The 72,089-nt window shown below is 42.8% G+C and overlaps 1 protein-coding gene and 1 pseudogene across 8 annotated transcripts; both read left to right on the top strand.

The window, feature by feature from the left end:
- The first annotated feature begins 2,929 nt into the window (after positions 1–2,929).
- LOC121477612 lies at positions 2,930–20,917 on the top strand (annotated as a pseudogene).
- Positions 20,918–22,723: 1,806 nt separating this feature from the next.
- Positions 22,724–71,400, top strand: GPR160 (G protein-coupled receptor 160). Of its 8 annotated transcripts, XM_041731948.1 has the most exons (6): positions 23,396–27,433; positions 28,384–28,446; positions 28,573–29,057; positions 29,198–29,252; positions 65,494–65,597; positions 69,935–71,400. In XM_041731948.1, exon 6 carries the CDS (start codon positions 70,007–70,009, stop codon positions 71,021–71,023), a length of 1,017 nt encoding a protein of 338 aa, XP_041587882.1. In that variant the 5' UTR covers positions 23,396–27,433; positions 28,384–28,446; positions 28,573–29,057; positions 29,198–29,252; positions 65,494–65,597; positions 69,935–70,006; the 3' UTR covers positions 71,024–71,400. The 8 variants fall into 8 exon arrangements, with proteins under 8 accessions (XP_041587884.1, XP_041587883.1, XP_041587887.1 ...); XM_041731949.1 differs by adding an exon at positions 22,794–22,846 and having other exon boundaries at positions 27,260–29,057; XM_041731947.1 differs by having other exon boundaries at positions 23,396–26,838; positions 27,260–29,057.
- The last annotated feature ends 689 nt before the right edge of the window (positions 71,401–72,089 follow it).

Below are 72,089 nucleotides of genomic sequence, written 5' to 3'. Positions count from 1 at the left end.
GGAGCCTGCTTCTCCCTGGGCCTATGTCTCTGCCTCTCTCTCTGTGTCTCTCATGAATAAATAAATAAAATCTTAAAAAAAAAAAGAAAAAAAGGAACAAAAGGATAAATCTTTGGGCCTCTGTGACAGAGGCTTCCAGCACTGAGCCATAACATCTGGGACAATATCAAATAAACATTCCATTTCTCAAGTATCTTGCACTTATCAGAGCTAAAGTTAAACCTGCCTAAAATAAAATCCACCAGGATGCTCATTTTGTTTACCCTGCCCCCACCCACCACATTACAAAGAGGAAGCAACCCAAGACATTGTTCTAGGCTGCTGAGAACAATTCCATTTCCTTCCTGTGAGATGCTTTTTTTTTTCTTAATAAGACATGCAATTATGAGATTTTTTTTCTAAAACTTAATCCCTCTTACAGCAACTTAAGATCCCCTGCAGATGAAGGCAGCCAAGAACTGTACATTTAGAGAAGGTGGTTTGCTTTAATGTTGTATGTGACCAACTTCCTGTTGCCTTTTAATGTCCTGCTAGAGCAGTTCAAATGGAAAATTAATCCAGAAATGTATACACACATTTTAAAATAAAATTTTAGAATACAGAATAATACACCCAGAGAAAAATGTTCAACTCATAAATGCATGGCTCAGTCAGTTATCACAAAGGGAACGTGCCCACGTGACATGAGTCAGACCAAGAAGTAGAACACCAGCACCTAGAAGCCCCCTGTGCGCATCCCAAGCACCTGCCTCTCCCCACTGTGCTCCCTTTTGATGCCATGAATTAGTTTTGCCTCTTTTTAACTTCATGTAAATGGCTTCGTCATACGTAGACTTCTGCGTTGGACCTTTCAGCGGAGTACTTAAGAGTAGAGATCTATATTGTGTGTAGGGGCAATACCTTCATTTTGTCCACACCCATAAAAAACCACATCCTGGATGGGAGAGAGAATGACACGGATGGTGTGAGGTTTTCCTCAGACTGGGACTCCAAGTGCAACTTCATTTCCTCATCGCCCAGCCTAACTTTGGAAAAGCGTAGCAGCCATTATCCACTGAGGGTGGATTCCTGGCTAGAATAATAATTTCCTGAGAACTTGCTAACTGTTGTAGCTCAATCCCTATTAAGAAGTTTTCTGGAAGCGCCTGGGTGGCTCAGTTGGTTAAGCGGCCTACTCTTGGTTTCGGCTCAGGTCGGGATCGCAGGGTGGTGGGATGGAGCCTGTCAGGCTCCACGCTCAGCAAGGAGTCTGCTTGAGGATTCTCTCCCTCTCCCTCTGCCCTTCCCCTCGCTCGTGCTCTTTCTCTCTCTCAAATAAATATTTAAAAAAACAAAAAACCTTTCTGTTCCTGTCACTGTGAATTCAACTAGTATTTGCTGAGCGCCTCCTACGGACAAATCCTTGTGCTGTGTGAGTGGTGCAGGGAAAACAGTCCCGGCCATGAAGCTCACACTTTTAAAAAGAAGGAGCAGTAAGACCAGGATGCAATGACTGTCATTCAGGGGCATAATCAGATTAGAAATGATAAGACACATACAAGATGCTTTGAGAATTTTAATATTAGAGGAAATTGCACTTATTCAAGGGATCGGAAAAAGGTTTGGGGAAGGCGTCTGAGCCTTGGAGGATTAGTGGGATCAGTAGGATGATCTGTGAAGTATTCCAGGCCCAGGCTATATCCTGAGTAAAAACAAACAAACCAAGTAAGTAAGTATAAAATGAGAACAGACAATGGGGCACTTTATGGAAAATATTAAGTGTCCTGATTGTCTCAATCATAGGGAATATTGGGGATTAAGTCCAGAAAACCAAGTGGGAATCATATTGTAGGAAACTTGTTTTTAAGACTTTATTTTTTTAAATTAATTAATTAATTAAAAAATAATAATAAAAGACTTTATTTTTAAGTAAACTATTTAAAAGCAAAAAAACTCTTTAAGATTTTATTTTTAAGCAAACAAGACTTTATTTTTAAGCCGACTCTATACCCAACATGGCAATTGAACTTTCAACCCTGAGATCAAGAGTCACATGCTCTATCAACTGACACAGCCAGGAAACCTTAAATGTCAAGGTAGAGGAAGCATTTATTCCAGTGGCTTCTCCCACCGGTTTCTGCCCTTTAGCCTCCAAATGTGCTCAGACCCTCCCTTTCCAACAACTAACTTCTGTACAATTTACTTTCCTCTCGAGTATCTCTATCCCTCCTTTCACTCCTTGTCCTTTTTAACAGTTCTTATTCTTCACTCCAGTTTAACCCACTGCAAAGCTGGTTTCTATACCCAACATTCTTATGAAATTACTGCTGCTGAGATCTCTGTATCTCTCAGAGTTCCTGGTGGCAAAGAATTAAAGCCAACTTTGGCTAGAAGACACAGAAATAGGATTTATGGGGGAGGATGCAAATGGCTCCCAAGATTGAAGGGAAGACTGGAAAAATATGCTCCGAAAAGAAGAAGGAACCAAGAAATATCTGGCAGCCTAGAACCCAGCCACCTGAACGGGCTGCTCAGGTCTTCAGTGCCATGGACTCCTCCCACCACACCTCCGCTTGAGTGATCTGACTGCCCTGTTTGCATCATTCTTTCAAGAGTCAAGGTCCTGGGTGGGGGCATCTTTCTAGTTGAGCTTGGGTCATGGGTAGCTCAGTTGGTCAAGCATCCCGCTCTTGATCTCGGTTCAGATCTTCATCTCAGGATCATGAGTTCAAGCCCGACTTTTAGCTCCATGCTGGGTGTGGAGCCAATAAATAAATAAAATAAATAAGCAAACCAGCCAAAAGAAAATAAAGGTAATAGATAGATATAGATAAAACATACCAGAATAATTTGGGGTGTATAGCCAAAGCAGTGCTTATAAAGAAATTTATAGCACTAAATGTTTACATTAGAAAAAGAAAAAGGTTTCACTCTTTTCCCATTTTGCAAGATGGCAGGTGAAAAAGCTGAGAAGCCAGACACCAGGGAGAAGAAATCTGAAGCCAAGACTGCTGCTGCTGCTGGCAAGGTCAAGAAGTGTAACCTCAAGCCTAAAATGCCAAGGAAGGGGCAGCCCCACTGCAGCCGACCCCTGTCCTAGTGGGAGGAATTGGCAGCTATCCCCAGTTGGCTGCGCATTCCAGAAAGGCCATTGACAAGAGGAAGTATTCAGCAGCTAAATCCAGGGTTGAAAAGAAAAAGAAGGAGAAGGCTCTTGCTACTGGTACAATAGCACTTGGCAGTGATGAGAATGGTGGTACCCAAGTGGTTAAACTTCACAAAATGCCTAGGGCATCATCCTAGTGAAGATGTGCCTCAAAAGCTGTCGAGAAATGGCAAAACAACAACAAAAACCCCTTTCAGTCAGTCAGTACGTGAGAAAACTACGAGGTAGCCTCACCCCTGGGACCATTTTGATCATCTTCACTGGGGACCACAGAGGCAAGAGGGTGGTTTTCCTGAAGTAAGGGAGCAATGGCTTGTTACCCGTGACCAGAGCTCTGACCCTCAGTCAAGTTCCTCTGCATAGAACACACCAGAAATTTGTCATTGCCACTTCCACCAAAATTGATGTCAGCAGTGTGAAAATCCCAAAACATCTCACTGATGCTTACTCCCAGAGGGAGAAGCCGCATAAACCCAGACACCAGGAAGGGGGGATCTTCCACGCGGAGGAAGAGAAATATGAAATTACAGAGCTTTCAAGAGCCAAAACAACATTCTCCTTCAAACACACAGAAGCTGAAAGAATTCCTTACAGACCCACATTGCACGAAAAGCCAAAGGAAGTCATTCACGTTGGAGGGAAATGGTGCCAGATGGAAAAATGGATCCAGGCAAAGAATGAAGAACACCAAAAATGGCAGCAGTCCTCAACCCTCAGTCTGGGGACCGATGGCTGTCCCCTTCCAGGGGGTCTGCAGGTTCTAATTATTTTCTTTTTTTTTTTTCTAATTATTTTCATCCTAATGCTAATATGTTCCTGCCTCTCTTGCCCACCTTCTCAAAGTGCACAGTGGGCTTTTCCAGTGTGACACGGCGGAGAATAAATGCACAGGTGGATAGGAGAGTCCACCTTTCTTCTCTTAAGCCAGACATTCAAGAGATCTGTTTAAAATAGTACCAATATTTTTTTAGAATTTATGTGATTTAAATTAACCTGTAATCTCTTTCATGGCTGTTTTAAAATTAATGAATAAATACTTTTTAAATTTCCACTTTTAAAATTTTCCCTGCGGTGAATGATCCACAGAAACAGAAGCTTTTTTAGCAACTTCAATCAGTTTTAAGGTTATTTAAGGAATCCTGAGACCAAAAAAAAAAAAAAAAAAAAAAAAAAAACGTGAGAGCTGCTGTTCCAGAGCAGTTTAGCATTTAAAGGCCCTTGACAAAGATGATGAAATGAGGGTTTGGTGACACATAGAAGCCGTGTGGTGAGAAAAGGGATGAAGGAAAGGCTTTAGAAACAAGGCAGATGGAATAAGACCCAGAAAACCCAAGCTGGAGGTTTGCACAAAACCAAGGAAAGGTGAAAGCTTTGAGGAGATTGTCCCTGGAGGGTAAATCATTTATCCACTCACCGTGGGCAATTTGCATCTGGCAAATATAATTGCCTGGCAACTTCAGCAATTAGTTGTTTGAGACACAGATATGATTGCAGATTGTGGCAGCATTTACTAATACTATGATTTAAATTGCATCCAGGGGGGCACCCGGTGGCTCAGTGGTTGAGCGTCTGCCTTTGGCACAGGTCGTGATCCCCGGGATCCCAGGATCGAGTTCTGCATCGGGCTCCCTGCAGGGAGCCTGCCTCTCCCTCTGCCTATCTCTGCCTCTCTCAAATAACTAACTAACTAACTAACTAACTAACTAACTAAACTAACTAACTAACTAAATAAATAAATAAATAATTGTATCCAAGGGCGCCAGGCCTGGCTCAGTCAGTAGAGCATGTGACTCTCAAGCTCAGGGTTCTGAGTTCAAGCCCCAGGTTGGGCACGGAGCCTACTTAGAAAATAATAATAATAGTAACTGAAAAAAAAACAAGTTAATAAATAAATTGCACCTGGCACGTAGGGACGCTGTCCACGTCCCTGGTGGCATTGGCATTCACAGTTACCTTTCCACCATCCTGTGCCCATTATACTTTCAGGAAATTGCACACTTGCAGAGGGGAGGGTGCGAGACTTTGGATTCAGGTATCCCCGGGCTCAAGGGTCCCCCTAATCCGGCCTTCCTTCGCCTAGAAATCACTGTGTGAGACCTCCCCCACTTCAAGCTTGCACTGCCGAAGGTGCTTGCCTGGGAACCAGCCAGCTGTTTGAGCTCCAGCTTTTCCAGTGAGTCGTAGGGCCACACAGATTTTGCCTCCAAGTTCCTTTTCTTCGCTTGGCAGGAAGTGAGGCCTGGGCTTTGCCACATCTGCCCTCACATGTGCCACTGTCCATCTTTCTCATGACAGCCAGCCTAGCCAGGTTCATTTCCGTTGTCTGCAGCTAAAAGGACTGTGGATGGTCCCCAAACAAAGCAAGTCATAAGCACTTCATGGAAAACTTCATCTTGCAAGTTGAGGGAGTCCTCTGACTCGTAGGAGCCCAGAGCAGTAAGAAGTCGATACTGTATAACCCTGGAAGGCAAGCAGCCTTTGCCCATGGGGCCATGCTGAATTTTTCACACTTTGGAAATGGAGGGTTCCTGAAAATATCTATCCCTAACTTCCAAGTCCCAGCATTTGCAAAGGCTCTCTCTGAGTCCTGGACTCCACGTATTAAGCTGGTCACAAGTTCTAGAGAATTCCTACAACTCAGGAGCAGCTTTCAACCAATGACTGTTGGGGGCTGGTGAATAACTATTCCAGTTCCCTCATCCTTCAGGCAGGATAGTTTTGTTAAAGATTCTCTCTCTCTCTCTTTTTAAAGATTGTATTTATTTACTCATGACAGACACACAGAGAGAGGCAGAGACATAGGCAGAAGGAGAAGCAGGCTCCATGCAGGAAGCCCGATTCGGGACTCGATACCAGGACCCTGGGATCATGACCTGAGCTCAAGGCAGACGCCCAACTACTGAGCCACCCAGACGCCCCCCACACTCTCTTTTTAATCAAGAAAAAATTCATATGCCATAAAACTCACACTTTCAAGTGTGCAGCTTAGTGGTTTCTATATGTTCACGCAGCTGTGCAACCATCGCTACCATCTAATTCCAGAACACTCTCATCCCACTAAAAAGAAACCCTACCTTCTACCTATTAGAAGCCACTCTGCATCCACCCTCCCTCCAGCCCCTCACAGTCACTAATCCACTTTTTCTTTCTACGGATTTGTCTTTCTAGGAATTTCAAATAAATGGAATCATACAATATGGGGCCTTCCGCAGCTGTCTCCTTTCACCTAACATGTGTTCAAGATCCACTCGTGTTGTAGCATGTATCAGTACTTCATTCTTTTTTTATTGCTGAATAATTTTCCATTTTGTGGTTAGATCACATTTTGTCTCTGCGTTCATCAACTGATGGGTATTTGCATTGTTTCTGTTTCATTTTGCTGCTATGAGCATCCATGTACAAGTTTTTGCACGGATATATAGATATATTCAGTTCTCTTGAGTATATACCTTGGAGTGGAATTGCTGGGTTATATGATAACTCTATGTTTAGTGATTTTTTTAAATTGGAAAACTGTGTTCCAAAATGGCTGCACCACAATCTCACCAGCAATGATTGAGGGTTCCTACTTCTCTACATCCTCATTAACCTCTGTGATTGTCCATCTTTTTTATTACTAGCCACTATTCTCTGACTATTCATGATGTTGCTATAGACTGAATGTTTGTGTTCCCCAAAATTCAGATGTCAAAGCCCTAATATGATGGTATTTGGAGGTAGGGATGTTGCGAGGTAATTAGCTCATGGGGGTGGAGCTTCATGATGGGATTAGTGTCCTCCTTAGAAGAGGAAGAGAGCCAGCCCTGTCTCTCTCCTCTGTATGAGGATATAATGAGAAGACAGGCATCTGAAGCCAGGAAGGGGGCCTTCTGCAAGAACCTGACCATGCCAGCATCCTGATGTTGGACTTCCAACCTCTAGACTGAGAAAAATAAATGTTTGTTGCTTCAGCCCCCCAGTCTATGGTATGCTGTTGTGGCAGCTCAAACAAACAAAGATGGATGCTAAACATCTTTTCTTGTACTTCTTGGCCATTTACATATATGCTTTGGAAAATTTCTATCCTTGCCCATTTTTAAATTGAGTTGCCTTTTCATTGTTGAGTCTGGCAGGACAGTTTTGGGGCGCACATTCCACATTGTCTGCAGAGTTGTCTATTTGAGATTAAGACCCATTAGGGCATGTTGGTAACTTGCTTGATAGCATATCCTTTACCAGTACCTTCTGTTCCATATTAGTTTGCTGGGACTGTCAGAACAAAGTCGCATAGACCCGAGGGTCGTCAACAACAGAACTTTATTGTCTCACAGCTCCAGAGGCTAAAAGTCCAGGTCAAGATGTGGGCCATCTTGATTTCATCGAAACAGAGAGAAAAAAAAAAATCTATTCCATTCCTGTAAGCTGCCTTCTGGTGATTTGTTTGCAATCTTTGACATTCCTTGGCTTACAGAAGCATCCCTCTGATCTCCGCCTTCATGTTCATGTGGGTTTCTACCACCGCGTGTGTTTGTGTTCAAATTTCCCGTTTTAACAAAAACATCAATCATGTCAGATTAGGGGCCATCCTACTTCAGATGACCCCATCCTAGCTTAATGTTACATAATCTTATGTGTAATATCCTGTTCCTAAATAATGTCACATTTTGAGGTACTGGGAGTTAGAAATTCAGTTCAATCCATAACACCTCCTTTCCTACTCCTTCCCACCTGTACTTTCCTACTCCCCAGCTGATGTTTGCTATCACTGCCCAATAAACTACATGCACTCAAATCCTAGTCTCAGAGCCTGCTTCCAGGAGGGCCAGTCAAGACAAACAATCAGTCCCTTGCTAGGTTTAAAATGCAAAAACATCGGGCAGCCCAGGTGGCTCAGTGGTTTAGCCCTGCCTTAGGCTCAGGGCGTGGTCCTGGAGACTTGGGATCAAGTCCCACATTGGGCTCCCTGCATGGAGCCTGCTTCTCCCTCTGCCTGGGTCTCTGCCTCTCTCTCTTTCTCTCTGTCTGTCTTTCATGAATAAATAAAAATCTTTAAAAATAAATAAATAAATAAATAAATAAATAAATAAATAAATAATAAATAAGTAAAATAAAATGCAAACATCACTCCCAGGTTCTATGTTCACCCTCTTCCAACCAGCTCAAAACTTCCAGTGACATTCATCCTTTCTGAAAGAACCAAGGCTTTGGCCTGGAAACCAATGATCTCATTGGCTACTTTTCTTTCTTTCTTTCTTTCTTTCTTTCTTTCTTTCTTTCTTTCTTTCTTTCTTTCTTTCTTTCTTTCTTTTTTTGTATTTTTTTTTATTGGAGTTCGATTTGCCAATGTATAGCATAACACCCAGTGCTCATCCCGTCAAGTGCCCCCCTCAGTGACCATCACCCAGTCACCCCCACCCCCCGCCCACCTCCCCTTCCACTACCCCTTGTTTGTTTCCTAAAGTTAGGAGTCTCTCGTGTTCTGTCACCCTCACTGTTATTTCCACTCATTTTCTCTCCTTTCCCCTATGATCCTTTTCACTATTTTTTATATTCCCCATATGAGTGAAACCATATGATGATTGTCCATCTCCAATTGACTTACTTTACTCAGCATCATACCTTCCAGTTCCATCCACGTTGAAGCAAATGGTGGGTATTTGTCGTTTCTGATGGCTGAGGAATATTCCACTGTATACATAGACCACAGCTTCTTTATCCACCATCTTTCGATGGACACTGAGGCTCCTTCCAGTCGGGCTACTGTGGACATTGCTGCTAGAAACATTGGGGGGCAGGTGTCCTGGCGTTTCACTGCATCTGTATCTTTGGGGTAAATCCCCAGCAGTGCAATTGCTGGGTCGTAGGGCAGGTCTATTTTTAACTCTTTGAGGAACCTCCACACAGTTTTCCAGAGTGGCTGCACCAGTTCACATTCCCACCAACAGTGCAGGAGGGTTCCCCTTTCTCCACATCCTCTCCAGCATCTGTGGTTTCCTGTCTTGCCAATTTTCCCCATTCTCACTGGTGTGTGGTGGGATCTCATTGTGGTTTTGATTTTTATTTCCCTGATGGCCAGTGATGTGGAGCATTTTCTCATGTGCTTGTTGGCCATGTCTATGTCTTCTTTGGTGACATTTCTGTTCATGTCTTTGCCCATTTCAGGATTGGATTGTTTGTTTCTTTGCTGTTGAGTTTAATAAGTTCTTTATAGATCTTGGATACCTTTATCTGATAGGTCATTTGCCAATATTTTCCCCCATTCTGTAGGTTGTCTCCTAGTTTTGTTGACTGTTTCTTTTGCTGTGCAGAAGCTTTTTATCTTGATAAAGTCTTTTCTTAAGAACTTAATATAACTTGGTAACTCTTGGGGTGGGAACCTATGTCAATCAAGCTTTTGTGGTTTATTTGGTGACATTTTCAACTTATAAAAAGAATTCAAATGAAGTAGGTAGATTAGAAGGAAAGATTTTTGCCAAAACCATGAAGATTGAGTAAAGAGCTGTCTAAAACTTTAGATAAAAGACTGGGCATGCCACTGCTCACTTCTCTCAGTGACCACCACACATGCTCCTGAGAAACTGGAATTTTAGCTTTCCCCAAACACACCAAGCTCTCATATATCTTTCTGCCTTTGCCTAGGCTATTTTCTCCATCCCACCAACAATTCACAAGTTCTGACACTAAATTCCAACTCAAATGTCACTCCTTATTTTAAGTCATCCCCAAGTCAGTCTAATCAGAGTGAATTCCAGGACCTGTGTGGCAGCTATCAGTCCAGATAGGCTGATGGCCTGGAACTCCTGGCATCTGTCTTGCCACCATATGGAGCCTGAGAATGAAGCCAACACAGAGAAGAGCAGACAAGGGAAATGGAGCGAAGCCAAGAACCAGGACATCATTGAATTCCTGGATCAAACGATGCCAAACCCTGCCAATCTCTTGACATTTCCATGTCATGTGCCAAAGTATTTCACCTTCTTGCTTAACTCAATTTGAGTTGGTTATTGCCTTTTAAAAATGAATCAGAGATTCAAGACTGAATCATCCATGAGATACAACTTCCAAGACATGGGCAGGATGGCTGCGGAGACCTGCAGCCCTGGACTTCACCATAGCGGCGGTGCTAGAATGACACAGCACCTAACTCCTAGTCGAGTCTCTTCTGGGAGAACATTTTGTTAATCAAGTCACATAATCTGGAAGTTCCTTTTATGTTACAACCTCAAAAACAATATTCCCTAACGTTTTGAACAAAGAATTGAGGAAATCTTAATATTTTCACTGTATCTTGCACTTAGTAGATATCCAAGTAACATATCTAGTTACGATTTCTCCGTTCCTTAGAATCTAGATTTTAGAACTAGAGAAATTCAAAGGTACAGAGTCTGTTCCTCTCACTTTACAGATGAGGGGACATCTGCACAAGCAGGTTAAATGGCTTTACAAAGGTCCTGCTGCTAGCCCATGGGAGGTGAGGGGGAGCCAGAGGGAAGGAACCCAGGTATCCCAACTCCTATGCCAATACTTTTGCATTAAACGTCTACCCAAAGCATCTAACACAGTCCTGAGCACAGAGCAAGCGCCCGATTCACAAAGAAATGATTGAAGATGCCCAGGGCGTGCTGCCCAACTCAGGTGGAGGCCTGAGAGCATTACTCTGAGACCTTCTCCAGAAGGACAGGATCCACACTCCAATCGCCTCCTAGCTGCAGGATTCCTGACGTAGTTGGCCTGCGTTTGCCCCTTTAGTGCTGCTGTTTGGAGAGCAGCTCAGATCGAAAGGAAAGTGGTTTCTTGCAAGTCAGAGAGGATTCCTTGGGGGGGGGGGGGGGCTGCTGCCAGCAAATGCAAACATCCCAGAGGGCTGGGATTGCAATTGTGCTGCCTCAAGCCACACTGTTTATTTTCCACTTTGCAGAGCCCGGGGATTGAAAGAGCCGGGTCTCTTGCTCTGAAATAGTAACTCTCCCATCTTTTAGGAGGAAAAACACAGAATAATCACCTTCTAGAATCTGGGTGGAAAACAAGGTGGCTTATGACATGCCCCATGTTGAAGAATTTGGTGTTTTGAAGTCACCTTCTCCCCCATGTGATGGGAGAGCACAGACAGGCCTCTGATTTAGAAAACAACAACTAGCATTCAAAACTACACCAACCACCTCAGTAGCCAAAAGCTCAGAGCCACACAGACTTCTGACATGACAATTTAGCCCCACTACAAAACGTTTCATGCTTGGCTTTTGAAGCCCCCTCACCCTCTTCCTCAGTCTAGGACTAGAATCCTAACAATGGTGCCAATAGGGACGAACAAAGCAATCTGCTGCAGCCCAGTCACCAAAATTACCTGGAGCCCAACTCCTGAGTCCCTCCTTCTTGTTTAAGGAGTCCCCAGGTAGCTCATAGATGCTCCCCAGTGGTCACAATGTGACCCTAGGTGCTCTGTACCCCCCTCCCGATGCTCAGGGGCCACCCATGCTCTATATCCATCCCTTCTTACTATGCTGCCAAAACCATTCTGCCATAGTGGCTGCCCCGTCATCACCCCCCTGATGTCCTGTTGTCTCATCCTAGCCACCCTTCTGCGGGGCTCCAGCAGGCCCAGCCCTGCCCTTGGAGCTTTCCACTCTCTGGTTCTGTCAACTGTCACCAACAGACTCTGTTTCATGAGGTTTTTCCCTCTCTTTACAGAAATGTGAGGCCAGGCACCTGGTTGGTTGGACTGGAAGGGAGAGGTGAACACACTGCCAGGGCCAGCTTTCCAGACGCATGCGAGCTATTGGCAAATGTCCCACCAACCAGTCTCAGGAAATGCTTGACAAAATATTCAGCCCCCAAAGAGCCCTTATCTCTTTAGAAATACATACTTATGGATATTTACGGATGAAATGATACAAAGTCTGGGATTTGCTTCTGAACAAAACGTGGGTGGAAGTGGGTGGGTAGAGATGAAACAAGCCTGAGCTAAGAATTGCTGAAGTTGGGTGGTGGGAACATGGGGGTTCGTTACACCATCCTATTTTTTACATGTTTAAAATGGTCCAAAATTAAAAAAAAAAAAAAAGTTAAAGGGAAAAAAGCCCTCACATTTCATTTTTATGTCACTGAAAGGAATTTAACATTTGGGTATATTTTACTCTCTAAATAATTGTCTAGATTTCAAATATAAATAAATGCAAGCATACAAATATTTGACAAAATAGTCATTTTCTATAATCACTGGGGTTACAGCAGAGAAGAGAAAGTGCTGTATATCTTGACTGATGCTCATCTTGGAACAATAATGGTTCTGTCCTCCAGAGAAGAAACACATAAAACTCTAGAACATTATTCCAATAATTTGATTCAAAGAGCTAAAGATATCATTTGGGAAAAGACAGTTTAACTCGATTAAGGGATAAATGTGGCTCTTCATGATGGAAGTGAGGAACTGGCTTGACCTGTCTCAGAATTTTCATACATTAATTTCCAGACAGCAGATTAGCATTAGAATCCCTTTGGATCATAAAACTGTGGTATTTAGTCTTAGTACAGATATGAGAAATGTATAGAATCTTCTGACACCTTCACCTGCCTTTCGGCACTCCCGTGAGGCAGTAGTAAGTAGTGAAAAGACCACAGATTTTGGAGCCAAAAGAGCTGACTTGACTTCCATTTCAGCACCAGCTGTGTGACTTTGAACAAGTTACGTAACCTCTCTGAACCCCAATTTCCTCATCGATCAAATGGGCCTAGTAATATCTACTTTACAGGGAAGCTGTGAGAATTATGGGTAAATGTTCTATCACAGACAGTCAGTTAATGGTACCTCACTGCAGTTATAACTGCATCTTTCTCTTTAGCCAGCTCCGTATCTCCCAAAATAGTTGCCCAGCACTTGATAAGAATGCAACAAATGTTTGCTGAATTACAATAAACCTGGACGTGGTAGCTAGAACTACTGGGAGGAAGTAGTAAGACTCTGCCAGAGTCGCCCCTTTGCAGGTCACTCATCCTCAAGAGAGCTTCTCCACCTGCCAGTTCAAGCCAGACAACGAGGACTCACTGGTGATGTCTCCCTCTTCCTCTTCCTCACATCTAATAACCCCCAAATTCTATCTGTTCAAGTTCTCAATTACCCCTAGAATAAAGATTCCACTTCCTTCAACTCCTACCACTATCACCTCAGTTATCTACCTTCTTCACCTGGTCTATAGCAAAGTCAGTTCTCCTCATGTCTGTTCTTACTCCTCTACAATCCTTTCTGTTCGTTGTAGCTGGAGGGATTTTTTTTTCTCTTTTTAATCATGGAAAAATTCAAATATTCCCCAAAACAAAGAGTATCACGGACCTGGCATGCAGCTTTAACAATGACCAATGAATGGCCAATTTTGTTTCACGTACACACCACCCACTGGTGTGTTCAATGCTCTCCACCCCCCACTTATTTAAAGCAAATCCAGACATCATAGCTTTTTGGAGGGATATTTTCAGGCATTCAGAATAAAATTCCAGTTCCTTCATGATCTGATGATCCCTGTTGACTTCTCCAACTATTCGCCCTTCCCAGACCCAGCCAAACCAGCCCTCTCTCCGTTCCTCCAACATTTTCTCTTGTCTCCTCGTGATCCAGAGGCCTTGGGGTTGAGCTAGGTCCAAGAACCCAGAAAATCTGTCCTTTCCCTTCTCTTGCCCTGGTGGCATAGCTTCAGCTGTTGCTGCTTCTGCCCTCACCCTGCACATCACTCTCAGAGGCCCCAATGCTGGGGCTCGGTGCCCCATGTCTGTGCTATCACTACCCTGTGCTGCTTTCTCCTCCAATTGTACATACAGAATTTTGTAAGCAGTCATGCAAAGTTGTCTCTCTTCTTAGAAGTCAACTCCGTGGGCCTAACAACTGTGTCTGTCCTATTCCCCAATGAGGGACCCAGCGTGCAATTCAATAACTTCATTATAAGGGGCACTTAAGCATTCGTTGAATGAGGTGCCCGAGAAGGGTAAACACAAAAGCCAATGCATTTCATGTTATAAATTGCTTAGAGACCAAGGTCCTAAACCTTGAATAACCACAAGAACAATGCTTAGGCCTTTAATATCCAGTGTGTATGTGTGTTATATGTTACATCCAATATGACTTTTAAAAAAGATTATGAGCTGTGTTATGCTAAACACTAAGGATTCAAAGATAAATGATACACGGATCCTGCCCTCAAGGAGTGAATCTAGTAGAAAAGACAGTCATTTAACTATTTGAAAATTGGTAATTTCTCATGTTTTATGTATATGAGTCAGCACATTTAATTAGCTAGAGCATCTGTAAAAAGTGTCAAACAACCAAGAATAAACATAAATTGTTATACAAATAATAGCTGACATTTACTGGGTCCTTCGTTTGGTCCAGGTATGGCAAAAAGCGTATTTCACACATGATGTCATTTAATCCTTATAACACCCTTTGAGATATTCTTTAATCTCATTTTGCCTTTTTTTTTTTTTTTTTAACTAAAGAGACATTAAAAGCTGAGATAACTTTAAGTCTCCCAGGATTTGAAACCGGGGCGTCCAACTGACCCTGACACTCTTTGCTGGGGCTGACAAGTAATCTTGGAGTACTGCTACAAGAAAAAAATAAAATAAAGGACACTTTCATCAGTGCTTGCTACTTGGTGTCCCGGTTTCTGAGCTATGTGTATACACTTTCATAGGAAAACAGCAGCTGTTGAAAAACCTGTTACTGATAAGATAGGGTTTCTGTGGGCCCAACGCTCTAATCACTGAATGTGGACTTTGAACCAAATCTTTCTTTAAAGAAATATAAATTAGAAATTATCAAATTGTAAAGAAACTGCCTGCTGTGAACTTAGCCTGTCTCCTCAGCCAAATTGAAAGCTCTGCTTGTTTCCTTCATTGTGCAGTGGATCTTGTCTGCTTAGTTCCTACAGATGGGTTCTGATCAAAAGGAAATTTATTATGTTTTAAAAGGGAGAAATTGTTGGGCTAAATTACATGTGTGCGCTCTGAACCATGAAAAATGGTTTTATATTAATTATGAATATTTGGGAATCTGTTTTCAATTTTTTTATTAAGGAAAAATCTCCATCATATACAAAAGTAGTCCAAATAGTATAATAAACCCCCTTGTGCCCATCACCCTACTTCAACAATGATCATCAACTCACAGCCAATCTGTTTCATTTATATTGCCATCGACTTCTACCTCTCTTGTTTTGTCTTGCGGCAAACACGTTTGGGAGTATTTTGAGTGCTCTATTCTATTGGTAAAATGTAGAATGTTTGGAAGCAATAACGTATATAAACATGACTTTGTCAGCAAGATGCTTGGGGAAACAGGAACAAGAAAGAGGAATAAGTTGTGTGGTTTTGAGCACAGGAAAGACGGGAGGACTGGCATGGATGGTTGGGGGCATTTGCACAAGCAGACAATAATGCTCCATGTGGGCAAAGTTTTGATTGTGGACAAGGGAATTTGGTGGGTCTGTCAAGGGTCTTGAACATATAACCTCTGCCTCTGGTTCTTCCCCTCCGGCATGTTCACCACCAATGTAATTAAGTCATTTGTTTATGGATCCATCTTGCCTCCCTGTCTTGCCTAAACCATTGCTTCATGAAAGGTATCCCCTAGAGCAGCACTAACATGAGCCACAGATACCACTTTACATATTCTCGTGGCCACATTGTAAAAAGTAAGGAGAAGAAACATATGAAATTAATTATAATTTCCTATTTAATCTAACCTAATGTATATAAAATATCATCATTCTGATATGGTATCAATATACAAAAATCATTATTAAAATATTTTACCTGCTTTTCATTATGCAGTGTATATTTTGAAGTTACAGCATATCTCAGATTGAGCCACTGATGTTTTAAGGGCTCAACAGCCATATGTACTAGCGGCTACTCTATTGGGCAGACTAGCCCTAAAGATCCCAGGGCAATGGACTCAACAGCGACTTTGTCACTTACCTGAAAATAATGCTCCTAAAGGTTTCTGGCGAGAGTTGAAGTATATTATGTCACTGCTCGGCTTCTCCAGGAAATCTACTGAGATGAACAAGAGAAAAATACAACAATAAAAAAAAAATGTAGACAAGTCCATCTAAAAGCAAGGAAATAACTACAACCTCCACAACCCAGGCTATGAAGAAATGTGGCTCTTTGGATGTTGAGTAAGGCTATTGCAAGTGTAGAAAGCAGGTTAGTGGTTCCTGAGAGGTTCTTCATTTACAACAAGTGTGGTGATGTGCAGTGGCTCTGGTAACTCAAACCCTGGTTCTGTTCTTTACATCGTGTGGCTTGAGCAAGAGCCTCAGTTTCTCCCCTGTAAAATGCGGACCGTAACATCAAGAGCGGTTGTAAGGATTCAGTCAGGTAATACCTGTAAAGCATTTATAACTATGCTTACTTCTCTGTGAACGTTCACCAACAGCAACAGAACAGTGGACAGACCAAGAGGAAAGTGGAGCTGGTGCTAAAACTGAATTCCCAAGTCATTTTTATTTTCTCTGAAACCTGGGTTCTAACCTAATGAAGTGGCTTGGAGGTAAGATGAAGAGAGGAAACCAAAGCCAACCAGAGCCCTTTAAGCACAGTTAAACCCAAAATCACCAGCTATGGTCCAGGACGTCCAGCTACCTCCCACTTGGGCAACCTGCTCACGGGAGGGGAGCCGTCCCACCCAGAACGAGCACCACACAGATAACTTGGCGAGAGCATCCTGAGGCAGCATCTTCACTTGGAAGCTGCCCACCAGGCCGGTTCACTCCGCCGACCCTCCTCAAATTGTTTTTGAACAACAGACAGACCCAGATACAGCTGTTCACATCTGGAGGGGAATCAAACACAGGAAGTGCAACTCAAGTCACAGCCTCACAACTGAAAGAGAGAGACACGTATGGAAGGCTTTTTAAGAAAAATACTGCTCTCAGATGGCATCAGCCAGGAAAGAAATGAAATCCGACGTTGAAACCATTTTGGAAATGAAAACCACAACAGAAGTGATCAGAAGTACAGATGTGTCTGAAAAAAATAATCAACAACTTGGAAGATGGGCTTGAGAACACATAGAAGGCTGAGGCAAAGGGAAGGCAGTGAGTCGAGAGGAGAGCTCTGAGGAGGGATGACTCAAAATAGGGCACCCATCAACCCTTCTGGGAAAAGTTGGCTGCAAAATCTGGACAATTGAAAGACAGGCTAAGATAAAGAATTTAAGAATTGGGAAAGACACTGCCCTAATGGATCGTTGGATGAAGCAATTCATCCTTTAAACATCAAACAATAGCAAGAATTATGCCAATGTGGGGCACCTGGGTGGCTCAGTGGTTGAGTGTCTACCTTGGGCTCAGGGTGTGATCCTGGGGTCCTGGGATGGAGTCCCACATCAGGCTCCCAGTGGGGAGCCTGTTTCTCCCTCTGCCTGTGTCTCTTTCTCTCTTTCTGTGTTTCTCATGAATAAAGAAAGAAAATCATTAAAAAAAAGAATTATTACAATGGATTGCAAGGTTGATATCGTCAAAGTAAATCATCAGGCGGTCTAGGAGGGCAAGCTGGGCATCTGGACACCGAGGCACCTGCAGTGGGGTGTTCATGGGCGCGGTCATCAAGGCACAATTTGGCATTGTTCCTGTCTGCAGAAGTGCATTTGGCTCTCTGGTCTGCCCCGAGACTCTCTGAGCTTCCATTTTCAAAAGTTTCTTTTTTGCCTAAATTAGCCAGAGTGGTGGATTCTGTTGTTTATCATTGAGACCCTGTCTGATAAGCCCGTCAAATAACATTTAAGAAAGACAGGTACGTGGTCCATGGGGTGAGTGAGGGAAGGCCAGTGCCCAGCTGGTAGGAATGTTGTTCCAACCTTTTGAAAGGGCAATTTGGAAGTGTTGATGAAAATTTTAAACATAAATCCCCACAACCCAGAAATTGTACTTCTATTCTAGGAACTTATCTTACATATTTAAACACTTTCATTCACTCAACACGTCTACACTGAAAACTGCTAGATACTAGGGATGCTGCAATAAACAAAACAAATCCCTACTCTCTCTCTCTCTCAAAAAAAAAAAATAAATAAATCCTAACCCTCTTGGAGCTCACATCTTGAGGAGGAAGGCTGGAGGGAAAGCAGTAAAGAAAGGCAAACGCTTCAAAGATCCAGTATGATAGGAGGTGAAAAGCACTAAGGGGAAAGGAGAATGCAAGAAAGGGAACGGGAGGTATCAGGCACTTAGTAATCTGTGGTCAAGGGAGACACACTCACGTGAATAAAGACTTGAAGGAGATAAAAGACGAAGTGTTACAGTATTTGGAAGAAGAGATTTACGAAAAGAGGACATGGCAAGTGCAAAGGCCCTGACGCAGAAGCGTACACGGCACATTAAGAAAAAAAAACCAGACGAGCCACAAGGAAGCTAGTGTGGCTGCAGTAGAGTGGAATATGGTTCAGAGAGGTAACGGTATTGGGGGCAGACAGAGCAGCTTTACAGGCCATTGTGGGGACTTTGGTTTTCACTCTGAATTTGAGAGAGAAGCCACTGGAAAATTTTGAACAGAGAGGGGTAGTATCTGATCTGACATTTTAACATGATTATTCCAGCTGTTGGATTGAAAGAAAGAGAGCAAGGGCTGATACAGGGAGCCATTCAGGAGGCTGGGCAAATAATCCAATCAACAGATGGACAGTGGCTTGGAGTTGGGGGTGGGGGGGAGGCAGGGGAATGGGGAGACATGGTCAGCTTACAGGAATGGGCCGAAGTGTAAGGGACAAAGGTGTTCCAGGCAATGTTTGTAACGGAGAGAAACCAAAATAACCTAAATGTCTAGTAATAGAAGGCAGGTTAAACTATGGTAATTTTTTTTTAACTTAAAAGCTACAGGGGCATGTGGGGTGGATCAGTCAGCTAAGTGTCTGATTCTCTCTCTCTTTTTTAAAAGATTTAATTTATTTATTCATGAGAAACACAGAGAGAGAGGCAGAGACACAGGCAGATGGAGAAGCAAAAGTATCCAAATCTTGATTTTACTTCAGGTCACAGTCTGAGGGTTATGAGATCGAGCCCTGCGTCAGGCCGTATGTGGGTGTGGAGCCTGCTTAAGACTCTCCTCTCCCTCTCCCCTGGCCCCCCTCCTCCAAATAAAAATAAAAGAAAGAAACAGAAAACAATTAAGGAAGGCACTTTTTATGGTGAGCACTGGGTGTTGTATGTAAGTGATGAATCACTAAATTCTACTCCAGAAACTAGTACTGCATTGTATGCTAATTACCTAAAATTTAAATTTAAAAAACTGCAATTGTTGAAAGAATGTATTTTTTAATTAAAAATCTAAGTGAATAATACTTATTTTTAATGCTATTTAATCTCGGCAAAGAGGAATATGATGTAGTTTCAACAAAAGCATGTTTTGAGAGCATTAAAACATTCTGTTTGGTAATTAAAAGTGCAAACCTAGAAGCATTAAAATTAGAGTTTCTTATTTAAAAAAAAAAAGAGTCAAACAGAAATATGCACCTGTATTTGTCAAACTAGGGTGCCAATAATTCATGACTAGTCACGACAAAGCATGTGTTTCTTTCTATTCTTTCATTGTTAAAATATTTTATTTATTTTAAGTCAACTGTACACCCAACCAGCGGTTCGAATCATGACTGGGAGATCAAGAGGGGCAGGCTCGGGGATCCCTGGGTGGCGCAGTGGTTTGGCGCTTGCCTTTGGCCCAGGGTGCGATCCTGGAGACCCGGGATCGAATCCCACATCAGGCTCCCGGTGCATGGAGCCTGCTTCTCCCTCTGCCTGTGTCTCTGCCTCTCTCTCTCTCTCTCTCTCTCTGTGACTATCATAAATAAATTAAAAAAAATTTAAAAAGAGGGGCAGGCTCTATGGGGTGAGGCAGCCAGGCACCTCTCCATTCCTTTTTCAGAAACAACTTTTGGGACAGCAGATATAGTCCAGAAATTGAGGAAACAAGATACCAGACAAACGACAGTTTTTACTTAAAGATTGACTTTTCTGTTACAAAGCATCTAAGATTTGAATAGGAAAAAAAAAAAAAAAAAAAGCCTGCGGGGTGAAACTGGAAAGCAGATATGTGATTCTGAATCTCTCCAGGCCAGGTATCCATCTGGTGGAGGCTAAAAACTATTAGACAGGAATTATCTCAATGATCATTTATTAATCACTCACCATATGCCAGGCCCTGTGCCTTGTGTTTTTATGACAACTTCCAATTATACCATACAGATTCTAATTTCACAAATCTGCCCAAAGTCGTTAGCAAAAAAGAAAAAGGAAGAGCTTAAATTCACATTCTCACCCTTGGGTTGTCTCATCCCAAACTCCATCCTCTTTCTGCCGTTAATACCCCGCATCAGGTAGGCTATTAATCAGGGCTGATTTTTGAGGCTTATTCTTGGGAAAGAATCTGTGTCCCCTGGGACTGTGTGCAACTGCCCGTGACACCCCCTGAGCGAGGGTGCCTAACCCGCCTAAGGAGTTCTCCTCCTGGCATCCGGAGCCTGGAGCTAGGCAGCTGGGGGCGGGGGGGGGGGGGGTGCTCCCCCTTCTCTCTGGTGTGTCGCCCTGGGGTCAAAGACCTGCTGCTCCGGCTGCTCCCCCTCGGACTTTGCAGCCACCTCCCAGCCGGAAGGAAGCAGCAGGGCTGGGGCGGCAACAGTCCTGGGAGTCTCCGGGCGCGCCGGGCGACCTCCTCCTGCGGCCCCAGGGCCAGAGTCAAGTCGTGCGGCTGCCCCGCAAGGGCCTCTGGGAGCACGAGCTGCCTGGGCTCCGCACACCGCCTCCCTGAGCAAAACCTGCGGGCTCCAGGGAGGCGGCGAGCCGCGGCAGCCCCGCGGAGAAGGGCTCAGGGAGCCAAGGGCTCGGGGGAGGAGGAGCCAGGGGCTCCGGGGAATCCTAGGGCTCCAGTGGATCCCAGGGACTTCAGTGGATCCCAGGGGCTCCGGCGGATCCTAGGGGCTCCAGTGGATCCCAGGGGCTTCAGTGGATCCCAGGGGCTCCGGCGGATCCTAGGGGCTTCAGTGGATCCTAGGGGCTCCGGCGGATCCTAGGGGCTCCAGTGGATCCTAGGGGCTCCAGTGGATCCCAGGGGCTTCAGTGGATCCCAGGGGCTCCGGCGGATCCTAGGGGCTTCAGTGGATCCTAGGGGCTCCGGCGGATCCTAGGGGCTCCAGTAGATCCTAGGGGCTCCAGTGGATCCCAGGGACTTCAGTGGATCCCAGGGGCTCCGGCGGATCCTAGGGGCTCCAGTGGATCCCAGGGGCTTCAGTGGCTCCTAGGGGCTCCGGCGGATCTTAGGGGCTCCAGTAGATCCTAGGGGCTCCGGCGGATCCCAGGGGCTCTGGTGCCACCACTGGGGAGTTGTTGCAAGACGGGCAGGGGGTGGCGCCTCCGTGGCGCGCTGCCCCAGGCTCGGCTTCAGTGGGCCCTGGAGCGCGGCTGGCCGCGGGGTGAGCTCGGCCCGCTCCCTGGGAGGCCCCGCACCCCCCCGCACCCCCCCGCACCCCCAGGCCCGCTGCCCGCCTCGCTCCGCGGCATCTCCGCGGAAACAGTTCACGTCCTGTTGGGTTTTGCCTCCAAATTCCTGGTTTAATACGGACTTGCTTGTTTGAGGAAAAAAGGGTCCCAAACACCAGGCTGTTCACGAAAACAACCCACAGGGCCAACTTCAGTTTTCTAAATCTTAAGACCTTCACACTAATTGTTTTTCTAGAGGATGCGTTTTTTTTTTAAACAATTTATTTATTTATGGTAGTCACAGAGACACAGGCAGAGGGAGAAGCAGGCTCCATGCACCCTGAGCCCGACGTGGGATTCGATCCCGGGTCTCCAGGATCGCGCCCTGGGCCAAAGGCAGGCGCTAAACCACTGAGCCACCCAGGGGTCCCTAGAGGATGCGTTTGACGTGCCAACCGTCACTCACAAAACGCATTGTTGGTGCGGCACAGCCCCACGCAGCCTTCCCACGGGGGCCTGGGTCCTTCCTGGCAGCGCCCCCAGCCCCACCCCCCACCCCCCGCGGCAGCGCGCCCAGGCCCGGCTCCGGACCACGTTCCACGTGTTTAAACGCCCCACGAGTTGTAGGTGTCCAGCGAACACTCTTCTTTTTTTCTTTTTAGATTTTATTTATTCACGAGAGACACACAGAGAGAGGCAGAGACACGGGCAGAGGGAGAAGCAGGCTCCATGCGAGGACCCCGATGCGGGACTCGATCCCGGCACCCCGGGGTCCCGCCCTGAGCCGCAGGCGGACGCTCCGCGGCTGAGCACCAGGCGTCCCGAGCCAACAGGCCTGCGACCTGCACCCGGGCTCTCTGCAGATTGGGGTCCCACGCGGCGGCTTCCTAGCGGACCCTGCCGCCGCGCACCCCCGCACCCGCGGCAGCTCCGGGGGCGCCCGGGGCCGGGACGCGGCGGCCCCTCGCTCCCGCCCCCCCGGCAGGCGGCGCCGTGCAGCGGGCTCCCGCCGGGGTCGCGACGGGGCGTGCGCGTCCTCGGCCGCCGGGCTCGGGCGCCCGCACTTCCTGGTCCGAGCCGGCCGGGCCGCCGCGGGGTCGCCGCGGGGTCCCGGGGCCGCGCCCGCCGCTGCCGCCCCTCCTCCGGGGAGCGCTCGGGGCGGAGCCGGCGGGCGCGCGGGGCTCCCCTCCCGGCGGCCACCTGGGGCCGCGCGCAGCAGGTGTCGGGGCGGCCGCCGGGCGCCGGGGACGCGGAGCGCGGGGTGAGTGCGGGGGCCGGCGGTTCGCGGCTGCGCGCGGGCCCGGGGCGGGGGGCACCGGCACCCCCCGCCCCTGCCCGGCGGGACCCCGTGCGCGTCGGCGAGGGCGGGCGAATTTCTCTTCCAGGGCTTCGGAGGCTGCGGTTTCCCCGGCACTTACGGGATCGCGGGGCGGGGGGGGGGGGCGCTGGCGGAGAGCTGAGACACCCCCCGGAGCTGAGCCCCCCCAGCTGAGCCTCCGACCCCCGAGCTGAGCACCCCCAGCTGAGCACCCCCAGCTGAGCCCCCCCCAAGCTGAGCCGCCCCCCGACCTGAGCGCCCCCCGGAGCTGAGCCCCCCCCAAGCTGAGCCGCCCCCCGACCTGAGCTCCCCCCAGCTGAGCCCCCCCGGAGCCCCCCGACCTGAGCCCCCCCAGCTGAGCCCCCCCCCGACCTGAGCTCCCCCCAGCTGAGCCCCCCCCCGGAGCCCCCCGACCTGAGCTCCCCCCAGCTGAGCCGCCCCCCCGACCTGAGCTCCCCCCCAGCTGAGCCCCCCCCCCAGCTGAGCCCCGGGCTTGCGGGTTAGCACGGGGCCTTCGTGACGGCGGTCTCTGCGGGGTTTGGGGTCCGGGGATGGAAGCGGGGGGGCCCCCCCGGGCCGGCCAGACACCCGCGCCCCGTGTTTCCGGTGGACGCGGGTTCCAAACGGTATAAAATAGGGGATGTCTCGGAAACGGTGTGTGTCCTGCCCGTGCTCCCGGCACCGGGGCGGGGCGGGGGGGGGGGGGGGGCCGGGTCGCGGACAGGGACGCGCGCTGGGGGCCCTCGGCGCCGGGCCCGGGCTTCGGGGGGCCCCGCCCCTGGGCCTGCGCCCCGCCACTCGTGGGCCGTGGGCCGAGGCTCCGCTTTCTCACCTGGGCGGGCGGCCCCGGCAGGTGGCGGCGGGCGAGGCAGGTGGACGCAGGTGGAGGCAGGTGCGGCCGAGCGCCCCGCCCCAGAGCCGACCCCGCGGACACGTGCCTGAGCGCGTGGCTCCCAAAGTGGCGACTTGCTCGGGTCGGGTCCGCGGCTTGTGCTGTCGCTTTAGTGTTAGAACTTCTCTGATTATCAAAGCGACCGCTTAATAGACACGTCTGACTTTTTTTCTTTTGGACGAGCCTCCCCGCCCCCCAGCCGAGTGGTTGGGACCTGGCGGTGGGCATCAGCCCGGGGAGGGGCCCTGCGGGTGTCAGCCCCGGTGATGCGGCGCTGCAGGGCGCCACCTCGCTTAGGTCCTGATTTGAAGGGAGCAAAGGTCATGAAAAATTGAGCCGATAAAAGGGGATTGGGCCGGCTAGTTGGCGGCCCGCAGGATATTAGTTTTGCTTAGCTATTTTTGGTACCGGTGTTAGGATTTTGTTTTGTTGTTTTTAAGAAACCTTTATCTTTTAGAAATACATACTGAAGTTGAAATATAGGGGGAGGATTCGCTTCCAGATAATCCAGTTTGGGGAGAGGGCTGCCGAGGACGGGGCTGTGAGTTGTTACTGGTCCAAGCGGGATGAAGGCTGGGCTGTGGAATTCCTTACACAATTGTCTCTGCTTTGGTATGTGTAGCATTTTCCTTTAAAAGTAACATCACCACCAGTGGAGGGTTTTTTGTTGTTGTTGTTTTGTTGTTTTGCAGAAGGTAGAGTTGGAAGGCACTGCTAGTGTTTCTGGATTCAAGGCCTTGTGCACACCCTCACTCTTTGTAAATCGGGTGTAAAGCCTGCCTCTCCCGACTCATTAAAAAGTCTTTTTTTCCTCCTGCGGTGCTGCTGCTTTTTGTTTTCTTTTATTTTCTTCTCTCTCTCTCTCTCTCTTTTTTTTTTTTTTTTTTTTTTTTTTTGCTACGAAGGCACCGGGTGTTGCTGAGCATGACTGAGCTGAGGGGATCAAGTTGATGCAGGTGGATGCTGGCTCAGCTTTTTTTTTATACAAAGGGTATTAGTAAGCTGGGAATTGAGTTGTGTCCCAACAGACAGGTTGTGTAAAGTGTGTTAGCAAATTTTCAGAACTGCCCAAATCCTTTCTAAGTTATGCTCATCAAAAAACAGAGCTTAGAGGGACGCCTGGGTGGCTCGGTGGTTGAGCATCTGCCTTTGGCTCAGGTACTGATCCTGGGGTCCCGGGATCGAGTCTGGCATGGGGTTCCCTGCAGGGAGCCTGCTTCTCCCTCTGCCTCTGTCCCTGCCTGCGTCTGTCACGAATAAATAAATAAAAACATTTAAAAAAAAAACAGGTCAGAGTAGTAAACATACGACTTACCCATTTAAGTTTTGTGTATACTTCTGAAAACATGATATACATAAATAAAAAGTGTATATTATAAAAACAAATCATGGGGTGAATGGAGATGTACTTATTGCCTGAAAGAAATCTTATGTTTGCATTGCCCTTTTCACCGTGTTTGCCTCCAGCATCAAGACGTGTAAATATTTAGTGAAATATTGACTCCTAAAACATTCTGCACTGTTCTTTTTGCTTTCCAAGAACCTTGCTTTGAAGAAGAGGGACGTGGGAAGTAATATCTGTATATTTATCCAACTTGCTCATTTTTTTCCCCTGTAGATTCATCATACAATTCCTACTCATCCTGTCATGCTTGATTAGTAATTTGGAAATGTGATTGCATAAGGGGGACATTCAAGTTTGGGGTAGGGGGAGGCATAAGATAAACCTACATTTCTTAGTAGCTGCAGTGGAATTGATTTTAATGCCTCTTTGCTTTTTTCTTTTTTTTTTTTCTTAAAGATTTTATTTAATCATGAGAGACATAGAGAGAGAGGCAGAGACACAGGCAGAGGGAGAAGCAGGCTCCTCCTGGTGAGCCTGATGCAAGATCCCAGAACCTGGGATCACGCCCTGAGCCGAAGGCAGATGCTCAACCACTGAGCCACCCAGGCGTCCCTGATGCCTCTTTGCTTTTAAGAGAAAAACTAAGTAAATGATACTGTGATTGTTGAAAGTCAAAGTGCTAGGTTGGCCCGTCAGCCCAGCCCTGGCTGGGATGGTTAGTCTAAAAGGAGTTGTAAAGATGCCTTAAGTCAGTTGAGGAAATGCCAAAGCATGTCCCAGTTTGGTCACAGGGTGTGGGGAAATGAGAGAACTGACAAAAATCCTCTTTCAGTTGGAAAATGTCATAGCGAATTCTCGATGATACTTAAGTGTAGTTGTTTGGCCTGTGGCTCCGGGTTTTTTGTGTGGGTAAGAGAAAGATGCAGCTGGTAAGTGACTTTATGTTCTAAGAGGAGAGCATGGAGAGAGAAAACAAACCTGCTGGGCCTCTAAGTGACCAGGCGGTGACCTAATGTTTCCTGGCCTCTGTGAGGGTGGGGGGACTGGACCCTGGGGAGTTGATTGCTGAGAATCACCACAACCGCGATTCCATCTTCTCCCCGCATCGCGCTATGGAAGGGGTAGAAACACATTAGGAAAGCAAATTAGTGCATCCTGGGCCTCGAAATGTGAGGAAAGGGTGTTGGCGTTCAGGTGGATCGTACTTCTCTAATTTGTAAGCACCTGCTTTCATCTGCACCACTTCATCCCACCCGGTGCGCTTAGAGCAGCAGGGCTGGAGGCTTATTCTTGTTTGTAACAGAGGAGAACCATGACATCTAAAGAAGCTGAGAGTTGGCCAAGTTGGTTTTTTGGGGTTTTTTTGTTTATTATTTTTTTTAAGAGCTATGGGGGAAGGAAATTTGACATTTAGGAAGAGTTCATGGTCGTCTTCACACACACACACACACACACACACACACACACATTTTGAAGCCTCACAAATTTCTCAGCGTTGGGTATTATCAGCCCATCTTGCAGACGGACGTGGAGCTACGGGAGGTTGGGTAATAGTTCACTTGAGGCCCTGCAGGTAGTCGGAGGCGAGCCGGGATCAGACTCAAATCTGTTGGATCGCAGTGACTCCACGGTTCTCCAGCCTCCGTGCGGTCCACGCTGCCTTTTGCAGACAGCTGAGCTGTGCACACCCAAGAGCGGGTGAGTGGGTCCGGGCAAGCTGTCTTCTGACCTCTGTCATCTGCCTTGGGTACAGACTGGGGGCAGGGGCCGTATTCACCCAGCAGATGTTTCCTCAGGCCAGCCGAGGGTTCACACTGAACCAGTGTTGAAAACTGGGAGATTCAGCTAGTCTGTGCCCGGGGATTCCCACAGGCGTTCCTGGAGCACAGGAGTGCTCCGGGTTCCCGCCGAGTCCGCTCCTCCCTGAAGTGGCCGCCACCCTCGGGGTCCGGCCCCAGCACCCTGGCGTTGTCGTCGTCTCCTGCAGTCAGCAGTCTTCCTGGGTATCCGTCTGTCCGAAAAGGGATAAACAAAAACAGGTCGAGAGGCTCTTGTCCCACGCACAGTGGGAAATGCACATGTTCACCTGCGGGAATGAAGAGTCCTGCTTTCTCTGCAGGGTTTCCGTGTCAGAACACCAGGTATGTCATCCTTTCCCCACGCCCTGCCTGCTGTGCCTGTCACACAGAGCTCTAGTGTCCCACCCCTGCTGTACAACATGAGCGGGTGCCGCGTGGTGGGCAAGCCACGGTGGAGAAGAGGAATGCCCCCGATACCCAACCACGAACTCTCTGTGAGTGGGGAATATGGGTCTTGTGCACCTTGGGAGTCCCCAGGAGGCCCCATGGGGATGGGGCACCAAGAAGCCCTCTGTCTCTAAACAGCCTGGGACGCACGTGGATCCCTGAGCTGGTGCACTGGCTCGCCGTAGCTGCCCAGGGTGCTGGGGACCTGCGGGGGTGCTCCCCACCCTGCGTCCGTGTGCACCTGTCTGCAGCGGGCAAAGGTCTGCTGCTGCTCCCACCGCCTAGGTGCCCATGGCCCAGCCCTTTCGAAATTTCTGTGATACAGGTTGAAGGACGGCCTAATCCTCATCTTGAACCTTTGAGCTAAGGGTCACAGAGTAGATGTTCTCTCCCCTGTGTTTATCAGGAGTTTTATTACAGTTGAAGCTTCTGTGTTGATCTTTATGGCCTTCCCCCCAAGTCTGAGTGTTCATAGATCTCGGGGGTGGGGGTGTCAGAAAGGAAGAGAAGAGACCACAAGTGGAACCTCGAGGAGTAGTTTTGAGGAAGCATCAGGTGGTCGTGAGGCCTTTGTCACTGTCCATGTAGCACGTACCTACCTCTGGGTGGGAGGAGAGAACAAAGCAGGGCTGCAAGCCCGACGCCTTGTTTAGTTGAAAGATGCGCGTTTAGAGACTCAGGTATTTGGGAAATGCTAGAAGAGCCAGTTGACTGGGTCCCTCAACAGAACTCGGATCCCTCAACAGAACTCAGATCCCGGCTTACAGGTGTGTGCTCCCTCAGAGGCGCTTCTTAGTCCCTGGTTAAGAGGACAGGTGGCGAGGGAAGGCGGGCTGATTGGTTAAGGGCCACACCTGACAGGTGAGGCGGAGCCATCCTGGTGCGCTGTCACCAGGTCACTGGATTTATTTCTGGTTCTTCTGCTTCCAGTGTGTCCTTCACCGTTGTTTTTTTTTTTTAACCACTCTGAGCCTCAGTTTTCTCCTGTGTAAAACAGAGGTAATGATCCTCGCCATCCTGTATGGCCGTGCGCGTCCCCTGGCCCGTCCTGCGTTATGAGGTAAGGATCCACCTGGTGTTGGCTGTCTCTGCCGTTGCTAGAGCCCTGCCCCTTTCACCTTTGCCCGTATTTGCAAGATTTTCCCCCAGAGCTGTTTGCAGCTCTGACCACTCTGTTCTTGAGCAGCCCCGTGGCCTTAGAGAAACGTTCTCCACGACAAGTGCTGTAGCGGGGTGTTTGGTGCAGCGGCAGCTTTGGAATCGGTGAAGCGGGAGGCCCGGGCTCCCGGTCCTGAACCCCGAGCTTTGGCCCCATTGTTGGGAGACTAGACTCTACCCTGACCCGGGGCAAGGGATGGAATCTGGCGTGTGGATGCGGACGGCATCCTGCGGTGGAAGCACGGGCGATGTCAGCACGGGGTAGGGGGACCGGGAGGCCTCTGGGGGGGCTGGTGGCAGACCAGGACCGTGCAGCCCCGTGTCCAGCTTTGCCCCATGCCAGCGGCGAAGCCATGGGGCAGGTTCGCTGGCGGGTTTACCCTTCCCCCCGGAGAAGCGACGAAGCTGCTGCCAACTCCCGCACCGGTTGTGCAGCGGCCACGAGCTGGGATCACGGGCCGGAGCAGCTTTCCTCGCATTCGCCTCTGCGGCCCCTCGTTGCCTGTCGGGGAGGTACGACAACAAAGCGAGGATCGGGCCAGAAACGAGCCCAGAAGTGGGAACATAGCAGTGGGCGTTATTTATTTATTTATTTATTTATTTATTTATTTATTTATTTATTTATTTATTTATTTATCTTTTTTTTATTGGAGTCCGATTTGCCAACATACAGCATAACAGCGACGGGCGTGATTGGAGAAGGTCAAGGTGAGCGCGTATCCTTAGGCCCTTGAGGAGCCCGACGCCCTGGGAGGGAAAGGGAGACACTGGTGGTTAGGGCGGCCCCAGGAAGCAGAAAGCCCCGCTGTGTCCAGGGAGGCCGAGCGGAGGAGCAGCCGGGTGCCTCGAGCCATCCGAGGCAGAGGTGGCCCCTGTTGTCAGCTGGGGTCGGGGAGGAGGGTGGTGGGCTGTCAGCCGCCCCCAGCCCCCCAAATCCAGCCTCGTAGCTTCAGTGCGGGGTGCAGCCTGCGGCTCTAAACCTGCCGTCTTTCTCCTTCTCCCACTTCTCTCCCCCCCCCCAACCAGCCAGGGTTTCCAGCGGGCTCTCTTACAGCCGCACCCCCCAGCCTGCTCCGGGGCACCAGCCCTGGGACGGCTCCTCTCCACTGCCTCCTCCACTTGCCACGGGTACCCTCGCATCTGTTTATCTTTTTTTTTTTTTTTTTTTTGATAAAGAGACACACAGAGGCAGAGACACAGGCAGAGGGAGAAGCAGGCTCCACGCTGGGAGCCTGATGCGGGACTCGATCCCGGGACCCCGGGGTCAGAACCTGAGCCAAAGGCAGGCACTCAGCCAGTGAGCCCCCCAAGTGCCCCGCATCTGTTTATCCTAATCACATTTGAGCTCCTTCCTTTCCATTTTATCCCGGAAAGGTAAAAGGAAAATAAAAATCCTCTATTACCCCCCACTCTTCAAGGATCCAAAGACATGAACAGTTTGGCATATTTCTTGCCAGTTTTGTTGCATTTTGCTTTTTTTAAAAAAAAATTTTAACTTGGAGGTGCCTGGGTGGCTCAGTCCTTTAAACGTCTGCCTTGGGCTCAGGTCAGGATCCTAGAGTCCCAGGACTGAGCCCGGCGTTTGGCGGGTTCCCTGCTCAGCGAGGAGTCTGCTTCTCCCTTGCCTGGTGCTTGCTCTCTCACTCTCTCTCAAGTAAATAAAATCTTTAAAAAATAATAGCAATTTTAATATTTTATAAATATCTAATTCATTTTACATTAGCATCTTAACAAAGTTCTCGTACTGCGATTAAACTTTAAAATTTATTGTATTTTTTTCCTATCATTACAAATATGTGTAGTAATTACATGCTATTTCAGCCCTTTTTTAAGCCATTCTTTTAATAGTAGAGAACTAGGTGGTTGCTTAGTTCTTGCTATTGTAAATCATTCTAAGTTGCACGTATGTAAACCTTTGATTTTGTGATATAATAGGAAATAAATACACTTGGTCGTCATCCCTGGTTCTGGTACAGAGCTCCTGGCCAGAGGAGTGTCTTGTTATTCAGAATAAGCCTCTTTGAATTATTCAGGAGTTTATGCTAATGAGGTGACCCTTGTAGGATGGGGGGTGCTTGCCGGAGGAGCCTACACTGTGATTAGGGGGGTAGGGTGGAGCTTTCAGCCCCTCTCACCCCCCAACCGAGGGGCTGCAGATTGACTTAATCATTAATGGCCAATTATTTAATCAGTCCTGCCTGTGCCATGGGGTTTGGAGAGCTCCGGGTTCGTGAACACATCAAGGTGCTTGGAGGGTGAAGCTCTGCACCCTCTCCTCCTACTCCCCCCCCCCCATCTGCTCCGCTTGGTTGTTCCTGAATCATAGCCTTTATGATGAACCAGTAATAGTAAAGCGCTGCCCTGCGTTCTGGTAAACTGGTAAGCCTGAGGAGGGCATCGTGGGAAGCCCCAATTTTCAGCTTGATAGAAGTGGAGTGACAGTCTGGACTTGTGGCAGCCTTCTTGTAGGGCTGAGCCCTTCCCCTGTGGGGTCTGCGCTCACACTGGGCAGAGGCAGAACTGCTTGGTGTGGAAAACCTCACATTCGGTGTTAGAAGTGCCGTTGAGCAGAGACCATGTTTTTACCTTTTGATTCCATCACGTTATATTTGGGATGGACTCCTGTAAGAATAATCACCACGTCCCAGGCTTTGAATAGTAGGAAGTTTTCTTTCTGATTATAAAAGCAATACATTTTCGTTGCAAAGGATCTGGTGACCATGGTCGGGGGCTAAAAAGTAAATGCACCCGTCCTGTGACCAGCCAGAAAGTCACCGTTAGTGCAGCTTGGCTGTCCCGCAGGGTGTGTACATCCCCAGCTTTGCTTTTCCGTGTGCGGCCTGTGTGGACCGGCCGCCTGGGTGTCACCTGGGAGCCAGAAATCCAGAATCTCAGGCCCATGCCAGACATCGAATCAGAATCCTTTATTTAGTTAGTTAAGATCTTATTTATTTACTCGTGAGAGACACAGAGGTAGAGACACAGGCAGAGGGAGAAGCAGGCCTCATGCAGGGAGCCCAACGTGGGACTCGATCCCAGGACCATGACCAGGTCATGACCCGAGCCAAGGGCAGACAGTCAACCACTGAGCCACCAGGCACCCCCAGAATCCACGTTTTAACAAGACGCACATTCAGGTCGGTCTGCAAGGCCCCGGCCTTCCTCGTCAGGGGCCTGGCGCGGATCACCCCGGCCCTCTGCGGCCACACGCGTTTTCCCTTTCCAGCCGGTCCTGGGGTCGCACTCCAGGTGAGGACGAGAGCTCATTCCCCGCAGTAGCGTGATTCTGGGGTCACAGGATCTCGGGGAAACGGGGGGAAGTCCGCCGATGCCCCCCGAGAAGCCCTGCGCTGCCCTTTAACGTTATGCTGTCAGCATTTTCCGACACTCTTCCTGCAAAGCTTGTCTTTCAAGGCGGCGGATGGTGTGACCTTCGTAACTCGTTTGACCACTTCGCTGTCGCTGTCGTGGGGCATCTCAGTTGTTTGGATTCTTTGGGGGGGAGGGGGCGTGGAGAATGTTCCCTGGGCCCTGGGAGTCTGTAGCAAAGGCGCTGCTCTGCTAACCTCCTGGAGTGCAGGTTTGGGATCAAGGGCCCCAAACATCATGAACACCCTTGAAAATGTGCCAGGAGCATAGGACGTGCCCCGGCCCGCGCGGCGTGGACAGGCTCTGGGGAGCAGGGGTCGTGCCTCTTTCATCCTCACGGCTCCAGGCCTGGCTTAGAGCAGACTCCGAGGTGGCGACTCCTCGAAGGGGCCGGGGGAGTGGAAGAGAAGCTACTGGAAGGGGGGTGGCTTCCTGTGGTGCTGGCGTCCCTTCCCCCTGGCCCGAGGCCTGAGTTGAGGAGCCACTGTCCAGGCAGCCCCTTCGGGGCCATCTCCGGGGTGGGGGGTGCTGGATGCACCTGTAGCTCCGGGAGGCCCCAGACGGCGCCCCGTCTCCTAGTTCTGAACCTGCTGACTGGGCTGGCGGCGGCCTTGGCTCTGCTTCCTGAGGCTGGGACGTGAGGGGGCCGGACACTGTCTCTTCCCGTGACCAGAGGAGGAGGCTCACGGGAAGCAAACGTGATTCTCTGAAAGGTGCACTTGAGTCCCACCTAAAGGGGAAGTGAACCCTCAGTATTGCATTTTTAATTGAGTTGCCGTTTGAACTTAGACGCCTAGAGAATATTTTGAGCCCCCCATAAATATTTTTGGAGCGAAGGAGCGAGTGAACGTACAAAGAATACATGAGTCTGATTCTGTTCCGTAACACACGTAAGTTGAATATATGTGTATGACATGATACAGTTAAAACATTTAAAAATGAGCATTAAATCATTAGCCACTCATCAGCCGCTTGACATGTTACGATTTCCAAATAGACACGTACCGTGCCTTCTGGAAATAAGTGTGATTGATTGATCGATTCAGAGTTTGCTGAGCAATAAGGTTTGCGTGGAATTTCGGAGGGCATTTTTTTTTAAAGATTTTATTTATTTATTTATTCTTGAGAGATAGAAGGAGAGAGAGAGCCAGAGACACAGGCAGAGGGAGAAGCAGGCTCCATGCACTGGGAGCCTGACGTGGGATTCGATCCCGGGTCTCCAGGATCACGCCCTGGGCCAAATGCAGGCGCCAAACCGCTGCGCCACCCAGGGATCCCTCGGAGGGCATTTTTAATCATTTGAAAATCCATCCAGGTGCATACGGTAAAATGCACGGATCTTAATTTTTGTAAAGTTTTGATCCGTGTGTATGCACCCAGACAAACAACATCCTTGTCAAGGTACCGAACATTTTAGGGCGCTCAGTTGGTCAAACATTCAATTCTTGATTTCAGCTCGGGTCATGATCTTGGGGTCCTGGGGTAGAGCCCCACACTCAGCAGGGAGTCTGCTTGAGGATTCCCTTTCTTTCCCTCTACCTGGCCCTACAGCTCATGCTCTTTCTCTAAAAAAAAAAAAAAAAAAAAAAAAAAGGATATAGGATATAGAACATTTTCATGCTCCAGAAAGCTCTCTTTGCCCCTTCGCAGTCAGTCTCCCTACCCCAAAGGCAATTGCTGTCCTGATTTCTAGCACCATAAGTGAGCTTTGCCTGTTCTTGAACTTCGTATAAATGAACCTGTAGTATGCAGTATGTTCTTTTATAATGGACTACAGTATACAGTAGAACAGAACTGGCTTCTTGTCAACGTGTTTTGGAGATTCATGCATGTCGTGTGTTTCAGTAGCTCGGTTTTTTATTAATAACTAATACTCCGTTTTTTAATATACCACAATTTATCTCTTCTCCTTTGGAAGACCATTGGGGTTGTTTCCAGTTTGAGGTTATTATGATGAATAAAGCTGTTATAAACATTCTCGTACAAGTTTACAAAAAAAAGTTTTATTGAGGTGTAATTTACATGCTCTAAAATCCATCCATCATAAATGTACAGTTTTATTTTTATAGACTTTTACACCCATCACCACGTTCCAATTTCTGTCCCCACCCCCCCAAATTTCCTCATGTCAGCTTACAGCCAAGACAGCCATTTTTTTTTAATTAATTTTTATTGGTGTTCAATTTACCAACATACAGAAAAACACCCAGTGCTCATCCCATCAAGTGTCCACCTCAGTGCCCGTCACCCATTCCCCTCCAACACCCGCCCTCCTCCCCTTCCACCACCCCTAGTTCGTTTCCCCGAGTTAGGAGTCTTTATGTTCTGTCTCCCTTCCTGATATTTCCCAACATTTCTTTTCCCTTCCTTTATATTCCCTTTCACTATTATTCATATTCCCCAAATGAATGAGAACATACACTGTTTGTCCTTCTCCGATTGACTTACTGCACTCAGCATAATACCCTCCAGTTCCATCCACGTTGAAGCAAATGGTGGGTATTTGTCGTTTCTAATGGCTGAGGAATATTCCATTGTATACATAAACCACATCTTCTTTATCCATCATCTTTCGATGGACACCGAGGCTCCTTCCACAGTTTGGCTATTGTGGCCATTGCTGATAGAAACATCGGGGTGCAGGTGTCCCGACGTTTCATTGCATCTGAATCTTTGGGGTAAATCCCCAACAGTACAATTGCTGGGTCGTAGGGCAGGTCTATTTTTAACTCTTTGAGGAACCTCCACACAGTTTTCCAGAGTGGCTGCACCAGTTCACATTCCCACCAACAGTGTAAGAGGGTTCCCTTTTCTCCGCATCCTCTCCAACATTTGTGGTTTCCTGCCTTGTTAATTTTCCCCATTCTCACTGGTGTGAGGTGGTATCTCATTGTGGTTTTGATTTGTATTTCCCTGATGGCAAGTGATGCAGAGCATTTTCTCATGTGCTTGTTGGCCATGTCCATGTCTTCCTCTGTGAGATTTCTCTTCATGTCTTTTGCCCATTTCATGATTGGATTGTTTGTTTCTTTGGTGTTGAGTTTAATAAGTTCTTTATAGATTTTGGAAACTAGCCCTTTATCTGATATGTCATTTGCAAATATCTTCTCCCATTCTGTAGGTTGTCTTTGAGTTTTGTTGACTGTATCCTTTGCTGTGCAAAAGCTTCTTATCTTGATGAAGTCCCAATAGTTCATTTTTGCTTTTGTTTCTTTTGCCTTTGTGGATGTATCTTGCAAGAAGTTACTGTGGCCAAGTTCAAAAAGGGTGTTGCCTGTGTTCTCCTCTAGGATTTTGATGGAATCTTGTCTCACATTTAGATCTCTCATCCATTTTGAGTTTATCTTTGTGTATGGTGAAAGAGAGTGGTCCAGTTTCATTCTTCTGCATGTGGATGTCCAATTTTCCCAGCACCACTTATTGAAGAGACTGTCTTTCTTCCAATGGATAGTCTTTCCTCCTTTATCGAATATTAGATGACCGTACATTTCAGGGTCCACTTCTGGGTTCTCTATTCTGTTCCATTGATCTATGTGTCTGTTTTTGTGCCAGTACCACACTGTCTTGATGACCACAGCTTTGTAGTACAACCTGAAATCTGGCATTGTGATGCCCCCAGCTATGGTTTTCTTTTTTAAAATTCCCCTGGCTATTCGGGGTCTTTTCTGATTCCACACAAATCTTAAAATAATTTGTTCTAACTCTCTGAAGAAAGTCCATGGTATTTTGGTAGGGATTGCATTAAACGTATAAATTGCCCTGGGTAACATTGACATTTTTACAATATTAATTCTGCCAATCCATGAGCATGGAATATTTTTCCATCTCTTTGTGTCTTCCTCAAATTCTTTCAGAAGTGTTCTATAGTTTTTAGGGTATAGATCTTTTACCTCTTTGGTTAGGTTTATTCCTAGGTATCTTATGCTTTTGGGTGCAATTGTAAATGGGACTGACTCCTTAATTTCTCTTTCTTCAGTCTCATTGTTAGTGTATAGAAATGCCATTGATTTCTGGGCATTGATTTTGTATCCTGCCACGCTACCAAATTGCTGTATGAGTTCTAGCAATCTTGGGGCGGAGGCTTTTGGGTTTTCTATGTAGAGTATCATGCAAGACAGCCATTAATCTACTTTCTGTCTTTTGCCTTTTCTGGATATTTCCTACAAATGGAATCCTAGACTATACAGTTTTTTGTGTCTAGCTTCCTTCACTTAGCATAATAGTTTTGAGGTTCATCCACATTGCCACTTGTATCCATAGCTTGTCCCTTTGTATTGTTGAATAGTATTTAATTTTACAGAGGTACTGTATTTTGTTTATTCATTTACCAGTTGATGGACATTTTAATTGTTTCTAGTTGTTTGGCCCTTTTGGATCATGTACAGGTATTTGTGTGGACCTTTGTTTTTATTTTTCTTGGGGAAATTCTTAGGAGTGTGATTACTGGATCATACAGTAAGTTTATATTTAACCTTTTAAGAACCTGACGAACTTTTCCCAGGAGTGGCTGTACAATGTTAGAGTCTGACCAACAATAAAAGAGGGTTTTTGGTTTCCCTGTGTTCTTGTGAACATTTGATGTTCTTTCGATTATAGCTGTTCAAGTGGATGTGTGGTGATGTCTCTCTGCAGTTTTAATTTACATTTCTCTAATGACTGATGATGTTGAGCACCATTCTGTGGACATCTTCTTTGGCAAAAAGTTTAGTTAAATCTGCTCGTTTTTAAAATTGGGTTCTCACTGTTATCTTAGGTTCAAAATATTTTAAATCTTTAAATTATAAAGGGGCACCTGGGTGGCTCATTGGTTGAGTATCTGCCTTTGCCTCAGGTCGTGATCCCAGGGTCCTAGGATCAAGTCCCGCATTGGGCTCCCTGCATGGAGCCTGCTTCTCCCTCTGCCTGTGTCTCTGCCTCTCTCCCTGTGTCTCTCATGAATAAATAAATAAAATCTTTAAAATATTTAATAAAAATAATCAGATTTTTAAAAAATTCTCTTAAAAAGTCTTTTTATCAGATATATGATTTGAAGATATTTTCTCTGAGTCTATGACTTACCTTTTTATTTTCCTAATGGTGCCTTTTAAAGAAAAAGTTTTAGATTTTGATGAAGTCTAAGCTACCCAGGTTTTTTTTTTTTTATGGTTTGTGCTTTTAATTATATATGTAAGAAATATTTCCTAACCTACAGGCTTTTTTTTAAGTAGACTTTATCTTTTAGAGCAATTTTAGATTCACAGCAAACTTGAGCAGAAGGTACAATTTCCTGAAGAGATTCCCCATACGTGCCTTACCTGCACACATGCACAGCCTCCCCTGTTATCAGCAATCTCTACCAGGGTGCTATATTTGTTGCAGTTGTTGAAACTACATAATACATTCATAATTACCCCAAATCTGCAGTTTACACTGCAGTTCACTCTTGGCTGTGTATAGTCTATGGGTTTGGACAAGTCCACAGACATGTATTCACAGTTATAGTATTAGACAAAGTGATACTAAAAATCCTCTGTGCACCCCCTGTTCTTTCCTCCCTCCCCTCTATCTCCTGGCAACCACTGATCTTTTTACCATCTCCCTAATTTTGCCTTTTACAGAATGTCATTCACTTGGAATCATAGAATGTGTAGCCTTTGTAGGTTGGCTTCTTTCACTCAGTAATATGCATTTAAGTTTCCTCCCTGTATTTTTGTGGCTTAATAGCATTTTTCTTTTTAAAGCACTGAATAATAGTTTATCCAGGGACATCTTGGTTGCTTCCACATTTTGGCAATTAGAAGTAAAGCTGTTCTAAACGCTTGTGAGCAACCTTTTGTGTGGACATGAATTTTCAACCCCTATGGGTAAATAAATACCAAGGACGACTTTTGCAGGATAGTATGGTAAGAACGGACACTGAGATGTTTAGGGGCACTGGGCTGGCTCAGTTGGTGGAGCATGTGACCCTTGACCTCTGGGTTGAGTTTGAGCCCCATAGTGGGTTTAATGACTTAAAAATACAATTAAAAAAAAATGTCTAGTTTTGTAAAATACTGCCAAACTGTCTTCCAAAGTAGCTGCGCCATTTTGCATTCCCACTAGCAGCGTTTCTGTTGCTCCGCATCCTCACCTGAGAGTGAAAGTACGGAATCATAGGATAGGTATATGTTTAAGTGCAGTGCTGTTTTCCAAGGGATTTCACCATTTTATACTCCTGCATCTTTTCCAGTACTTGGTATCAGTCATTTTAATTTTAGCCATTCTGATAGGTGAAATTGTATGTTATTGTGGTTCTAATTAGCTTTTTCCCAATGACTAATGATATTGAGCACCTTTTCACTTGCTATTGATTATTTGTACATTTTCTTTTCAAGTATTTTGCACATTTTTTGTCTTTTTATTCTTGATATATACACACAACATATATATATATATATACACACACATATTAATGTAATCTGGTAGTCTGAGCACAAGTGCTTTGTTAGATAGACATATTGTGAATATTTTCCCCAGTGCGTTTCTTGCCTTTTTGTTTTCTTATGAGAAGAGTTTAATTTTATTGAGTATCAATTTTTTTCTTTTATGGTTGGTGCTTTTGTATTTTGCTTAAGAATTCTTTCCCACCCCAGAATTGCAAGGATATTCTCCTTTGTTTTCCTTCTAGAGGGTTTAGTCTTAGCTTTTATGCTTAAACTTGTGATCCATCCTGAATTAACTTGTGTGTATGGTATGAAGTGGGATTGAGGTCCCTTTGTTTTTCTCACAGATTTATCCAGTTGGTCCAGCACCATTTATTGAAAACACTTCTTTTCTTCCATTGAATTGCCTTTGGTATTTTCTTGTAAATCTAATGGGCCTTTGGAGCGCTCTAATTTGTTCCGTTTGTTCTTAAGTCAGTACCACACTGTCTTTGGTTCTGTAGTTAATAGGTCTGGAAATCAGGCATTGTAAATCTTTCAACTTTGTTCCTTTTTCAAAATTTTTGACTCTTCCAGTCCTTTGTATTTGCTTATACATTTTAGAATCAGCTTGGTTGATTTTTCTACCAAAAAAGCATAATTGGATTTTGTCAGGACTACATTGAATCTGTCAATCTGGAAGCATTGCTATCTTAATACTTCTCTTTCTGTTCATGGACATGGTATATTTTGCCATTTATTTAGGTCTTCAGTTTCTCTCAGCAGTATTTTGTAGTTTTTAAATTTGATGTTTTGATCATATTTTAAAAGTTATGTTTCTATGTATCTGTTTTTGAGTTTTTTGTAAATGGTATTTTTATATTTAAAATTTTTGAATATGTATGTGTGTATATATATAATTTTTAAAATTGATCTGAAACCTTAATTAATGTATCAATTCAAGTAAGTTTTTGGTTGATGCCTTAGCATTTTCTATATATTTGAATAATACAATGGTTAGGGGTGCTGGCCTCCCCTCACAGTCCAAAATCCACAGTAAACTTTTGATTCCCTGAAACTTAACTACTGTTGACCAGAAACCTTACCAATAACATAAAAAGTTACTGCATATTTTGTAGATGTCTTATATACTGTATTCTCACAATAAAGTAAGCTAGAGAAAAGAAAATGTTAAGAAAATCATAAAAGAAAACACATTTACAGTGCTGTACTGTATTTATTGATACCATAAGTTGATGTTGTTTGCTCACAAGATGAATATTTGTCTGTCAGTACCTACATCAGTTATTGTCTTATATGGTATAAATACTGTGGCTGTTACATATATAGCTAACACTAGATGTTAAAAATGGAAAATAATGTGAAAAAGAAATTCATGTTTATTTACCAGTATAATGATTCATGCGTTGATAACAAAGAAGCGACAATATGATTGCTTTTGGTAGCTTAGCCTGTACACTAATGAATGAATCATCATAATATTTTTGTGGCAGGGGCACCTAGGTGGCTCATTTGGTTAAGTGTCTGACTCTTGGTTTTGGCTCAGGACATGATCTCAGGGTCATGAGATCAAGCCCTGTGTCAGGCTCCGTGCTCAGCATGGAGTCTGACTGAGATTCTTTCCCCTTCCCTTTCTGTCCCCTACCCCAAATCACACACACACACTCTTTCTCTCAAATAAATAAAATCTTCAAAATTTTTATGGCATATAGTATTACAGTCATATTTGTAATGCAGTGTTGGAAACATTGTTAAATTTTTTAAAAACCCCTTACCTGTGATGATAGGCTGATACATAGTTTCTCCAATTAGGAGAGAGGGGAGCATACTGTGTGGTAGTGTTAATCTTTGAAAACAGAGTTATTAAAACAGAGAATTAACACATTATTAACGTTACATTAAATATCACTCAGCTTGTGCCTGTGTAGGAGACGTCATCTTCTTCCACACAAGCTTGTACATGATGGATTATATGGTGAATACTTAGGTGATGATGTTGATGATGATGCAAAAATGTATCTTGTGGTTCTTGCCATACAGTTATTAGACTTTCGCACAAAGATGCTCACACACACACACACACACACAAAACAGATAAGCTTATTAACTGTAGAGCATGATGATTATTTACTGCTCGTTAAGTGCAAGGGGACCATTATAAAGGTCTTCATCCTCCTCATCTTTGCACTGAGTAGGCCGAGGAGGGTGGCAAAGGTAGAGGACGTGGAAGGGGAGTCAGGAGGCAGACGCACTTGGCGTAACTTTACAGAAATACATTATGATTTCTGTCTGATATTTTTTGCTCTTTCATTTCTCTAAAAAAATGTGCCTATAGGGTACCAATCCTCCTCCTACCATTTGCTTTAGCTTCCGTGCTGGTATTAGAGAAGAGTCCATATCGTAAGAGTAAACAGCAACCTTAAATAAGCAGAACCCGTATTGCCTGCAGGTTGGCAGATACAGTTTGGTTTCTGGTGCTGCTGCTTCCACATATTCTTATGATCTTGGCCCAGGTTTGGAGGTACTCAAGTCATTTCCTGTTAATTCCTCTAGTGTGGTGTCCATTAGCTCTTGAATTTCTTAAAAACTCATGTCTTGAAACCCTTTCCCTCCACCTTCATTTTATTTACTTATTTACTTTTGCCGCGTTCACAGTCTCTTTCGTGATTTCTTTGATTGGCTCCGTTGTGAGTCCTGTGAAGTCATGCACTACATCTGGACACCGTTTTCTCCAGCAGGACTTTGTTTCAGGTTTGATGGCATTTGCAGTGGCGCAGTCCTTCCAGGCTTTGCTGATGATCTCTCCACCAGGGTTCTCTTCCGGAGCATTGGCAATCCTTTCCGTAGAGTGCCATGTGTAACGGGCCCTGGAGGTCCCTTGATCCCCTGATGTAGAGGCTGAATTGGAGGCATTGTGTGTGGAGGCAAGCAGGTCACTTTAATGCCTTGGCTTGAACCACTGGGGTTCCGGGGTTTGTAATAGGGGTCCTTTCGTCTTACTCAGGGTTTATGGTATTGCACTAAACATGATGAAAAATACTCAGGACTAGGAGAAATCATTTTTTACTGCGATATGCATTTTACCGGAGAGGCAAGGTGCTATGCGGAGATGATTAAGTCAGCATCACGTGGCGTTTTAAGTAGATGCTCCTAGCACCTGAGCCGACTGCAAATAGGAGGTGGCTAGGAGATTGTTAGAGTAGTACAGTATATACAACAGTTAATTTAATGCAGTTATGATTTCATACTGCATCTCTCACGTCTGTTTACATTTCTCTTGACTGCAAATGGTGCCTTGGGCAGCCTGTAAGTATTTGTGTAAGTTTTGATTACGTTTACATTTTTATAATAAATTTGTGTGTATTTCATGGTAGTAAATGTTAAAACAGACTAGTATAATATATCTACACATATTTTATGCACTCGTGGCATACCTTTTTGTTAATTTTTTTCCATATTTCTAAGCTACACAGTTCACGTCTGAGTTTTTTCCAAACTGTCACAGATCTCCAAAAAATTTTCCCATAAGTTTATTGAAAAAATCTACATGTAAATGGGGCTGCACTACAGAACCCCTTATTGCTCAAGGGCCAACTGTATATATGCATCACCTACAAATAGTTTTACTTTCCCTTTCTAATCTCTGCTCTTTTTTCCCCCCTTGCCTTACCGAACTGGCTAGGATATCCTAAAATGGTGGATTGAAGTGACCAGAGCAGATATCCTTGCCTTGTTCCCAGTTTTAAGGCAAAAGTAAGTGGTCAGTCTTTCACAGTTAAGTAGATGATAGATGTTCTTTCTCAAGTTGAGGAAATTTCCCACAACTCTAACTTTGCTGAGAGGGCTGAGAGGTGTTTTTTTTTTTTTTTTTTTTTTTTTTTTTTTTTTTTATCATGACTGGATGTTGAATTTTGTCAAAAGCTTTTTCTGCATCTCTCAATATTATCATATGATTTGATTTCCTTTATTCTAATGTGAATAGGTTTCTTTTTCATAGGGACTTTCTCCTCAAAGTAAGGAAAAATTATTAGGAAAAAAAACTATTACTCAATTTTAATGCTTGAACATCTTGGTATCATTCATGGAATGTAGGTTCAGGAGCATGATTTAGACACTTTGCATCTCATAACCTCCATAAAATATAAACTAAAAAGCACCGTATATGTATTTAGATAGAATTATTTGTCTTAAGGGATACACCTGCCCAAAAAAAAAAAAAACTTGTTTTAATCTCTGAAACTTCCACCTTTAGTGTTGACACTTAAAAAAAAAAAAAAAAAAAAAAAAAAAAACAATCAATCCAAGGAGATGTGTATGTTCTATTTTCTGAACCCTGAGGGAGTGGAAACAAATTAGGCAAGTGTTATGGTTGTAGAGTAAGCTGGTGCAGGACTTGGGTGCCACTGTGGTTGGTTGGTGAGGCTATCCCAGATTGGGAGATGTTGAGGACAGGCTTCCCTCAGGTAACTGGCTTGGTTCACTTTCTCAGCAATAACAAACAGCCATGGTTTTAGAAGCCATAAAAACTGAACTTGAGCAGTGTCATCATCTCTGTAGTTGTTGAGTCATCCCAGGAGCTGTATTCAGTAGTGGGGGACCTCTGAGTAAGGTCTCAGGAATTACTGAGTATGTATTTCTGATTGGTACTTTCTGGGTCATTGTATGGTCACTTTCCCTTTGCTTAAGAGCAAGGCTAAAGTTGACGATAATCAGTGACAACCAGGAAGCAGTCTGTAGTTCAAATGTGCTTTGATGACAAAACCTCTTGTATGAGTGTGTTTGCTAAGTAGTCATCCTATCTGTATTTGGACGTTTCTGGTGGTGGTGCAAACACAGGTTCCCAAACGAATATATCCTCCTTTCCAACAACTCTAATCCTTATGACCCTTGAACTGTTGCTGTTTTGAATAGCTTTCCCGGGTTTGTTAATTATTTCAGGCATATTGCTACTTATTGATATCTTAAAATTTTGTAGCAAAAAGATAATAACTCCTTTTTATACAAGGTATAGAACTCCTTTTTCCCTAATTCTGAACATTATACTTATATTATCAGTTCCCAACAAGGTGATGCAGAGGTAAATAAATGTGTAGAATTTGCAGTAAATAAGAAGACACAGTAATATTGTGAGGGAAGAATATGTTAAAATATACATCACCAGAATATTAACTTCTGTTTAAGCAAACATAGGGCTTTGGGTAAAAATTAATGGTAGCTGTATGGAAAACTGAATCATATCTGTATAACCTAATTTTTTCAAGAACATTGGAAGGATCTGGAGGAAGCAGTGCACATATATCTTGACTTTCTCATACTGTTGATTTAATTATGAGAAATGTAATCATCAACAATCCAGGGAAACATAGTTTAGCTCAGATGATACCACGATTAGATGGTGGGACGGTCATACAGAGACATCATAAAGGGTATGGTGCTGGTGTGGGTAGCTTTTATCAGTTAACCTTCCAGAGGTCAGGCTGGGACCCAGTTTTATTTCATCAGTTTTTGATCCATGATTAGTGACGCACTGTGTATATCTTTATTTGTATGCCAGGAATACTGGAAACAAGTCAAAATAATCTGGATAAACTGGGTACTTAAAAACTGGACAAAGTCAAATGAAGGTCAATTCATTTTATAAGTAGAAAGTTCAGATTTCTAAATGATTGGCTTTGTTCCTGTTCCTGGCAGAAAAACCCCCTGGGCCAGGATGAATCACAAGGTGGTTGAGCCATCAACAACTGTAATACGAGTATATGCAGAGTACCACACTTCATAAGTCAGTGCTCCGGTTCAGAATATTTATATGAGGCTGACAGCAGGCAAAAGGTATAGTGAAGGCTTCCAGTGAATGAAAATTTTGTAATAGAAGTAGGGACATATTCAGCAGGAGGGGAAAGATAATGAGTAAGAACCAGTTAGACGTATATTGTATTAAGTACAGTGGGCTAAAATGCTGTACAAATAGGCCAAAAATGCAACGGCTCAAATCTAGTACAAGTTTCTTTGTTGTAGGTGGGTATTTCAGGTCATTGGGTGGCTCTGCATATTCAGGGGCCCAGCTGATGGTAGCTCTGCTGCTTTCACCATGTGGGTTTTTTTTTTTTTTTTTTTTGAGTTGTTCTGGTTGTCCACAGGAAGGTGAGTTCAGCCCTGAAGTGGGTAATAGTACATCTGCTTACATCCCTTTGGCTAGAAATCACCTTTGCATCCATACCTAACTACAAAGGAGTTTCCCTAGCTGGGAAATACAGGTCAGCTCTGGGCTTCAGAAAAAGAAGGGGACATAGATTTTGAGAGCCACTGGCAATTTCTGCCAAACTATAACTAAATTGACAGCAGATTTCTCATCAGCAATAGAATTTATTTATTTATTTATTTTTAAATTTTTATTTATTTATGATAGTCATAGAGAGATAGAGAGAGAGGCAGAGACACAGGCAGAGGGAGAAGCAGGCTCCATGCACCGGGAGCCCGACGTGGGATTCGATCCCGGGTCTCCAGGATCGCGCCCTGGGCCAAAGGCAGGCGCCAAACCGCTGTGCCACCCAGGGATCCCAGCAATAGAATTTAGAACACAAGAGACTAATATTTCAACTTAGAATTCAATATTAGTTAAGCCATCATTCGAGATTGAAGATCAGCTAGGGAAAAGATGTCAAAGTATCCCACAGGCACACTGAGGCAACAGTTACATCTCTGCAACGGACTCTGAAAACATCCTGAAGATTGGCAGAACCAATCTAGTCAGAGAGAGAAGGCCATATTGAAAGGAGTTGGATAAGTAGAAATGCAGTCTGGAACCAAACTCCCCACTGTGACTCACTACAAACAGGAAGCATGGAAGAGCAAGGGGCACTGGGCACCCTAGGCCTGGAAACCCACTCTGGGAAAACAAGTCCCTTTAACATCTGGCTTTGAAAATCAGCCCAGGCTTAACTTTGGGAGAGTCCGTGGGTGCCCAGAAACCCAAGTCCTTGCCCTTCTAGAGCCAGCACACTAAATAACTTTCCAGAGACACAGCATAGAAGCTGCAGTTTGAAAAGCCCCTGGGGTATACATGAAGGAGATTTATTGATTAGTCTTAGGTGCTGCAGGGACAGGAATCTGCAGATTTCTCCTGCAATGGAAGTGCTGGGATGCCGTTTTTCTTACCCTCCCTTAGCCCAGACAGCCAGACACTTGCAGGAGCCAGTTCAAACATTCTCCATCTACCTTGCTAACACTGTGTGCTCTGGTCCAGAGTTCCCTGCAGACTCATCCCTCCCAGCCCACCTGCCTCTGCAGGCACCACTCCAAAGGGATTCGTGTCCTAGGGAGGCAAAGGAAATAATCCCACACACTTGCATAGCCTGAGTTCCTGCAGGCAAACCTCTTAGGTAGCTGCTGGGGGAGCAAGCCCTTCCCTGCAGTGTGCCTGCAGCTATGGCAGCAGTTAATTGCAGATACTTAGGCTGAGTGCCAGCCCCGCCCACCCAATGAGCCCACCACAGCCACCCCTGGGCCTCAACAGCACAGGCAGTAAACTCTGCTCAGTGCATCCACAGTAGGTGAAGCAGGTCATTGCAGCCAGGTGGGCTAAAGGCCAGCGCCATCCACTAACATGCCCAGCCAGTGCAGGAGGACTGATGCAACCCACACAGGGGATACCCCCGGAGAACTGGTATGGTGGCCAGCAGGGATTATGCCATAGGGAACCACAGAACCTTTTCTACACAAAGCCACTACTTTCAAGACTAGGAGACAGCTGACCTACCTAATACATAGAAACAAATACAGAGTTAGACAAAATGAAGAAAAAGAGGAATATGTCCCAAATGGAAGAACAAGACAAAAATCACAGAAAGAGAGCTAAATGAAATGGAGATAAATAAGCAATATACCTGATGCAGAGTTTAAAGTAATGGTCATGAAGATACTCACTGGCCTTGGGGGAAAGAATGGATGAATGAACTCTGAGAACTTCAACAAAGAGATAGAAAATATAAAAAAGAACTAGTCAGAGATGAAGAATACAATAACTGAAATGAAAACTACTCTAGAAGGAATCAGCAGGAAATTAAAGGATATGGAAGAATGGATCAGAAATCTAGAAGAAGGGTAATGGAAAACAACCGAGCTGAACGGCCAAAACAAAAAAGGAAAATAAAATACAAGAATAGATTAAGGGAACTCTGTGACACCATCACGCATAATAACATTCACTTTCTACGGATCCCAGAAGGAGAAGAGAGAAGGGAGCAAAAAACATATTTGAAGAAATATTAGCTGAAAATCTCTCTAATCTGGGGAAGGAAAAAGATATCCAGGTTCAAGAAGGACAGAAATCCGCTAACAAGATGAACCCAAGAATGGGCACACCAAAACACACAATAATAAAAATGGCAAAAATTAATGATAAAGATCATCTTAAAAACAAGAGAAAATAGTTATACACAGGGAAACACCATAAGGCTGTCAGCTCAGTTTTCAGCAGAAACTGTGGACGAGAAGGGAGTGGCATGATATGCTCAACATGCTGAATGGAAACAACTACAACATAGAATACTCTCCAACAAGGTTGTCATTCAGAGTTGAAGGAGAGAGTTTCCCAAACAAAAGTTAAAGGAGTTCATCACCAGTAAACCAGCCTTACAAGAAATGTTAAACAGAATTCTTTAAGTGGGAAGAAAGGGCCATAGGAAAAGAAAATTATGAAAGGAAAAAATTTCACAGGTAAAAGCCAACGTCTAGTAAAGGTAGTAGAGGGAATCCCTGGGTGGCTCAGTGGTTTAGTGCCTGCCTTTGGCCCAGGGCGTGATCCTGGAGTCCTGGGATCGAGTCCCGCATCGGGCTCCCTGCATGGAGCCTGCTTCTCCCTCTGCCTGTGTTTCTGCCTCTCTCTCTCCTCTGTGTCTTTCATGAATAAATAAATAAAATCTTTAAAAAAAAAAAAAAAAGTAAAGGTAGTAGATTCACCACTAATAAAAAGCCAGGGGAGGTCAAAACAAAAAAAATCATAAAATCAGTTGTATATAACAAAATTAGTCAAAGGATACACAAAATGAAAAGATGTAAAATATGACCTACATAAAATGTGGAGGAGGGAGTGGAAGCTTAATGCTTTTAGAATATGTTTGAATAGGATGCCTGGGTGGCTCAGCGGTTGAGCGTCTGCCTTTGGCTCAGGTTGTGATCCTGGGATCCAGGATTAAGTCCCACATTGGGGTCCCTGCGGGGAGCCTGCTTCCTCTGCCTATGTCTCTGCCTCTCTCTCTCTCTCTCTCTCTCTCTCTCTCTGCATCTCTCATGAATAAATAAATCTTTTTTAAAAAATGTGTTTGAATTTAAATGACCATTAATTTAATATAGACTGTTACACAGGATGCTAAAAATGAACCCAATAGCAATCAAAAACCTCTAACAGATATACAATAAATAAAGAGAAAGGAATCCAAACATAACACTCAAGAAAGCCATCAAATCACAAGAAGGGAACAGAGAAGAACTAGAAAAAGAACCAGAAAACAGTGAACAAGATAGAAATAAGTATGTACCTATCAACAATTACTTTAAATGTGCTAAATGCTCCCACAAAAAGATGTAACTGAATGGATTAAAAAACAGCATCCATCTATATGGTGCCTACAAGAGACTCATTTCAGACCTAAATACACATACAGACTGAAAATGAAGAGATGGAAATAGATATTCTCTATGGAAGCAAAGCAAAACAAAACAAAACAAACAAAACTGAAGGCATAACTTAGAGAAAATAGATTTTAAAACAAAGACTATAGCAAGAGACATGGGCATTAGTTAATGATAAAGGTATCAATCCAACAATAGGACATAACAATTGTAAAGATCTATACACCCAACATAGGGGCACCCAAATACATGAAGCAAATATTTACTGGCATAAAGGGAGAAATTGAGAGTAATAAATAGTAGGAGACTTTAACACCCACACTTGCATCAATGAATAGATCATCCAAACTGAAAATCAACAAGGAAGCAATGGCTTTGAAAGGCCAGGGGAGGTCAAAGGTGGACTTAATAGATCTATAAAGAACATTCTGTCAAAAATACACAGCAGAATACACCTTCTTTTCAAGTGCACATGGAACAGTCCCCAGCACAGATTACATGTTAGGTCACAAAACAAGTCTGAATAAATTTAAGAAGATCCAAATCATGTCAAGCATCTTTTCTGACCACAATAGTATGAAACTAGAAGTCACAAGAAAAAATCTAGAAAAAACACAAACAAAAGCTAAAATATACTAACCAACCAGTGGGTCAACGAAGAAATCAACGAAATAAAAAATACATGGAGACAAATAAATGAAAACACAACGACCTAAAAATCTTTAGGACACAACAAAAGCAGTTCTGAGAGGGAAGTTTAAAGCAATACAGGCCTGTCTCAAGAAACAAGAAAAATCTCAAATAATCTAACTTTACCTAAAGGAACAAGAAAAAGAACAAACAACACCCAAACTTAGTAGAAGGAAGAAAATAATAAATATTAGAGTGGAAAACAATGAGGTAGAAACTTAAAAAACAACAACAGAAAAGATCAGTGAAACTAAGAGGTGGTTCTTTGAAAAGATAAACAAAATTGTTAAACTTTAACCAGACTCACCCAAGAAAGAAAAAGGGAGGACTTAAATAAATAAAACGAGAAACAAGGAAAAGTAAAACCACCACACAAATGCAAAGGGTTATAATACTATAAAAAATTACATGCCAACAAATTGGACAACCTAGAAGAAATGGATGAATCCCTGGAAACATACACTCTTCCAAAACTGAATCAAGAATAATACAAAATTTGAACAGACTAGTAACAAATTGAATCAGTTATCAAAAAACAAATAGAAGTCCAGAATGAGGTGCTTTCACGGGAGAATTCCACCAAACACCTCAAGAGTTAATACCTATTTTTCTCAAACTATTCCAAAAAATAAAAGAGGAAGGAAAACTTCCAAATTAATTTTACAAGTCCAGGATTAGCCTGATACCACTAGACAGAGACATTACAAATGAAACAAAACTATAGGCCAATATTCCTGATAAACATAGATATCAAAATTCTCAATGAAATGTTAGCAAAGCTAATTGTAATACATTAAAAATATCATTCACCATAATCAAGTGGGATTTATTCTAGGGATGTGAGAGTGGCTCGATATTTGCAATTCCATCAGTGTAATGTATTACATTAACAAAAGGTTAAAAACCATGTGATCATTTCAATAGATGCAGAGAAAAGATTTGGCAAAGTACAACATCCAGTGATGATAAAAACCGTCAACAAAGCGGGTTTAGAGGAAACATATGTCCACATAATACTCAATGGTGAAAAACGGGAGAGCTTTTCCGATAAGATCAGGAACAAGACAAGGATATTTATGTTCTCCACTTTTATTTAACATAGTACTGGAAGTCCTAGCCTTGGCAGTCAGACAAGAAAAAGAAACAAAAGGCATCCAAATTGGTAAGGAAGAAGTAAAACTTTCACTGTTTGCAAATGACATGGTATTATATATAGAAATCCCTAAAGATTCCACCAAAAAAACTATTAGAATTCAGTAAGCCTGAAGGATACAAAATTAATATACAGAAATCTTTTGTATTTCTATATATTTATAATGAAGTAGCAGAAAGAAATTAAGAAAATACCATTTGCAAATTGCATCAAAAAGAATAAAATACCTAGGAGTAAATTTAACCAAGGAGCTGAAAGACCTGTACTCTGAAAACTATAAAACACTGATGACAGAAATTGAAGACAACACAAATGGAAAGACATTCCATGCTCCTGGAATGGAAGAATTTTACTACTCAAAGCAAGCTACAGACTCAGTGCATGCAATCTCTATCAAAATACCAGTCGCATTTTTCACAGAACTAGAACAAACAATCCTAACATTTGTATGGAACCACAAAAGACCCCTAAGAGCAGAGCAATCTTGAGAAAGAACAAAACTAGAGGTATCACAATCCCGGATTTCAAGGTACACTACAAAGCTGTAGTAATCAAAACGACATGGTACTGACACAAAAAAATAGACACATAGATCAATGGAACAGGAAAAAGCCTAGAAATAAACCCATGCTTATATAGTCAATCTGTGACAAAGGGGGCAAGAATATCCAATGGGAAGAAGACAGCCTTCAATAAATGGTGTTGGGAAAACTGGACAGCTACATGCAAAAGAATGAAACTGGATCACTAACACCATACACAAAAATAAAGTCAAAATGGATTAGAGAACTAAATGTGAGACCTAAAACCATAAATCTCCTAAAAGAAAAATAGACAGTAATCTCTTAGACATCGCCCTTAGCAACATTTTTCTGGATATGCCCTTCAGGCAAAGGAAACAAAACCAAAATAAACTATTGGGACTACATCAAAATAAAAGGCTTTTGCACAGCAAAGGTAACCATGGACAAGACAAAAGGACAGCCTGCTGAATGGGAAAAATATTTTCAAATGATATTATTTGATAAGGGGTTTATATCTAAAACACATAAAGAATTTTTACAACTCAACACCAAAAAAAAAAAAAAATCAAAACTAAACAAAACAAAACCAATTAAAACATGGGCAGAGGACCTGAACAGATACCTTTCACAGGAGATAGATGGACAGCCAAAAGATCACATGAGAAGATGCTCAACATTACTCATCATCAGGGAAATACAAGTCAAAACCACCATGAGATACCACCTCACACCTGTCAGGATGGCTAAAATCAAAACCACAGAAAATAACTATTGGTAAGGATATGGAGAAAAAGGAACCCTCGTGCACTGTTGGTAGAAATGAACACTAGTGCAGCCACTGTGGAAGACAGTGTAGAGGTTCCTCAAAAAACTGAAAATAGAACTATCCTATGATCCAGTAATTGTACTACTGGGTATTTACCCCAAGAAAATGAAAACATTTGTGCAAGAAGATATATGCACCCCTATGTTTATTGCAGTATTATCTACAACAGCCAAGATATGGAAGCAACCCAAGTGTCCGTAGATAAATGAGTGGATAAAGAAGGTACAAGTACACACACACACACACACACACACACACACACACACACACACACAAATACAAATGGAATAGAACTCAGCTATAAAAAAGAATGAAATCTTGCCATTTGGACAACATGGGTGGAGCTAAAGGGCATTCTGCTAAGTGAAATAAAGAAAAATACCACATGATTTCACTTATATGAGGAGTCTTAAAAACAAGACTACCAACCCAAAAAACAAACTCTTAACTACAGAGAACAGAGTGGCTGTTGCCAGATGGGAGATGGATGGTGCGATGGACAAAAGTGGTGAAGCAAATTCAGAGGACAAACTTCCAGGTATAAAGCCGGTCAGTCATGGAAATGAAAAGTGCAGCATAGGGAATATATTTAATAATCTGTGACAATGTGGTATGGTAACAAATGATGACCAGTTATTGTGGTAAGAAAAAAAAAAGGAAGTCAGCAGTCACTATGGAGAATTTGGTGATAACCAACAGAAGTATATAAGCATTTACCCTCTGACCAGGCAGTTTCACTCCTAGTAATTTTTCTGGAGGAAACACCTCCACAGATCACTTTTGCAGAAGATGCTTAGGAGCTATAAACCAGAAACAAGTAGGGTGGTGGATATGCTTGGAGGAGGATAAGGATGGAAATGGGACTTTCCTGAGTATTCTTTCGTATATAGTTTTGACTTTGAACCGCGTAAATATTTTACATGTTCAATTACATAAAATTAAATAGAATGAAAACAAAGCAAATCCTATAATTGAATATACAAAGAGCAACTAATAAAAACAGATTGATTGTAAACATAAAGTAAAAAACTAAGAATTTGGTAACTTTTAACACTGTGTTCTGACTATACACTGTAATGGGATATGGTCTCAGGACAAAAAGAGGGGAAAAGAAATGTTACCCTTTATTTTATTGTTAGTTGTTGGCAATGGTGTCAGTGTGGTAAGCCAGAAACTATGTAGTTTGTATTGTAGTCAGAGCAAATAAATCAAAATACTAATGTAATTGGGAACCAGGTTCTCATTATGGGAGAAGGGAGATAAAATTTTGGAATGAGGTAAGGTGAGAGGAGGAATCCTGTGATGCTGGCTTTGAATTGGAGGTTATCAGTATGAACTCTTGGTTGTTAAAAAAATGAGTTTCTAGCTCCACCTACTGAAAGGGCCTAGACGCAGTGACACCCCAGTGCAAGGTGCATACCTTGAGCTCAGATTTTGCTGTCTAAAAACCTTTTTTTTTTTTTTTTTTTTTTCAATAAAAGGCACTAGGGTTCCTTGAAAAGAAAATGACTCTGGGTCAGCAGAAGTTCAAGATGCCAGAAAGCAAACAAGCACTTAAAGCCCGAGACATATCAAGAGGACACAGGAGCTAGCTTGAAAGAACTCTGATGGGAGAAATTTGGAAAAACTTCAGGCATTCACAAAAAAAAAAAAAAAAAAAATGATGGCAGTGGATTATATAGCACATTGAGTAAAAACAAGTCCAAAATATAGTTCCAGGGGGAAAAAAAATGCCTATTTGTGAAAGCAGAATGAATCCTAGAATTAGAAAAATCACTCTTTTGCAATTCCCAATATGATCATTGATTCAGGCAAGGACGATAAACTATGTATGAGGTAAAACTTTGTTGGGGAGCAGCATAGTGTCACCGTCTCCCAGATTTACCCTAGAGGTTACTTACTGATCACAGGAGGGAGAAGGTGCCCAGCAGACACCTCAGGCAAGTGATCTGACCTCACACGAGCAGTAACAAGACCAACTGACATGACGGGAAGCATGACCTAGATGGTGGTTTTGTGGAACATGTTTAATAATGAGGACAGTGATTGCGGGGGGCCATCAGCATCCTGATTTGAGATAAAGAATGTTGGGGAACGGTGTGCCCTAAAAATAGGTGAATACAGACTCATGTCTTAAAATTTCCTTATTGTCATTTTCAAATATAACTTTGATTTTTACCCAAGTAACAGAGGTGCCTTATTCAAAGGAGGGTCTAGTTGGGTCACAGATTTATCAGGACTTAAAAAAAAAAAGTCCTTTCTCTGCTGGCTCCTCACAGGCAACTTCAGTTCCTTTCGCTGATGGTATTTACCTTCCTACCTCTGGTAACATGCTTACTACACAAACGGCATTTCTCCCTCTAAGCATTACCTGTTTACTCCCTAAGGGGAAGGTGATGATTTAGGCCTCTTCTGTCCTGCTGGGAAGCCCCACAACCATTGCTGTACCCATGCACGCTTCCCAGGCCCGGGGCCATCAAAATTACTATGTTCTAATCATGTTTAGAGCACTGTCCAGTGTTGACTTGAGGACTCTGCAGAAACTGTCCCCGGCTAGCCACTGTCGCCTGTGTATTACCATTACATTTCCTTTCCTCAACAGCTTGTTTTCCCTTGGTTTCTTTTCTTCTTTATTTCTTTATATTTCTCACTAGTTCAGCCTTAAACTCTTCCCTGTTCTGTAACTCTCTTCAAGTACACTCAAAGGGACTTGGGATGTCCATCTTCTAGAAATTTCTCCTGTAGCTGTATGCTTTACTCTGATTTATATGAAGTGCTGTACATCTGGTGTATAAATACACTTTGCCCTCCTTCTCCACCTCGGGAGCCTTCTTCCCCTCTTCTAATGCATTCTCCATTGCCTTGGTTCCATGATTTTCTCTCTCTCTCTGTTTGTTTGTTTGTTTGTTTGTTTTAGTTTCTTCTCTTGTTTTGATGGGATATGCCTTCTGTTGGCTTCCTGAGAACTTAAAGTGATGCAGACATTTTTAAGACCTCACTTGCCTAAAGATGGCTTTGTTTTGTAGAAGTACTTATTTGAAAAAAATTTTAAAAAAGTACTATTTGATCATTTGGCTGGGTATAGAATTCTGCATCAGAAATTTTTCTCATCCTGGGAAACAAACAAGGGGTGGTGGAAAGGGAGGTGGGTGGGAGGTGGGGGTGACTGGGTGACAGGCACCAAGGGGGGCACCTGATGGGATGAGCACTGGGTGTTATGCTATATGTTGGCAAATTGAACTCCAATTAAAAAAATATATATGTAAAAAAATAAAAAGAAAAAAATAAAAAGAAATTTTTCTCATTAAAGGCTTAAAAGCTTCTTAAACTGAGTACTTAAATCATTTGTAAGTTGAGAGTTGTACCAATTGTAAATAACTTAGTTTTTCCTTATTCAGTGTATTTAATTTTTGGAATACTTGATACATTCATGTGATTAGGAGGACTTTAGTAGTAGGGAAAATGTATATATTGGCAGATAGGCAGTTTGTAACCTATATGAGCCTATATAACCATTTCTAACTTGTTAAGTGTCCTTAAGTTTCATTATGCATATATGGAATATGTTTTTAACTATCCTTTTTCTCTCCCCTTTTACACAGAATGGTGATGCATTCTGTGTACTCTTCTGTGTCTTGCTTTTTTTTCCTTAACACTGTATCTTGGAGACATGTCCACATCAGTATGTGGAGAGTTTGCTCATCTTTGAAAGACAGCCCCATTCTATTACACTGGTTACGTGTGTCATAATTTATTTAACGGTTTTCTTACTGATGGACATTTAGATTATTTCCATTCCTTTCTTACTATGAACAGTACTTCCATGAATAATCTTAAAAACTCCCAATTTTTCATTCATACAAGTAAATTTGTAAGGTAAATCCTGAGGAGTGGAATTCTTGGCTCAAAGAGTATTTATTTATTTATTTACTTACTTATTTATTTTTAAGATTTTATTTATTTATTAATGAGACAGAGAGAGAGACAGAGACACAGGCAGAGGGAGAAGCAGGCTCCATGCAGGCAACCCGATGTGGGACTCAATCCCGGGTCTCCAGGATCAGGCCCTGGACTGAAGGCAGCGCTAAACCACTGAGCCAGCCAGGCTGCCCACGAAGAATATTTATACTGTGTAACTTTGACAGATATTGCCAAGTTGCTTTTATTTATTTTTTTAAAATTTTTATTTATTTATTTATTCATAAGAGACACAGAAAGAGAGAGGCAGAGACACAGGCAGAGGGAGAAGCAGACTTCCTGTGGGGAGCCTGATGTGGGACTCGATCTCAGGACCCAGGATCATGACCTGAGCCAAAGGCAGACATTCAATCACTGAGCCACCCAGGAGCCCCAACCAAATTGCTTTTCACGGGAGGTATACCAGTTACACTCCAACAGCCTCACAGAGAAAAATATTCTGTTGATGAATTTTGGAGGCAAACAGTATCATTTTTAAGAAGCAAACAGTATAGTTTAAGTTTCTATGTTTCTTTTTTGTAAGTGATGCTGACCATCTCTCCATATGTTTAACAACCCATTTTATTTATGTGTGTTAATTGCCTCTTTGAATCCCTTGCTCATTTTACTATCTCACTATTGGGCTTTGGTATTCTTTTAATTTATTATTTTTTTAAATTTTATTTATTTGAGTGTGAGCTCACAAGATGAGAGGAGGGGCAGTGGGAGAGGGAGAAGCAGACTCCCCGCTGAGCAGGGAGCCCGATGCAGGGCTCAATCCCAGGACCCTGGAATCACGAGTTGAGCTAAAAGCAGATGTTTAACTTATTGAGCCACCCAGGTGCCCTTATTTATTTATTTATTTATTTATTTATTTATTTATTTATTTATTTATTTATTTTTAAGTGGGCTCCATGCCCAATGTGGGGCTTGAACTCACAACCCTGAGATTAAGAGTCATGTGCCCTACCAAATGAGCCAGGCATGCACCCCTCGAGCTTTGATTTCTTTTCCTGTTTGATCCAAGAGTACTTTATAGTTAGGAAGACTAACATTTTATAATGATCCCCCCACCCCCAGTTTGTTGTTTCCTTTAGATTTTGCCTGTTTTTTATGCCCCCAAAGTTTTTTAGTTTTTCTTGTTTGATTTTTGGTTGAACTACTTACCCCTTAGAGTTTAGGGTATCTCTGGCTTCCTGTGTTGCTGAGGAGCCCAACCCCATTCTCACCCTTTTATTTTTTACAGATCTTCTTTTAAAAAACTGAAGTACAGACACAGAGAGCCATACATAAAAATGTATAGTTTAATGGACTATAAGGCAAATACCCTTGTAACTGCCACTCAGATAAAGAACTAGGTCTCTGTCCCATACAGCCCTTCTGTGTGACGTCTCCCATACCCAGCTTCCTTCCCCCAGAGTAACACGGCTCATAGAGCAGTCACTTTCTTGCATTTCTAAAAGATCGTTTTATCACCCAAATGCGTATCCCTGGAGACTTTAGTTTACTCTTTTAAAACATTATTTGAGAGATCTTTCCTTTAAAAAAAAAAAAAAAAAAGGCTCCACTCCCAGTGTGGAGCCCAACATGAGGCTCGAACTCACGACCGCCTGAGATCAAGACCTGAACTGAGATCAAGAGCCAGACACTCCACAGACTGAGCCACCCAGGTGCCCCTGACATGTCTTCAGTCTCTTTTTTTGACTCTGCTGATTGCTTCTCCATTCCCTTTTCCCCTTGTTTTTCTATTGAAGAACTGAACCATTGGACCTTCCGAGTTTTCCGCAGTGGAACTTTTGCTGATGACGCACTCATGGTACCGCCCAGTGTTTCCCTGTGTCCTCTGTATTTCTTTTCTTGATGGACGTATAATTAACATACAGTAAACTGCACATACTTCCTGTGTACAGTTGCTACCTTCTGCCCTGTTTCCACCCACGAAAATCCCCAGCATCAGGATTGTAAATACAACTATCACCCCCAAAAGTTCCTTGTGCTTCTTTGTAGTTTCTCCCCATTGCCTCTCTGGATCTCCTCTCAACTAAGGATCTGCTTCCCTTATTACAGCAAGTGTGTATTTTCTAAGATTTTATATAAATGGAATCATGCAGTGCACACTTCTCTTTTTTCTTTGGGCGTGGCCTCTTTCATTCAACATAATTATGAGATTATGTTGAGATCCATCCCTATTGGGCCTCTTTCATTCAACATAACTATGAGGTGAATTGAGATTCATCCCTATTGTTGCAAGTTTCGATACTTTTCTTCCTTTTTCTTGCTGAGCAGTATTCCATTGTGTGGATACACCACTGTTCATTCAGTTGTTGATAGGGATGTGAATTGCTCCCACCTTGTGTCCTCTGTATTTCTTTCAGTTTGGCAGCTGATCTGGAGATTGTGTCAGACTCAGGGTCAGTCTGTAGGAGACAGAGAACGTCTGGTTTCTCTCCTGTTGTGACGATGATAGCGATAGTTGGTTAATGTTCCTATCTGTTAATTCCTGGGTAGGAGGTTGGGGAAGAAGAGTTAGTTGCAAAATGATGGAATTCTAAGTCTACGATTTATTTTACATTCTGCAAGTCGGAATCCTCTTTAAAGAGATACTTGCCCTCACCTGCTACTTGGTTATCCAGGCGGCCCTCTTTTATGGGGCAGGTAAATGCTTTCTTCTTTCCCTTAATTTACCTGTTTTGAAGATATCTAATCCAGGTCTCATTTCTTTGAATGAAACCTGTTCTTTTTATCTTTCTGTTGGAAAACTAGTGATCTCTTTACTGTTTTGAAATTTACAATGATGTGCCTCCATGTGGGTCTGTTTTCTTCCATCAAGGTGTGGGCACTGCTGGACTCTCTTACTCTTGAAAAACTAGTTCTAGAAAATGTTATAGCCCTTTTCTTTTATTTCTTCCCTTCTAGATCATTCACTTTCTGTGACAGCCATTATTGAGATTTTTGTACCTGTTGGACTAGTTATCTAATTTTGTCCTTTACCTTATTCTGTTTTTGGAAATTTCCTGAATTTTCTAACTCTTATGTTCAGCTTATCATTTCTGCCATGATCATATTTTTATTTTCCAAGAGTGCTTTCTTGTTTTCTGTTGTCATTTTTAAATTGCCTCTCTTCATGTTTCATGGATGAAGTATTTCCTCCCTGAAAACAATGAGTTTCTAAATAAAGTTTTCTTCTAACATTGATTCTCTTTCCTCCAAGTTGTCTTTTTCAGTCCTTGTGGATTTGACTTTTCATAGTTGAGATTTTCTTTGGATGTCTGGTTATCTTTGAATGTCTAGTCATATTGATCAGTAGGGCACTATCTAGTATATTTCCTTAGGGAAGACTCAAGCTCAATATCGTTAGATATTTTTGTGATAATGGTATTCCTAAAACCCAAATGCGGAAAAGGCGGCTGCACAGGTCTCAACATTTAATATGTGTATTTTGTCTTAGTCTCCCTGTTTTCAGCATTCTCAACTCTTTTCAGGGTCCAGAGACCATCCCTTTTACTCTTGCCAGAGAAAACCTCCATTCTTATTCCATGGAGAGGTAGTCATCTGTTGCACTGAGTCAGAGAAGGGACCTGGGATCTAATTGTTTTTTTTTTTTTTTTCTCCTGACTACTATAAATTCTTTTGTCCTTGGACGTTTTTGCCTTTAAAAAATTTCATGAAAAATTTCAAACATACATACAAATAAATAGAATTACCATTAACCTGTGACCAGTCCTGCCCCATCTATACTCCCATCAACCCCCACCCCGGCCAGACATATATACTGTGTTGTTTTGAAGCAAATTCCAGAGAACGTATCTCATGTGTAAATATTTCAGTATGTATTTTTACATCTTTTAAGTTACCATAGAAGTTGTGTAGGGCTAACATAGCAAAATATTACAAACTGGCTTAAATAATATCTATTTTCTCATAATTTCAGAGGCTAGAAGTCCAAGATCAAGGCCTCAACAGATTTGGTTTCTCCAGAGGCCTGTCTCCTTGGCTTGCAGGTAGCCACCTTCTAGCATGTCCTTGTGTGGCCTTTCCTCTGTGCGCGCCCTGCCTAGGTGTCTCTTGTGTGTGTGCAAATCTCACCTTATGAGGATACCAGTCAGATTGGGCTAGGTCCCATCCAAGTGGCCTCATTTCATTTTAATTTTCTCTGTCAAGGCCTCATATTCAAATACAATCACGTTCTGAGGTACTGGAGGTTAGGGCTTCCACATATGAATTTGGGGACCACAGTTTAGCCAATCACAAAATACCATTATAATGCCAAAAATTAATAACTCATTAATACCCCCAAATTTCTATGCAGTGTTCTAATTTCCAGTTGTCTTATAAATGAAATTCTTCTGTTTCATTGAACTCATACAAGTTCTACACATTGCACTTATTTGATATTATCTGAAATCTCATTTAATCTTTTGTTACTGAGACAATTTATTAAGCATATAAGTTGTTTTTCGTGGAGAGTTGAGTACCATCTGGATTTTGCTTATTGCATCTCCTGGGGTTATTTAACATGTTTTTTTCTTTTCTTTTTTTGTTAAATATTTGAATCTGCAGGCCTGGTCAGGTTCCGTTTTCAGCAAGTCTACTTCATAGGTAGTGGTACATCCTTCCATCTCTTCCTTTGGATGTTAGTAGCTGCTGATGATCATTGGCTGCTTCCATTTAATACATCAGGAGTTACAGAATGGTGATTTTCACTTTTTATTATTCCTTTTTCACTTTAATTAGAGTGCTTCTATAAAAGTAAACATCCCCTCACTTACTGTTCTTGTCACCAAGTGGTAAAGAAAGAAAGAAAAAAGAAAGGGAAGAAATAAGGAAATGTTTGTTTTCTGTTTTTACCAGTTTAAAAACATAGTGACTTGTTTTCCTGGTGTCCTCACCTGTGACAAATTAGGTTTGCTTGTTCATTTTAGAATCGGGTACAAATTCAACTTATTATTAGTTTAGTGGCAGTATGAGAACGAGTAGAGGTAATTGTATTTATTCAAAATGCCATCTTTCATTGGAAGTTATATCATAATTCATATAGCCAGTTTCTTATTGTTGGTATTTAAGTTAATTCCGGGCTTTCACTTGTATATCCAATACTGTGAGATGAACATCCTTAAAAATAAATAAACCGTACGCTCATTTTCAGTGTACAGTTTGAATTTTGAAAAATGTATTCTCAAGAGAGTCGAACCACCACCTCAATCCAAATATAGAACATTTGCGTCTCTACAGAAAGTTGCCTGGTGCCCTCTTGCCACCACCTGGCCTCAGATTTTCCCTCATGGTCTGTCTGGTTTATGGATTTGTTTTGCTATTTTGGAATTCCATATGATGGGAACCATGCAGTCAGTACTCTTTTGTGTTGGGTTCTTTTCATTCAGCACATTTCTGAGATTTATCCCTGTGTAGCACATATCCTTTTTAGTTATTCCTTTTAATTGCCGAGAAGTACACTGTATGGATACACTACAATTTGTTTATTCATTCTCCTATTGATGGACGTATGAAACATTTCCAGTTTGGACCCATGAATGTGCTGCTACGCACATTTGTGTACACATTTTGTGGACATATGTTTTCATTTCTCTTGGCTAAATAGCTAATAGTACGGTTACTGGATGAAGTGGGAATTGAATGTTTAACATTGTCAGAAAGCTCCAAACTGATGGAGCAGGGTCTGAGAGGTCGAGCTGTTCTATTTCCTTGCCATCACATGTATTGTGAGTCTTCTAAATTTTACTATTCTAGTGGGTGTGCAGTGGTATCTCATTGTGGTTTTCATTTGCATTTGTGTCTTTTCAGTGTGTCTGTTCAAAGCTTTTGCCCATTTTTCTAATGGGCTAATTGTCTTACTCAGTGGTGAGACTCCTTTTACATTCTGGATTCAAGTCACTGGTCACATTTTACATTTTCTCCCAGTCTGTAGCTTTCCTTTTTCCTAACAATGCTTTTAAAAAGAAATATTTAGGACAGCCCTGGTGGGTCAGCGGTTTAGCGCCGCCTGCAGCCCAGGCGTGATCCTGGAGACCCAGGATCGAGTCCCATGTCGGGCTCCTTGCATGAAGCCTGCTTTTCCCTCTGCCTGTGTCTCTGCCTCTCTCTCTCCTCTCTGTGTATTCTCATGAATAAATAAATAAAATATTTTTTAAAAATACTGTGTCTTCATGGGACACCTGGGTGGTTCAGTGGTTGAGCGTCTGCCTTTAGCCCAGGTCATGACCCCGGAGTCCCAATTGAGTTCCACATCGGGCTCCCTGCATGAAGCCTGCTACTCTCTCTGACTCTGTCTCTGCCTCTCTCTCTGTGTCTCTCATGAATACATTTTTTAAAATCTTTAAAAAATGAAAAAAGAAAACTTAAAAAAAAAAACTGAGTCTTCCAACCCATGGTATATGTGTGAATTTAGATCTTTGATTTGTGTTGTTTAAAATTTTCAAAATACTGTGCTTGCATGTGCTTTGTCAAATTTAACCATAAATGTTTCAGATTTTTAGCACTGCTACTGTTATTTCATTTTTCAATTGTTTACCACTAGTGTCTAGAAATAGGATTTTTTAAAAACCTGTGCCCTTGCTAAATTTGTTACTTTTAGTAGCTTTATTATAGGTTTAGATTTTTAAGAACATGATCCATGATTATAGTTTTCTTTCTTTCTTTCCAGTCTGCGTGCCTTATATTTCCTCTTAAGGCCTTATTGTACTGGATAGGACTTCCAAAAAAATGTTGAGGAGTGAAGGGTGGATCTTAAGTGGGAAAATGAGGCCATTCCTTCATCACTAAGCATCAGGTTAGGTTTTAGGGTTTTTTTATAGCTGCTTTTTATCTGGTTCGGAAGTTCCCTCTTATTATTTGTGAAGTTTTAATCACGTTGGGTTTTGTTACTTTTTCTGTGTCAATTCAGATTATCTTCACAGTTTTTCTCCTTTATTCTGGTAACATAGTGAATTACATTATATTGATTTTTCTAATGTTAAACCAAGCTTGCATTGGCTGTGATGTATTAGGGTATATTATTATTTTTATATATAGATGGGTTTAATTAATTTATTTTTAAAAATTTTTAAAAATTTATTTATGATAGTCACAGAGAGAGAGCGAGAGAGGCAGAGACACAGGCAGAGGGAGAAGCAGGCTCCATGCAGGGAGCCCGACGTGGGATTCGATCCCGGGTCTCCAGGATCACGCCCTGGGCCAAAGGCAGGCGCCAAACCGCTGCGCCACCCAGGGATCCCTAGATGGGTTTAATTTAATAATATTTTGTTAAGGGTTTTTTTTGGACAATGTTCTTGAGGGATGTTGATTTATAATTTAGTTTTCCTAAAATGTCTTTGTTTTTGGTATCACGGAGATTCTGGTCAAGGATGTTAGGAGGCATTTCTATCTTTTTCTGTGTAAGTTTGGTATTTTTCCCGTAAATGTTTAATTTAGCAATGAAGACATCTGACTCTATGTTTTCTTTGTGGGAAGATTTTAAAATGCAAAATCTGTTTCTTTAATAGAGATTGTTAGGGATGTTTCTGAATGAGATTTGGTATTGTCCTTCCAGAAATTTGTTTCATGACAGTTGTCTCATTTATTAAGATTATTTGTAATTGTCCTTTGTTATCCTTTTAATGTTTGTAGGATGTGTAGTGAGGTCCTCCCTTTCCTTATTTTGGCAGGTTCTTAGTTTGGCTGAGGTTGTATCAATTTGTTGTTTTGTTTTTCCAGAGAACCAGCTTTTGGTTCATTGGTTGTTCTCTTTGTTTTATAAACTTCATTGTTTTCTGCTCTTATAGCCTTCCTTTAGCTTACTTTGCGTTTAATTCGCCTTTTTTTTTAAGGTAGAAACTTAGGTCACTGAATTGAGACCTTCTTTTCCAATACAGACAAATATAATTAGAACCAAACAATGCAAAAGCAGTTAATGTAAGGGAAATTAAACCTGAATTTTTACTTTACCAATTTTCTGACATTTGCAGTTACTTTTTTTTTTTCTTTGATTTATTTATTCATTCATGACAGACACAGAAAGAGAGGCAGAGACATTGGCAGAGGGAGAAGCAGGCTCCCTACAGGAGCCCGATGTGGGACTCGATCCCAGGATCCCGGGATCACGACCTGAGCCAAAGACAAACGTCCAACCACTGAGCCACTCGGACATCCCGCACTGTTACTTTTCAAAGTAGTTTTCTACTATAGCTTTTTAAAATTCTGATAATATTAATAATACATGCTGTTGAAAAATTTCAAAGTACATGAAACTGAGTTAGGATAGGCCATAAGAAATAATCACAAAATCCAAGCAGCTTGATACGACAGACTTTTATTTCTTGTTCACATCATCCACTGTGAATCATCAGGGGCTTTGCTCCACAGTCACTCAAGGACCCAGGTTGACAGAGGATCCACCATTTCAGGCTGTACCATCAGGAACACGTGGCCTCTTTATTCCCTGTGGCAGGAGGAGAGAGCACTGAAGGGCTCTCCTCTGCAATTAAATGCTTTGGCCTCATAGCCCTTTGGCCAGAAAGAGCCACATCATGGGCCCACCTAATAGTAAGGGTCAAGGAACTGAAATCTCCCCGTGGGCCCAGACGCAGAGTAGGTAGGAGTGAGCACCGCGATTGTATACTCCAGGAAGAAGAGATCACCTGTCACCCTACTCTGAGGTAATCCCTACTCCGGTCTTCCTGCCAAGCCTCGCTGACCTTCCTCATGGCCAGCCTTATGTTTGGGATTGGTGGGAAGTACTCCTCTGATCTAATTATTGATTTTGTATTCTGTTGTGTTCTCTACCTTTGCAGCTCTTATGTCATTTTATCAGTCTATGAATGAGACTTGGGAAAGGGCATGTCAAGAATTCTTTTCTAGGTGCCTTAACAACATGGAAATATCAAGTTTCTTTTTAAAACCTTGCTTTAGAGTATCTCTGAAAAATACACAAGTAACTGGTAACCATAGTTTTATCTAGGGAGGGAACTGGACTGGATCATGAGGAGTCGGGGCTGAGGGGTGTTGAAAGGGTGGGAAAGATGAATAATTTTCACAGCATACACTTCTATAACTTGACTTTTGTGCCATGTAAATTATATTATGTATTTTTAAAAACAAATAAAAACCTGTTTCCTGTATTTTAACTTCCTATATTGAATTTAATTATACTGTGGAAATGAATAAAAACATGTTTCTTCAAAAGTTGTCAGAGTTGAATGACATTTTGTTCTTTCACTGAGTTTTGACATATCAAGCCAGGACAATATTTTGAAAAGTTTATTTATAGTTACCTTTTGAAGGAATAAAATTACGTTATCCACGTAGACTAGTTTAGTTACAGCCCTTTGGGTACCAGTAATCAACACAGTCACTTTAATTTGGATCGTTACCTTTTCAGAAAGTTGTTTCAAATACATAAATTTTTTTACAATTCCAGTTGTGAGTTGAGCCATAATGTAGCTTACTGAAGAACACGAGCTTTGAATTCAGAACTGAGCTTGAACCTCAGCTCCAACGTTTATCAGTCATCCAACCTCAGGAAATGTATTTATTTATGCCTATTTCCTTATGGGGGAAAAATACCTACCTTTTGTGATTGTTGTAAGGGTTAGGTAAAAGGCACATATACCCCTGGAAGAGGGTATGTTGTTTCTGCTATAGGCTTTCTCCATTCATTGGGATCAGCAAATCTAGCTACAGTGCTAATTCCATTTTCTGTACAAGAGTAGATCACAGGATTAACCCTGCTCCTCTCTACATACTGCTCTTTAGTGCAAATGGTTCTGTCAGACTTTTTTGAGACTGTATAACACAACTATTTGACTATAGTATTACGTATTTTTATTCTCAAGTCTCTCATTGTGTACATAGGACTTTGCAAAAAGCTACATGATGTGTGATATCACAACTGATTAACTACAGATGAGAATTCAGCTACCTGCTTTTGAGCTCAACACCAAAGCAGTTTCTGAAATGTGAAAAAAAAATGCCATTCTGCTCACTAAATTTTTCTGTTTGGGAAAATACAGTAATTTTTCCTTAAATTTTTTTTTTTTTTTTTTTTTTTTTTTTTGCTTATGTTAACATGCAACAAGTCAAAAGGTCCTGAAACCAAATAGTTTGAGAATTATTGGTTTAGACTCTGAAGCCTAGAGGTAAAAACTGCAATGCAAGCAAGACTTCTTTAAAGAGATGCCATGTTCTATGTACCCACATCTCAGGGTCTTTGGGGAGACTTCAACCTAAACGTATCCCCTTTCTTCCTTTTCCTGGAAAAAAAAATATAAGCAGTTAATGACTGGCTCTAATCCCACAGAAAGTTGTAGTTTCTCTAAACAGGAGAGTTGGAGCCAGTTACTTACACTGAACTCCCATTATGACTGCTATTGATGATAGTTTTTTATGTTTTCTGTCTTTCACACAGAGCTTTTCACGTGGCATTTTGGAATGCCAGGTATCAAAAGTAAGATCATTGAAGGCAGTAAAACGGAGATCATCAGCCAAGAAAGACCTGCTGGAGAAAGCAGAGTAAGTATGTTGCGTCATGTTGTTAAGAATTAATTGGGTTTGTTGTTGAGAGAGAGAGAGAGAGAGAGGAGAGGAGGGGAGAAAGAGAGAGTGAACATGGGGGGAAGTGTAGAGGGAGATGGGACAAGCAGACTGTCCTGAGCACGGAGCCCAACACAGGGCCACAGGGCTCAATTCCACAAACCTGAGATCATGACGTGAGCGAAATCAAGAGTCGGATGCTTAATCAAGGTGCCACCCAGGTGCCCCACCGAGTTTTAAATAGGAAACCAGAGACTGGATCAGTGAAAAGAAATCATGGTTTGTTTCTCTAAGGCTCTGCTAATTCTTCCAAACTGGCCAGAATCGGAAAGCAAGCCCAAAGATGCCTTAAAAGGACTTCCACTTGAACTATTCACGTTATATATGAAACATATGAGTTGATTTATATGTAGTTTAAAAAATCATTCAGAAAACAAGCTGTATCTCATAAATCTCTGGATCTCTGGTGGTAATGTAAACATTTTTCAAGGCAAAATTCAGTTCAGGTAGCCTATACAAAGGGTTTTTCGTCTTGTATTGGGAGGCTGTCTAAAGAACAAAATAGGGATCCCTGGGTGGCTCAGCAGTTTAGCGCCTGCCTTTGGCCCAGAGACCCGGGATCGACTCCCGCGTCGGGCTGCCAGCATGGAGCCTGCTTGTCCCTCTGCCTGTGTCTCTGCCTGCCTCTCTCTCTAGGTCAATCATGAATAAATAAATAAAATCTTTAAAAAAACTAATAAAGAACAAAATAGAATTTTGGATACTTTCAGTGGTTTATGGGGAAGTGTGGTACAAAATCGGTATCCTGAGAAAATTTTGATTGGTTTCCAGGATCACAATGTTCAGGAACCATTGTAAAATGACTAGAATCCTCGTGTTCCTATATACTTCCTTTTGATTGCTTTTTATTGCCTTTCGTATCTTCCCAGAGCCTTTTCCCCCTCATCTTCAGTTTCTTACAGCTTTCTTATTCTCTGACACATTCCATTTCAAACTTCTCTTCATTTTTCCACTCCTCTTCTAAAGAGGTTCATGGCTTGTGCCTTGGTGGCTGTAGGTGACCATCCTTCTCGGTTACTTTCTTCCTGTTTTTCTGTCCTTCCGGTTGGCCCCTCTCTAAAAGCCAATGAGATTATGGAAGCTCCAGAAATATCCCTTGGATGCTGACCACTTAAAACATGGATTCTTTAGCTATATTTATTTATTTTTGGATGAGTTATAAAGGATAAAATCATTTTATACAGATAATCCTATTTCTTTTATCCTAAAGATATTGTTTAGATGGGTCTTTATAAATATGAACCTATTCTGTTTACCTTGTTTACAATCCTAAACTAACCTTGGCACGACCTTTTTTTCCCTTGGCACAAGAACAACTTCAGATATTCTTATCATTCCATCTGGACTTCTTATCCAAACACCACCACTTACAGGGCCAGTGGCATTTGTCAAGGTGGTAGCCATGATTCTATGTCTTTTACATCAAATCTGAATGGAACTTTTTGGCACTGGGTCAAGTTAAACTATATATAAACTATAAATTTCTCTTTTTTTTTAAGATTTTATTTTATTTATTCATGAGACAGAGACAGAGAGGCAGAGACACAGGCAGAGGGAGAAGCAGGCTCCATGCAGGGAGCCTGATGCGGGACTCGATCCCAGATCCCAGGATCAGGATCTGAGCCAAAGGCAGACACTCAACTGCTGAGCCATCCAGGTGTCCCATATTTAAACTGTAAAGAATTTTTATTTATTTATTTATTTATTTATTTATTTATTTATTTATATATATATTTGGGAAAAAGTTTGAGCATACAAAAAAACTTATTAGTTCCTCAATAGTTATGAAAAAGGGTGTTAACTGATTTTTTATAACTGTCTTTACACATATACACTGTGTGTGTGTGAATACATAAATTTGTATACCTTAGTAAGACAGCTTTTGACATGGTAGATTTATAGCCATGACAGGATGTTAAAGAAAAAATCATTCATGACCCTTGCTAAAGAATGGGAAGGCCGACTTTACCCAGGACCTTTGCGGTAGGTGTAGGGACCACTACAATAGGATTTTGCAGCAGGGTACAAAGATTGAGCTCAACTCTGAATACAACAAGGAATAGTGGGAATTCACAGCTAATGAGCAAAGGTGGTTAGTGGGTGGAATATTATGTAGGAAACATCAGAGATGATAAATTCTTGCTAAAGGCATGCCAGGGTGATAGGTCATCATTGGAGGATGGTGCAGGATGAGGAACCTGACCAGATACTGAGGGTGACAGCTTCTGGCTAACCTCACTTAGCAGGATTCTTGCTAAAGCTGGGCAATGAAAACATGGACACAGAAGCTCAAGAAATCAGTTGAACTCTCTTCTCAACGTGGAAAGACTAAGTTAGGGTTCAGTCTGTCAAGAGAACTGATAGCCACCTCTCACAGGGATCTTTTTTCTTTACCCTCTGACAATATCCTCACCTACTCCCTTGAAATTATTTAATTATCTATCTGGTTTTAGGCAAACTCAGTTTTTTTAGTTTTTAGATGTGATATTCCTTTACTTATTCCTCAAAGTTTGAGAAACTCAGAGTCCTCTAACACTGTATTAATAACCTGATGTGCACCCTTAGATATGTTGATGCATAAGGCTTTAACATTTAACGAGTTTAAAAGAGGCAAAGTGAAAACTAAGTCTTCCTCCTATCCCGAGAAACATTTTTAATAGCTAATAGTACATCATAAGGATGTACCATGTACTATATGTCAACTAGAATTTAAATAAAAATTTGGAGGGATCCCTGGGTGGCGCAGCGGTTTAGCGCCTGACTTTGGCCCAGGGCACGATCCTGGAGACCCGGGATCGAATCCCACATCAGGCTCCCGGTGCATGGAGCCTGCTTCTCCCTTTGCCTGTGTCTCTGCCTCTCTCATTCTGTGACTATCATAAATAAATAAAAATTAAAAAAAAAAAATTAAAAAAAAAATAAAAATTTGGAAAAGGAAAAAAAAAGGTGTACCATGTGTCATTTTTAGCCCATCTCCAATAGTTGACATTTGTGAGGGGGTTTGTTACTGTTGTTTAATGATAAATTTCTTGAATTTCCTTCCATCCTTTTTTAAAAAAATTTTTTTTTTCCTTAAGTAATCTCTACCTCCAACATGGGGCTCAAACTCACGACCCTAAGATCAAGAGTCACATGCTCCAGCAACTGAGCTAGCCAGGCACCTCTCCTTCCATCCTTTTCTGCTTTCCTACCCCTTTGGCCTTGCTTTTTCAGCGTCTTCTCTTTTTCCTACCTCCAAATGCCTTAGTCACTCCAGCCTCAACTCCTGTTCCTTTGCTTTTTACCTAGCACTTCTTAATGTTCTCTGGTATCCATAGTCTGCCTCTATTCCTTACCCAGATTCCCTTGTCTGTCCAGGTGCCAGATCTGAAAGATCATGTGCCTAAGAGAAATCTTTCTTTCCTTTACCTATGTCCCCAATATCTTCAGCTTTACTGTCTGCTTTAACTCTTTTGAGTTTCAGGATGATGATCCTGCAGCAAAATGCTCTCCCAAATTTCACTGACAGAAAGCTGGGGGGGGGGGGGGGTGGTAATGTTCATTGTCTGGAGTCAGAGTGAAACTGAGTTAACAGCCATCAGTGATTGTTATGGAGTATTACTCTCAGGCTGCTATTTTAATCCTGTGTTTTGGTTCTGGTAGATAAAAGTACTTTTCTTATCTCTACAAGTTATTAAAACCTGTATTTTTATAGAAGTTGTAGTAGTAATTTATATGTAACATTTTACTTAGAGATCTGAGAGTTCCCAACCATCTGGGTCTCAAAAAAAAGACAGAAGGGTACACATTAATTCCTTCTGATCACATTCTGTATTATGAAAAATATAAATTCCTATTTATATGTTTATAGCTGAACCTTGAACAACACAGGTTTGAGGTGCAATGGTCCACTTATATGCAGATTTTTCCAATAAATACAGTACGGTACTATAAATGTATTTGCCCTATGATTTGCCTCATATTTTCTCTAGCTTTACTGTAAGAAAGTAATAAGTAATATAACACATATACAAAATATGTGTTAACTGACTTATCAGTAAGGCGTCTGGTCAACAGTAGGCTATTAGTAGGGAAGTTCTGGGGGAGTCAAAAGTTACAGATTTTTGACCGTACAGGGGATCAGCACCCTTAACCCTTTCCTTGTTCAAGGGTCAGCTGTAATTATTTGGGGAGATGACTGGATTAAATTAGTTCTTTGAGAATAAAATTTTAAATTAGACATCACATCAAGTTTTCTTTTTCATCTTTCCTTACAGGGATGGAAAACAAAGTGAAATGGTGTTTTAGCCTACGTATTTCAGCAGACCTTCTGCAATTCAGCTAAAACCATGACTGCTCTTTCTTCAGAGAACTGCTCTTTTCAGTACCAGTTACATCAAGCAAATCAGCCTTTAGATGGTAACTGTTTGCTGTTTCTGATTATACTTGGGAAAATACTACTGAATATCCTCACACTAGGAATGAGAAGAAAAATCACCTATCAAAACTTTATGGAATATTTTTGCATTTCACTAGCATTCATCGATCTTTTACTTTTAGTAAACATTTCCATTATATCCTATTTCAGGGATTTTGTACTGTTAGGCATTAGGTTTACTAAATACCACATCTGCCTATTTACTCAAATTATTTCTTTCACTTACGGCTTTCTGCATTATCCAGTTTTCCTGATAGCTTGTATAGATTATTACCTGAACTTCTCTAAAACCACAAAACTTGGGTTTAAGTGTCAAAAATTATTTTATTTCTTGACAGTAATTTTAATTTGGGTTTCAGTCCTTGCTTATGTTTTGGGAGATCCAGCTATCTACCAAAGCCTGAAGGCACAGAATGTTTATTCTTATCAGTGTCCTTTCTACATTAGCATTCAGAGTTACTGGCTGTCATTTTCCATGGTGATAGTTTTATTTATGGCGTTTCTAACCTCTCGGGCAGAAGTTATTGCCTTGGTACAGGCTGTTAGGATGACCTCCTATATGAATGAGACTATCCTATATTTTCCCTTTTCATCCCATCCTAGTTATACTCTGAGCTCTAAAAAAACACTCTTGCCCAAGTTCATTATCTGTTTTCTCGGCACTTGGTTACCATTTGTACTACTTCAAGTAATTATCCTTTTACTTAAAGTCCAGATTCCAGCATATATTGAGATGAACGTTCCGTGGTTGTACTTTGTCAATAGTTTTCTCATTGCTACAGTTTATTGGTTTAATTGTCACAAGCTTAATTTAAGAGACTTCGCATTACCTGTGGATCCATTCGTCAACTGGAAATGCTGCTTCATTCCACTTACAATTCAGAATCTTGAGCAAACTGAAAAGCCTATATCAATAATAATTTGTTAATGTTGCCATGTTAAAATTAATTAAACTGACAACTACAGTAAGAATCATAATTTCAAACGGGAAAGAATGAAGACTCAGGACATATAAAGATTGAACTGGACTGAAGCTCCCCTCCCCAGCCCCAACTTTCATACCATTTCAGAATGTGTCTTTTGGGTACTATTGTATTAAAAAAAAATTCCAAGAAAAATTTGTATACCTGTTCAGGAACACTGTGTGTTACCAATATTAATTTAATACAAAAGTGAAAGAAGTTAATATTTGGCCATACTGATTTCATGTAACCCAAAAAACGACTGGATGCAAAACTGTTATGTAAATCTGAGATTCTCTGCCAATAATATAACAAATGTAAATAAACACTTTTATTAAATTCAGAGCATGAAAATCACGATCATTTTCTTAAAATTATATTCGTTTAACATAAAGGGAAGATTAGCTCAATTTAAATTTAGGTAATTTTCAAAAATATCTCTCTGTTCTTGATGCAGATACTCCTGGAAGAAAAGTTTTAGTTGCTCACCTTACAGAACTGGGAGTAGTGACTAGGCCTCTTTCCACAACATACCAGATTCATGTTCATTTATAACTTATATGTCACATACTTGCATGTCAAATCATAACGACACTGACAATGTATCACACACTGTAAAAGGAGGGTTTCTTATCCTCAACACTATTCACATTTTGGGTTGGATGATTCTTTGTTGTGGGAGGCTGTCCTGTGCCCTGGAGGGTGTCGGCAGCATGCCTTTCCTCTCTCTGCCCAAGACATGCTGATCTGGAGTATCTCCAGGCACTGCCAAACCTCCCCTGCTGGGCAGAGCCACCCGGCCCTCAGGTGAGAACTGCTGGAACAAAGCATTTAAATGGCAGAATTATCTGAAGTCATTCTGTCAAACGACAGAGATACTGTCTAATAGGTCACAGTTTCTAAACTTGGTCCCTGCCACTTCTCTGACTGTACCACTTTCTAAACTGGCCAATACATAGGACTGGGACACTTTAAAATACATTGTACTTAATTAGTAAAGATTTACAGTCTGCAGATTTTAAATAGGCAAAT

Source organism: Vulpes lagopus, chromosome 17 (genome assembly GCF_018345385.1).
Source record: "Vulpes lagopus strain Blue_001 chromosome 17, ASM1834538v1, whole genome shotgun sequence".
Lineage (NCBI taxonomy): Eukaryota > Metazoa > Chordata > Mammalia > Carnivora > Canidae > Vulpes > Vulpes lagopus.
The sequence above is the reverse complement of the archived record's forward strand: the minus strand, read 5'-3'. Positions and strand labels throughout refer to the sequence as shown.

Coding starts and splice junctions, on each gene's coding strand:
- GPR160 (XM_041731950.1), top strand. CDS start 70,007: ATGACTGCTCTTTCTTCAGAGAACTGCTCTTTTCAGTACCAGTTACAT.